The following is a 72,089-nucleotide window of genomic DNA, read 5'->3' as shown; positions in this document are numbered from 1 at the left end:
AACCCTAAAGACACTGTGCCAATTGTGCTCTGCCCGATGGGACTCCCAATCACGGCCGGATGTGATACAGCCCAGGATCAAACCAGGGTCTGTAGTGACGCCTCTAGCACTGAGATGCAGTGCCTTAGACCGCTGCGCCACTCAGGAGCCCTATAATTTTTTTAAACAAACATGACGCCACAAAAATACATCAGCCTAACATCATTGCAAACAGTTCAATTAAAATTTTCAAAAAGAAACGAAAATAGCTTCTTAACAAAGAGCAATTTCTCAAGTAAGAATTTTGCTAGGACTGTCTGGGAGTGGTCTGAGTGGGGAAGGGAAAACTGAAAATTAGCTGTTATTTGCATAGAGCTTTGGAAGTCTCTTTATTGGTCGATTAACTAATTTACCACCTGTTGATGTCACCAGGCAGGCCAAAACTCCAACCCACCAAAACCGACTGAAATTCAGAAGTAATCTGTCCTCCAGCCCCTCTGAAGAGGACAAACAGTAGAATTACAGGCTCTGGGGTCTCCTCCTAACAGTTTGTTCACAGTAAATTACAGCACAGGCGGCACAGGCGTGCTATAATGGTGGGTTTAGTAGAACACACTGGCTTATCTACAAATCACCAACTCTAAACTGCAAGCCGGCAGAACAGAGGTCTCTGTCCTGCAGCCAGCAAGGACTTTGTCAGACATGCTTAGTTGGCAAGTTGGAGCTTTGATACCGTCAAAGCTATGGTCAGATTTTAGGAAGTTCAAAATTAATTGTTGTTTCTCAGTAGTTACATACAGTACATGCACTTAAATAAGTTACTTCATAAACTTAAGAGGCATTAAGCTTTACAGATGTTTACAGACGCAAACTTTGCAAGTATAAAAGTTATATAGTTGTTATAAACACTGAACAAAAATATAAAAGCAACATGCAACAATTTCAAAGATTTTACTGAGTTACAGTTCATATAAGGAAATCAGTCAATTGAAATAAATAAATTAGGCCCTAATCTATGGATTGATGACTGGGAATACAGATATACATCTGTTGGTCACAGACAGAGGTGTGGATCAGAAAACCAGTCAGTATCTGGTGGGACCAACATTAGCTTAATGCAGAGCGACACATCTCCTTCACATAAACTTGATCAGGCTGTTGATTGTGGTCTGTGGAATGTTGTCCCACTCCTCATCAATGGCTGTGCGAAGTTGCTGGATATTGTCTGGACCTGGAACACACTGTCGTACACGTCGATCCAGAGCATCTCAAACATGTTCAATAGGTGACATGTCTGGTGAGTATGCAGGCCATGGAAGAACTGGACATTTTCAGCTTCCAGGAATTATGTACAGATCCTTGCGACATGGGGCCATACATTATCATGTGGAAACATGAGGTGATGGTGGCTAATGAATGGCACGACAATGGGCCTCAGGATCTCGTCACGGTTTCTCCGTGCACTTAAATTGTCATCGATAAAAATCTAATTGTGTTCATTGTCCATAGCTTATACCTGCCCATACCATAACCCCACCGACACCATAGGGCACTCTGTTCACAAAGCTGATATCAGTGAACCGCTTGCCCACATGACGCCATACACGCTGTCTGCCATCTGCCCGGTACAGTTGAAACCGCGATTCAACCGTGAAGAGTACACTTCTCCAGCATGACAGTGGCCAGTGAAGGTGAGCATTTGCCCACTGAAGTCAGTTACGATGCAGAACTGCAGTCAGGTTATGCCGCTGGTGAGGATAACGAGCACGCAGATGACCTTCCCTGAGACGGCTTCTGACAGTTTGTGCAGAAATTCTTTGGTTGTGCATACCTACAGTTTCATCAGCTGTCCAGGTGGCTGGTCTCAGACCATCCCTAGGAGGGGTGCGTCACTTGAGTGGGTTGAGTCACTGATGTGAACTTCCTGTCTGGGTTGACGCCCCCCCTTGGGTTGTGCCGTGGCGGAGATCTTTGTGGGCTATACTCGGCCTTGTCTCAGGATGGTATGTTGGTGGTTGAAGTTATCCCTCAGGTGGTGTGGGGGCTGTGCTTTGGCAAAGTGGGTGGGGTTATATCCTTCCTGTTTGGCCCTGTCCGGGGGTGTCATTGGATGGGGCCACAGTGTCTCCTGACCCCTCCTGTCTCAGCCTCCAGTATTTATGCTGCAGTAGTTTATGTTTCGGGGGGCTAGGGTCAGTTTGTTATATCTGGAGTACTTCTCCTGTCCTATCCGGTGTCCTGTGTGAATTTAAGTATGCTCTCTCTAATTCTCTCTTTCTCTCTTTCTCTCTCTCTCTCGGAGGACCTGAGCCCTAGGACCATGCCTCAGGACTACCTGACATGATGACTCCTTGCTGTCCCCAGTCCACCTGGCCGTGCTGCTGCTCCAGTTTCAACTGTTCTGCCTGTGATTATTATTATTTGACCATGCTGGACATTTATGAACATTTGAACATCTTGGCCATGTTCTGTTATAATCTCCACCCGGCACAGCCAGAAGAGGACTGGCCACCCCACATAGCCTGGTTCCTCTCTAGGTTTCTTCCTAGGTTTTGGCCTTTCTAGGGAGTTTTTCCTAGCCACTGTGCTTCTACACCTGCATTGCTTGCTGTTTGGGGTTTTAGGCTGGGTTTCTGTACAGCACTTTGAGATATCAGCTGATGTACGAAGGGCTATATAAATAAATTTGATGTGATTTTGATTGTGATCCAAAAGGTGAAGAAGCCGGATGTGTAGGCCCTGGGCTAGCATAGTTACACGTGGTATGCGGTTGTGAGGCCAGTTGGACGCCAAATTCTCTAAAATGACATTGTAGGTTGTTTAGAGAAATGAACATTCAAGTCTCTGGCAACAGCTCCGGTGGACATTCCTGCAGTCAGTATGCCAATTGCACACTCCCTCAAAACTTGAGACATCTGTGGCATTGTGTTGTGTGACAAAACTGCACATTTTAGAGCAGCCTTTTATTGTCCCCAGCACAAGGTACACCTGTGTAATGATCATGCTGTTTAATCAGCTTCTTGATATGCCACACCTGTCAGCTGAATGGTTTATCTTGGTAAAGAATAAATTCTCACTAAGAGGGATGTAAACTAACTTCTGCGTACAATTTTAGAGAAATAAGCTTTTTGTGCATATGGAACATTTCTGGGATATTTTCTTTTTTCTCATGAAACATAGGACCAACACTTTACATGTTGCATTTATAATTTTGTTCAGTATAGTTGAAAACTATAGCTTTGAGAAACGTGTAAAATAACACAATTTAACCTGTTGTGTTCATTGGATGGGATTCGGTTTACACAATGTAATTTTGGTAAGATATGTTTCGCTTTGAATAGCTAAACACACTAGAAATTCCAAAACCGTTGTTCTGCTGACAAGATAATTGAGGAAGTTAATGTATAACTTTAAAGGTGATACTTGAGGAATTGAGGGGTGAAGTGTTCAGGACAACTTTAGCATAAGGTCAATGTAAACCTACAACATGTCACACCTTCTAACCTCTCCTGCGTTAGCAGCTCATTTTGTTGTCTGAAATGGTTAATGTTGGCTTCTTTCACCTATAAAGTAGTTCAGGGAGCTGGTGGTTCATGGGAGATGGTCAAACAATTTAGGCAAAACAATTGCAATGTGCAAAGCACTAGAATTCCCAATTCGTAAGCATTTCACTGTAAGGTGACCTGGTGACCTGTAACCTGTTGTATTCTGCTCATGTGACAAATAAAATGTGATTCATGTATGTAGCCAACACACTCCCTTCTCCTTGGCCAGGGCCAAGGGGGGCTTGTCTTGGAATAGGAGAACAAACGACATGATACTTCAGCTTGAGATGAGATATTTGGCATTATCAGGGAGCTTTCAGGGAATCCTCAATGAGATATTCCCTTCTTTGAAGGGAACTGGTCTCACGGACTAGCCTCTGTTTTATCCCACTCTGTTCACAAAGTTGGTGATAAGGCAGAGGACATTTATCAGGAATTCCTATATCTTATTCTGTAATTTCATCATCGCAAAGCTTTTGATATGTAGGATGCAAGTAATGCCTAAAAGCAAACACCGCACATTCTATGTTATTGTCACGTGTGCTCCCTCTCTGGCCTCTAGGTCACCAGCCTGCTCGTTGTGGCGCACACCTGTCACCATCGTTATGCACACCTGCGTGTCATCAGACTCATCTGGACTCCATCACTTCCCTGATTACCTTCCCTATATGTCACTCCCTTTGGTTCCTTCTCAAGGTGTTATTGTTTCTGTTCCTGTGTTATGTCTGTGTGTTGTTTGTGGTTCTTATGTTGTATTATGTTGTGGTTATTTATTAAAACACTCACTCCCTGAACTTGCTTCCAGACTCTCAGCGCACATCGTTACAGTTATGTCCTCTGTTGGAGCCATAGGCCTCAATCATTACACAATCATTTATTTTGTCTCATCCAAGAAGGCCCACTGTGCAATTACATAATGTATTAATCAGGATCACTACTTAAATTGATGTTATTAATCAAAAGTAGAATCATTACTAATCTACTGGTTGGTCCTCTTGGATCTGCAAACAAATAGAGGTAGGCCAAATTGTCATTATAGAGGTAGGCCTAATTGTCATTATAGAGGTAGGCATTATTGTCATTATAGAGGTAGGCTTAATTGTCATTATAGAGGTAGGCCTAATTGTCATTGTAGAGGTAGGCCTAATTGTCATTATAGAGGTAGGCCTAATTGTCATTATAGAGGTAGGCCTAATTGTCAGTCAAATGTAAGATGGCGACTACAGTGGATAGAAGCTGTTTTATGAGCTCCTGACCAATTTGTGTGTTTTTTTTTTTTACAGCTTTCTAAAATAAATATATACTTAATGTCTCTGCCATCGATCTAAAATGGTTTCTGGACATCAGAACAGCGATCCCTAACCTCGATTTAGAAGAAAATGTCTACTTCAACGAGTAGGCAGCTCAGGACGTTCTGCTTACTCCGGACTAGGCCCGAATCCAGTGACTTGAAAGAGGAAGTGGGGGTGAAAGAGAGACAGGTGAGGCAGCAACCTGACAAGACTACGTCCTCGAGCAAATAGACCGTCATTGCCCTCAGTTCTATTGGCCAACGTTCAGTCACTGGAGAACAAACTGGATGAGCTCAGACTATCATATCAAAAGGACCTGAAAAACTGTAATATCCTATATTTATCAGAGTCGGGACTGAACGAGGACATGGATATATAACTCGCTGTTTTTTTATGCACTGTCAAGACCGGACAGCACACTCGGGTAAGATAAAGGGAGGAGGGGTGTGTCTCTTTGTTAACTGGTGTGTGATCTTTAGTTTTTGCTCGTCTGAGTTAGAATAACTCATGATAAGCTGCAGACCAAACTATTTACCAAAATAGTTTTAGTCTATATGTTTTGTAGATTTCTATTTGCCACCACAAACCGATGCTGGCACTAAGACCGCACTCAACCAGCTGCATAGAACCGTAAGCAAACAAGAAAATTCACATTCAAATCAAATTGTAATTGTCAAATGTGATGAATACAACAGGTGTAGAAATGCTTACTTTACAAGCCCTTAAACCAATAATGCAGCTTTAAGAAAAATAAGAGTTAAGAAAATATTTACGAAATAAACTTAAGTATAAAAAGTAACACATTAAAATAACAATAACTAGGCTATATACAGGGGGTATCAGTACCAAGTTAATGTGCAGGGGTACAGGTCAGTCGAGGTAATTGAGGTAATATGTACATGTAGGTAGGAGTAAGGTGACTATGGATAGATAATAAACAATGAGTAGCAGCAGCTTAAAAAAAGTGAGGGGGGGGGTTAATGCAAATCATCCGTGGAGCCATTTGATGAACTGTTCAGCAGTCTTAAGGCTTGGGGGTAGAAGCTGTTAATGAGCCTCTTGGACCTACAGTCAAATCAGATCAAATTTGATTTGTCACAATCACATGGTTAGCAGATGTTAATGCAAGTGTAGCGAAATGCTTATGCTTCTGGTTCCGACAGTGCAGTCATATCTAACAAGTAATCTAACAATTCCCCAACAACTACCTAATACACACAGATCTAAAGGGGTGAATGAGAATATGCTTTTTTCCATCTACGTAACATTGCAAAAATCTGAAACTTTCTGTCCAAAAATGATGCAGAAAAATTAATCCATGCTTTTGTCACTTCTAGTTTAGACTACTGCAATGCTCTACTTTCCGGCTACCCGGATAAAGCACTAAATAAACTTCAGTTAGTGCTAAATACGGCTGCTAGAATCCTGACTAGAACCCCAAAATTTGATCATATTACTCCAGTGCTAGCCTCTCTACACTGGCTTCCTGTCAAAGCAAGGGCTGATTTCAAGGTTTTACTGCTAACCTACAAAGCATTACATGGGCTTGCTCCTACCTATCTCTCTGATTTTGTCCTGCCGTACATACCTACACGTACGCTACGGTCACAAGACGCAGGCCTCCTAATTGTCCCTAGAATTTCTAAGCAAACAGCTGGAGGCAGGGCTTTCTCCTATAGAGCTCCATTTTTATGGAACGGTATGCCTACACATGTCAGAGACGCAAACTCGGTCTCAACCTTTAAGTCTTTACTGAAGACTCATCTCTTCAGTGGGTCATATGATTGAGTGTAGTCTGGCCCAGGAGTGGGAAGGTGAACGAAAAGACCCTGGAGCAACGAAACGCCCTTGCTGTCTCTGCCTGGCCGGTTCCCCTCTTTCCACTGGGATTCTCTGCCTCTAACCTTATTACAGGGGCTGAGTCACTGGCCTACTGGGGCTCTCTCTGCGTCACCTGAGTGCGTCACCTGAGTGGGTTGATTCACTGATGTGGTCATCCTGTCTGGGTTGGCACCCCCCCTTGGGTTGTGCCATGGCGGAGATCTTTGTGGGCTATACTCAGCCTTGTCTCAGGATGGTAAGTTGGTGGTTGAAGATATCCCTCTAGTGGTGTGGGGGCTGTGCTTTGGCAAAGTGGGTGGGGTTATATCCTTCCTGTTTGGCCCTGTCCAGGTGTGTCATTGGATGGGGCCACAGTGTCTCCTGACCCCTCCTGTCTCAGCCTCCAGTATTTATGCTGCAGTAGTTTGTGTCGGGGGGCTGGGGTCAGTTTGTTATATCTGGAGTACTTCTCCTGTCCTATTCGGTGTCCTGTGTGAATCTAAGTGTGCGTTCTCTAATTGTCTCCTTCTCTCTTTCTTTCTCTCTCTCGGAGGACCTGTGCCCTAGGACCATGCCCCAGGACTACCTGACATGATGACTCCTTGCTGTCCCCAGTCCACCTGGCCGTGCTACTGCTCCAGTTTCAACTTCCACCTGACCGTGCTGCTGCTCCAGTTTCAACTGTTCTACCTTATTATTATTCGACCATGCTGGTCATTTATGAACATTTGAACATCTTGGCCATGTTCTGTTATAATCCCCACCCGGCACAGCCAGAAGAGGACTGGCCACCCCACATAGCCTGGTTCCTCTCTAGGTTTCTTCCTAGGTTTTGGCCTTTCTAGGGAGTTTTTCCTAGCCACCGTGCTTCTACACCTGCATTGCTTGCTGTTTGGGGTTTTAGGCTGGGTTTCTGTACAGCACTTTGAGATATCAGCTGATGTACGAAGGGCTATATAAATAAATTTGATTGATGATTTGATTACATGTAAGTATATGGATGAGCGATGGCTGAGCGGCATAGGCAAGGTGCAATAGATGATATAAATGTCATGCCCTGACCTGAGATATCTCTGTTTTCCTTATATTTTGGTTAGGTCAGTGTGTGACTAGGGTGGGTACGCTAGTTTTGTATTGTCTAGGGTTTTTGTATTGTCTAGGGTTTTTGTATGTCTAGAGTTTTGTAGGTCTAGGGTTTTTTGTAATTCTATGTTGGCCTGATATGGTTCCCAATCAGAGACTGCTGTTTATCGTTGTCTCTGATTGGGGATCATATTTAGGTAGCCATTTCCCTTTGGTGTTTGTGGGATCTTGTCTATGTGTAGTTGCCTGACAGCACTCGTTTGTAAAGAGTCATGTTTCGTTTTGTTATTTTGTTAGGTGTTCATTCTTTAAGTAAATAAGAATGTATGCATACCACGCTGTGCCTTGGTCTCATCTTTATTACAAATGTGAGAATAAAATACAATATATACATGTAATATGAGTAATGTAAGATATGTAAACATTGTTAAAGTGGCATTATTGAGTGGCATTGTATAAAGTGACTAGTGATCCATTTATTATAGTGGCCAGTGACTGGGTCTCAATGTAGGCAGCAGCCTCTCTGAGTTAGTGATTGCTGTTTAGCAGTCTGATGGTCTTGAGATGGAACCTGTTTTTCAGTCTCTCATCCCAGCTTTGATGCGTCTGTACTGACCTCGCCTTCTGGATGGTAGCGATGTGAACAGGCAGTGGCTCGGGTGGTTGATGTCCATGATGATCTTTTTGGCCGTCCTCTGACATTGGGTGCTGTAGGTGTCATGAAGAGTGAACAGGAAGTACAGGAGCACACACCCTTGTGGGGCCCCAGTGTTGAGGGCCAGTGAAGTGGAGATGTTGTTTTCTACTGTCACCACCTGGGGGCGGTCCGTCAGAAAGTCCAGGACCCAATTGCACAGGGCGGGGTTGAGACCCAGGGCCTCCAGCTTGATGATGAGCTTGGAGGGTACTATGGTGTTGAATGCTGAGCTGTAGTCAATGAACAGCATTCTTTCATAGGTAATCCTTTTGTCCAGGTGGGATAGGGCAGTGTGCAGTGTGATGGTGATTGTGTCGTCTGTGGACCTGTTGGGGCGGTATGCAAATTGAAGTGGGTCTAGGGTGGTCAGTAAGGTGGAGGTGATATTATCTTTGTCTAGCCTCTCAAAGCACTTCATGATGACCGAAGTGAGTGCTACGGAGAGTTAGTAATTTAGTCCAGTTATCTTTGCCTTCTTGGGTACATGAACAATGGTAGCCATCTTGAAGCATGTGGTGACAACAGACTAGGATAGGAAGCGATTGAATATGTCCGTAAACACACCAGCCAGCTGGTCTGTGCATGCTCTGAGGACGCGGTTAGGGATGCCGTTTGGGCCAGCAGCCTTGCGAGGGTTAACACGTTTAAATGTTTTACTTACATCAGCCACGGAGAAGGAGAGTGGCTGGTTTTCTTTTTGTTGTCTGTGATTTCCTGTAGACCCTGCCACATATGTCTCGTGTCTGAGCCGTTGAATTGCGACTCCACCTTGTCCCTGTACTGGCATTTCGCTTGTTTGATTGCCTTACGGAGTGAATAACCACTGTTTATATTAGTCATATTCCCAGACCTCTTTCCATGGTTAAATGCGGTGGATCGTGTTAAATGCGGTGGATGCGCGAATGCCGCCATCCATCCACAGTTTCTGGTTAGTGTAGGTTTTAATAGTCACAGTGAGTACAACATCTCCAATGCACTTCTTTATAAATATACTCCTCAAGTCAGCGTATAGGTAGATGTTGTTCTCTGAGGCTGACCGGAAAATATTCCAGTCAGTGTGATCAAAACAATCTTGAAGCATGGCTTCTGATTGGTCGGACCAGCGTTGAATGGTTCTCGTCACTGGTACATCCTGTTTGAGTTTCTGCTGATAAGATGGTAGAAGCAAGATGGTGTCGTGGTCAGATTTGCCTAGGGGAGGGCTTTGTATGCATTGCAGAAGTTAGAGTAGCAGTCGTCGAGGGTATTGCCCATGTGCGTAGCGCAATCAATATGCTGGTAGAATTTAGGTAGCCTTGTTCACAGATTTGCTTTGTTAAAATTCCCAGCTACAATAAATGCAGCCTCAGGATGGTTTCCAGTTTGCATATAGTCCAGTGAAGTTCTTTGATGGCTGTCTTGGTGTCTGCTTGAGGGGGAATGTACACAGCTGTGACTATAACTGACGAGAATTCTCTTGGTACTGTAGGTAAAATGGCTGGCATTTGATTGAAAGGAATTCTAGGTCAGGTGAGCAGAAGGACTTGAGTTCCTGTATGTTATTATTATGATTACACCATGAGTCATTAATCATGAAGCATACACCCATGATGCATGGAGAAGCCCAGTGGCTGAACCGATTCCGACAACATATCCCGAGAGAGCAATGTTTCCGTGAAACAGACCCTTGCTCAAATTTAATTGACCTTCTTGTCAAGAGACTGGACATTGGCTAGTAGTGTACTCGGGAGTGGTGGGCGATGTGCATGTCTACGGAGCCTGACCAGGTGGCCGCTTCATCTGCCCCTTCTGCGGTGCCGTTGTTTTGGGTCGACTACTGGAATTAGATCCATTGTCCTGGGTGGTGGTCTGAACAGAGGATCCTCTTCGGGAAAGTCGTATTCCTGGTCGTAATGTTGGTAAGTTGAAGTTGCTCTTACATCCAATAGTTATTCCCTGCAGTATGTAATAAGACTTAAGATTTCCTGGGGTAACAAAGTCAGAAATAATACATTAAAAAACTAAATACTGCGTAGTTTCCTAAGAACTCGAAGTGAGGTGACCATCTCTGTCGGAGCCATCATCAATGTAGACTTGGTGCTCCAGTACTGCCTGCCATGCGGTAGCAGAGAGAACAGTCTAAGGAGGCATATATTTTATATATTAAAGGGATTACGTTACCAGCAAAAATATTGCAATCTGATTGCAGATACTTTTGAAAAACTTGATGATTACTTTGAGGATTATTTTTAAATTCAGAAAGGATGTGTAAGAACCGACGCCGGAGACGAGAAGCACACCTTCGAGTGCCAGGGAGAGATGGGGAACTGACAAATATAGCGTGATTGAGTCCAAGCGGGGCCAGTGAAAGGCAGTGTGCATACCCCTCCCTCTAGGGGCGCCACCCAGCATCCCTCTGGGCGAGCCTGACAGGCCGGCCGAGGCACGGGTACTGGACAAACCAGCTAGGCGTGAAATCCCAACGAACCGGCAGAGGTGTGAGAGCCTGGCAAGCCGGCTGAGGCATAGGTGCCCGACGATCCGGCTGAGGCATGAAGGCCTGTCAATCCTGCTGAGGCGTGGGAGTCCGATGATCCGGAGGAGGTGTAGCAGCCTGATGAGCCGGCCGGGCGTAAAAACCTGATGATCCAGCTGAAGCCTGACATGGGATGGGCTCCTCCGAGCCAACCGGGGCAAAAAACCTCTCAAGCCAGCTAGAGCTTGACAGCCTGACGAGCTGGTTTAGGCACCCCCTGTTCCATCGGTGGCGGCCCCCGAACCCGACGTGACCACCAACAGGAAAGCCAGCACTCCCTGATGCTTCATTTGGTAGCTGCTGCATTCTGTAAGGACCGACTCCGGAGATGAGAAGCAGGTACGGGGAGTCAACATTTAATAAGGAACAGACAGGAAACAAGACACGCACAGCGTCGGCATACGGGCAACACAACGACATTCGACAATCAATGCAGCCGCGGGGAACAGACAGATATAGGGGAGATAATAAACAGGAGATTGAGGCCAGGTGAGTCCAATAATACTCTGATGCGAGTGACGGGGGAAGGCAGGTGTGCGTACTGATGGTGGCAGGAGTGCGTAATGCTGGGGAGAAGGAGTGTGTCGTGTCTTTGGCTATGCCGGATTAAGTGATATGACATGCTATTCTATAAAATCATTTCTCCATAATTAATATTACCTGATTGAGCTAATCATGTAAATGTAATTAACTAGAGAGTCGGGTACCATGAGCTGTTCTCTTCCGAATAAACTCTTAAAGACCTAGTTATATTTTACATCAATAGCAGTCAATATTAATCGTCATCTTAATTCAGTCTCATCTGAAAGTTGTAAATTCTTGGTTATCTGCACGAACCCTGGCTAACAAGTTGAATCAGCAATACAAAATTGGGTTTAATTATTTATTTACTAAATACCTAACTAATCACACAGAATTACACATACACATATTTAAATCATAACCTGATTACAAATTACGTCATAAAGGAAAATGTCCCTAGCGGGCGGAACAGATATGACAGCTGGTTACACAAAAGAAAAGGGGCTGGGTTTGAGTGAAAGAGCGGGAAGACTGAGGAACAAAGGGCGAAGCTGTGCTATCGTAACTACAGTATCTTATGCATTCTAAATTACTGCCCATTTGGAAAAGGAAAATATAATAAATATTTACTCTGAGCTGTGCTTCGGTAGGTTGGTGGTAGATCGAAGGCCGTGTTGCCCAACCGAGTCCTTTGTCCTTTGAAGAATGTCTCTGCTGGTAAATTGAATACGTTGTAGTAATGTCATTGTGTGGTAGACGGGATACTCTGTCTGTTCCTTCCTAACCCTCGTTTGCAGCTGCTGTTGCTAACTCAATGGCTAGGAGGTATCACTTCTGTAGTGAATAAGAGTTCAAAGTTCATACCATTCGCAACCAAAGCTCATGCTGATGTTGGCTTCGTTCTGTAGTTATTATCTGAACCATTCTGACATCGGACCGTCGTCCTCGGAACAGGAGGTTATATTGTCGTCAAGGCTTTATATAGGAAGGGAGAAGAGTGTGTGTTTGAAAAGTTTTATAGCCCATGTCCCTTCACAGGGGCAAGCCACTGATTGAGCAGAGCCCTACCTTATGATAACCCAAATCTCACATTTTAGAAGCTAAAATTACATTTCATCCCATCACGAATAATTTCATATTCAAACATTTAAATTGAACAACAATTCCATGTGAATCCGATAACTCTGATGTGTAGACTTCCCACTGTAGAGTTTATGTCATCTTATCATTGATGAGAATTTCTCAGATGACAACCGAACTGACATCATATTCATTAAGTACCACCGCATGCATATGTTCAATTGGTCGGATTACCAGAATATTCCCCCCACCTTCTGATGTTCCCAGAATCTCCATGTTAACCAAAGGGGTTTGCAAATGTAACATCAGTAGGGTAGAGAGAGGAAAAAGGGGGGAAGAGGTATTTATGACTGTCATAAACCTACCCCCAGGCCAATGTCATGACAAGTGGGAGCAGGCGTTGCAGGATGTTTGCGAAAAAGAAATCTTTGACACTTCTCTGTTTTCTCAACGACATTCAAATCAGCATTGAAAAAAGGTGCACGTTTAAGTTTGTTCCACCTGAACGAGTCTAACCACAAGTTAGACACCACTATGATGACACACCAAATGGGTTTGTTAGATCGTGGGCAAAGAGCAGGAATAGGCTTTTGTAGGCTACAGTCCAAGCTATTGTAGGCTACAGTCCAAGCTATGTCTTCCAATGGTGTGGCTGCTATTGGCATCCAAAGATGATCCAACTTGAATAAACACTTGGAGGTAAGGATGACAGCAGTGGTGTAAACGATAGCGATGCGGATATGACTTATTATTGATATCTACATAGCACATTGATGTGAATCACACTGCTGCTCTCTCATTTAGCTATTTGCGCCTTACGGATTTTGGTTGTTGTGGATGGCTGTTAACAAATCTAAATATGTATTTGAACACAATAATGGTTGAATACAAGAAGTTTAAACTGCCTGTCAATCATTGTTTTTTAAACTAGCGGAAAGCCAGTGAAAAATGCACTCTTGCAACTGCTGCATAGTGCAGATCCCAGCCTATGGAATAAAAGTGGGGCTTTTATTGCTCAATCAAATTCCTGGTGATAATTATTTTTAATCCATAGGCCTAATGGACACATGCTCAAACTCACACACTTTTGATAGACATAAAGGGGCCATCTGTAGTTTTTGGACCTATAAATTATATATATATATATATATATATATACATTTATTGTTGGAGAATGTAGTTTATAAATGCCTCATGTGCTTAGTTCAACTGACACTGTATAGCCTCAAAACACAGTTAAAACATACATGTTGATATCATGGATGGTCAGTCCTTGCATCCATAGCTCTGTCTATTAATCTGAGAGTGGTTACATTTTTACAGGCCCATGCCTCAGCTTTGAACCAAAACAGAGGCGGGGTGACTGTTTTGTTATAGTTTCATCTGTGGATTTTCAATTTAAACATCTGCATATTATCAAGATATTATAGTGTTACCAACAAAATGGTAAACAATAGACCTATAGCAAATGCAGCATATGGTATTCATTTTTCACATGTAAATAGCACTTTTCAGTAGTGCTCAAAGCATGCCGTTCCATGAGTGCAGCATTTATTTTTCAACTTGAATCAATGAACCCAATCAGTCCTCCATGACAACAAAATCATAAACAACAGAGTAGGGTTGGCTAGTAAGTCCTTAGTTTTGGGGTTATGCTCAGGTTATCATGACACAAGACGAGACCCAGGAGGCTGATGGTTGGAGTCTTACAATATTTATTAATCCAATAGGGTAAGGCAAGAGAATGGTCGTGGACAGGAAAAGGGGTTAAAACCAGTTCAGAGTCCAAAAGGTACCGAAGGGCAGGCAGAATCAAGGTCAGGGCAGGCAGAATGATCAGACAGGCGGGAAAGTTGTCCAGCTTCAGGCAGGGGTCAAAACCAGGAAGACAATGATAAAGAGAATATCAACCGGAGAACAAGGAAAACCACGCTGGTTGACTTGACTAACATACAAGACGAACTGGCTCAGAGAGACAGGAAACACAGGGATAAATACACTGGGGAAAATAAGCGACACCTGGAGGGGGTGGAGACAATCACAGGAACAGGTGAAACAGATCAGGGTGTGACAGGTAAAACAATTTGGCTAATCTATACTTTCATATTTCCAAGTCCTATTCTTGAAGATCAAGGGGTATAACATTTATTGGAATGACTGGAATTCAGATAGACTTTGGATTTTAATGTAAAGATATCATTTAATCTTATTATTATATGTAGTAGAAAGCTGATGGATTAGAAGAAGCCTACATAACCAACCCATAAAATAAAATGTAACATCCATATATGGCCAGCTATATAAACTTTGACGGTGATTTTCCTGCAATAGATGTCGTTCAATTGGTAACATACATTTTTGTCTTCTTCTAATGCCTCTTAATTAAGGGGAAAGTAATCTAAAAGTAACGGAATGTAATCAGATTACGTTACTGAGTTTGGGTAATCCAAAAGTTACATTACAGATTACAGTTTTGGACAGGTAACTTGTAACTGTAACTGATTACATTTAGAAAGTAACCTACCCAACCCTGCCTTTACTCCACACACAGAAATGCACACAAAGCCCTCGCTCATCCTCCTTTTAGCAAATCAAACCATAACTCTATCCTTCTGCTTCCTCCTTACAAGCAAAAACTCAAACAGGAAGTACCAGTGACACGCTAAATTCTGAAGTTGTCCAATGAAGTGAATGATAAGCTACAGGACTGTTTCGCTAGCAGACTGCATCATCCGATAGCATTCACTGGTTAAAAAGTTTCCATTTCAGGGGATATCTTTACATGACACATTTTTGATATTCTACAGAATATAGACCATTTCCAATGAATATTTTGAGTATTGTGGATATGCACCATATCCTGACAAATTCTGAATCTGTATGTGTCTTTTCAACATTTGATATAGGGATGACTCTGAATATCACACATCGACATTTCCTATGGCCGGATATGGGCTCATTCCATATCTTGAAGTATGTGACATGCTATTTTCATGTTGACAAATACTGACAGTAGGCCTACATAGTATGTTTTCTCAGCATATACAATGCACATGCTCTTGACTGAGGACCATATCAGGATTATTATATGCATTTTGATATGCTTATTAAGGACACATTTTTTTATGCTAATTTGAATTTTGAGGATATGGCTCAATAATTTGACAAATATTTAATGAGTATCATTCTTTCAGACACTAGCTATAATTTTTGTATTCCCTCTGGATAAACACGCTCCAACCATAAGCTAAAACCACAGTAATTTGTAGCCTAGCAACAACAATCACATCTACTGTGGAGTTCAAACTGTAATTTTTACATTTTGGCGCCACAAATGAGTGTGCAAACGGTGTGTGCTCGAACTGACGACTGGGGAAACAAAGAAGAGAGAAGCTGTTCAGAAAATACCACAAAGACGTTCACGCTAAAGTGAATAGCTAATTTGAGATGTTTTATTTATCTTAGTAACTAGAATCAAAAACTTTAGCTAATTTGGTCAGCAAACAGTAGGGATAGCTAGCTAACTAATAACAAAATTGCCTTCCCATAAGGAATTTTGTTTAACCCCCTATCAAGGCTCAAGGTGACAGCTAACGTTTTAATGCGTTTAGGCGTATTTTGTATTACTAGTTAATATTAGATAGCCAGTTAACTAATTTAGCTAGCTAGGTAACTAGCAACTTAGCTAGCTAACGTTAGCTTGTTCCAGTTAGTTTTCTCATTATGAATGAAGCAGGTAAAGTAGCTACCTTGAGGTAATATTTGAAATGACATTATTTTTGTGCAATATTGGCACAATTTGTATTAATTATTTATGCATTTACAGTTTGGAGTGGATCACAGACCAACACTACCACCACATTGGGTCTGGACTGTGAGGGACCGCCGCTGATGACCCAATCTGCATCCATCGTCCATCACAAATAGGGCAAACGGGGATTTAGGGTGTGAATAAAACACATTTTTTTTAGCAAAGATTGGCCTACGTTTGCATCTTTACAGAAAACATGTGTTGTGATTGGAGTTCTGGATTATGCTGCATCTTTTAAACAGAAATAGCAGAGACGTGCTTTGGAAATAGAAACTTGGATGAAAGATGACGATGTTTGCCTTTCTGTGCCTTGTATAGCCTACTATTGAATGTGGTGCAAATGTATGCTCAGATATATCACCTTCATGTGAAGAAGCACTATGATTTTCGGTGCCTGAAAAGGTCCAATTATTTGGGCGTTGGACATTTCATGAGTCAGATTTGGCCTATTTTCTATCATACATATGAGGATGAATATTACATATCATGTTAGGATATTTATTGGATACATAAATCATCAGGTAACAACAGATATGATACATTTCTGAAAATATGTGGATTTGTTCATGCCTAAACATAAACAGGCAGAATGCCAATACATGACAAATATGGAATCCTACTACACCGGCTCTGACGCCCGTGGCAAAGCTTGCAAACTATCACGGATTACAAAGGGACACCCAGCCACGAGCTGCCCATCCGTGCAAGCCTGCCAGACGAGATAAATGCCTTCTATGCTCGCTTAGAGGCAAATAACACTGAACCATGCATAAGAGCATGAGCTGTTCCGGGCGACTGTGTGATCTCGCTCTCCGGAGCTAATGCGAATAAGATCTTTAAACAGGTTAACATTCGCAAGGCCGCAAGGCAAGATGGAATACCAAGACTCGTACTCAGAGCATGCGCTGACCAGCTGACAAGTGCCTTTACTGACATTTTCAACCTATCCCCGACCCGATCTGTAATATCAACTTGTTTCAAGCAGACCACCATAGTCTCCCCTACCCAAGAACGCTGAGGTAACCTGCCCTAAATGACTATCGCCCCATAGCACTCACATCCATAGCCATGAAATGCTTTGAAAGGCTGGTCATGGCTCACATCAACACCATCATCCCAGACACTCTGGACCCACTCCAATTTGCATACTGCCCCAACAGATCCACAGATGACGCAATCTCTATTGCACTCCACACTGCCATCACACACCTGGACGAAAGGAATACCTATTTAAGAATGCTGTTCATTGACTACAGCTCAGAATTCAACACCCCTCCAAGCTCATCACCAAGCTCAGGACCCTCAGGGGTGTGTAGTTAATCCTCTAATGTAATCCCTGTTCATCCTAGACTGTGTGGCCGCGCATGACTCCAACACCATCACCAACTTTGCTGACAACACAATGGTGGTAGGACTAATCGCCAATGATGATGAGGCAGCCTACAGAAAACGGAGGGGCGAGCACACCCCCATCCACATCGATTGAGCTGTAGTGGAGCAGGTCGAAAGCTTCAAGTTCCTGTGTCCACATCACTAAGGAATTAACATGATCCACACACACCCACACAGTTGTGAAGAGGGCATGACAGCACCTCTTCCCCTGAGAAGGCTGATAAAATGTGTCATGGTCCCTCAAATTCTCAAAAAGGTCTACAGCTGCACCATTGAGAGCATCTTGACTGGTTTCATCACCGCTTGGTATGACAACTGCAAGGCACCCGACCTCAATGCGCTACAGAGGGTGGTGAGTACGGCGCAGTACATCCCTGGAGCTGAGCTCCCTGACATCCAGGAACTCTATACCAGGCGGTGTCAGAGGAAGGCCTTAAAATAATTCTAAGACTCCAGCCACCCAAGTCATAGACTGTTCTCTCTGCTACCACACGGGAAGCGGTAGAGTATACCAAGTCCAACAGGGCCCTGAACAGCTTCTACCCCCAAGCCGTAAGACTGCTAAATAGCTATTCAAATTGCTTACCTGCATTGACCCTTTTTTGTACTAACTCTCTTGCATGGACTCTATGCACACACACTAGACTCTACCCACAAACTCACACATACTTACACTGACACCTCAACACACACACACACAAAATACACATGTCCACACACATATAACATGCGCACACATGCATACGGACCCCGCACACACACTCACAAAAACTTTTACACTCCCCACATGCACTGCTGTTACTGCTATTATATATCTTGTTGCCTAGTCACTTTACCCCTACCTATATGTCTATAGCTACCTCAATTACCTTTTACTCCTGCACATCGACTCGGTACTGGAAAACCCTGTATATAGCCATGTTATGTTTTACTCATTCACTGTGTATTTATTCCTTGTTTCACTATTTCTATTTAAAAAATATATATATTTTACTCTGTATTGTTGGAAAAGGACCCTTAAGTAAGCATTTCACTGTTAGTGTAAACCTGTTGTTTACGAAGCATGTGACAAAATAGCATTTGATTGATTGATGCCTTGAATCTGTTTAGGAGAGATAGGCATCACAAGGAGAGGTGAAGGTCAGCTTGTAAAAGGAAAGTAAGTTGCATTACATCGTGTCAAATAATGTGCTCACACCTCCAACTGGTTTCAGTCAAAAGAGGGTGTCTGCAAAGTCCATCTTGGCCCCTCTGACCAAAACCTTTTAGAGGCCTGTCAGAATTTGCTTTATAAAATGCTATCATCATCAAATATATTTGTTCATACATTTATCTTTTATTTTTATTTTGTAATCAAGCTTTTGTTTGTTATCGAATGTTATGTCATAACTGTAATCTTATTATTTTTTAAAAATGTAACCTTTATTTTATCAGGGAGTCATACTGAGACCAATGTGTATTTTACAGATGAGACCTGAATAACATACATTACAGAAAATACATCAAAATATAAATACAAGCAGAAAGAATAAAATGAAAAGAAAGTTACAATTATGATAATAAACACCATGCAACTTTAACAAACCCCCCAAAATACAGGCAGCTTCTGTACAAAGGTCATATACTGTGAGATGCATGTATTGATTCATTACCATATTGTCAGAGTACAGTAGACAGACAGCAGACGTGCCAGGAAATACAAGCCTGAGGCAGTGAACAGGGTTGACTGTTGACGAAATAAAGTGTCAATGTGTCCCACAACTGTACAGTACTACACCTACAGAACATGTTCTGTACTACCCCATATTAGACACAGATCAATAGATTTATAGATTTTTTTAAATATTGTGATGTTTTGTGGATTGTATGAATGATCTTTTCACTCACTGGCATATTTAAAATAACACCAATGACAGAGTTACTACTTTGATTAGGCTACTTGAGAGCAATGACAAGCCTATAAACTTCTGTGTAATATCTTGGAAACCCAGAGAAAAGATCTCTTGACTAGTATGTTATTTATCACATGCCCTGTTAAGCCTTGTTGTCACAGGAGTTGGTGGCACCTTAATTGGGGAGGGCAGGCTTGTGGTAATGGCTGGTGCGGAATTATTCGAATTGTATCAAATACTGTCATTACATACGCTCCTTTACAGCCATTATTATGAGCTGTCCTCCCTCAGCAGCCTCCACTGCTTGTTGTTGTCTGTCGGTGCTGTGAAGTTGACCATCTGGCAGGAGCTCTTGTGGTAGCCTAGTGACAGGTGTGATGGGGGGCTTATATACGTTTACATAGGCCTACATGCCTTCACAGTTTACAACACTACACTGAGCTTACCAACTCTGTTAATTAAATATTTCAAATCTTTCATATGAGGCAAGATGTTATAGCTTAAATGGTCATCATCAAAACATACATTTTGTGTGTGTTATGTAGCCTACACTAAAAGTGTCACAATGGACTACAAATTAAATATTTAATAATATGGATATCTAATTAAACGCAAAGTAAATCCATAAAAATTAAATATTAGGCCATATATGTATATATATATATAAGAAACCTCTGTATTTTATACGACACACGCATAAATATATATACATATATGTTGCATAAAATACAGAGGTTTCTCATACTGACCACGTGTGGTTGTTTTAGTGGTTATTTTGGCGCAACATTGGATACATTGTGGGAGGCAACCGTCCGCCTAAGGAGTACACGATGCGCAGCATGAAAACGCATTCCATCTATTTTGAATTTTGTCTCGAATGCTAAAGTTGAAAGGACATATTGCGTTGCATGTTACCATTGGTTGGTTGAGGTCACGTTAGTTTTACATATTCATGAGCGGCCATATTCGTCAAGCCTGCTTTCTTTTGGTTGAGACAAAGTAAGATACTTGCATGAGCTTTGCGGCTTTCTTATATTTCTAACCCCATTCCACCGCCTGCCTGCTTTATATTGCCTTACGTGAGCTACTTTTGGTTTACTTCCTTCTGTTGTAAATTGATCTATTTTGTAACCTTTTTTGTTGTTGCTTAGGTTAGCGGATAAGCGACCTGTATTTCATGTCCTACAGCTTTGCCAAATTTAGTCTGCCGTGGTCATCATTTTCCCACCGTTTAAAATATATATTTTGTCGTTTTTAAAACGTATTTAATTGAATGTATATTTCTCTATTTGATTCAGCATTTTTGCTTCATAATGGCAACCGCAACTTCAACTCCGGCCGGCCAAAGAATAAGCACCCGCTCGACCGCCGGTAGCACTCCATTGAGCCCCACGAGGATATCCAGGTTGCAGGAGAAAGAAGACCTCTGCAATTTGAACGACCGTCTAGCCATTTATATCGACAAGGTCCGGAGTCTAGAGTCCGAGAACAGCGTTCTTCACCTGCAGATTTCTGAGAAGGAAGATGTAAGAACCCGGGAGCTTACTGGTTTGAAATCACTGTATGAAACCGAGCTCGCTGACGCTAGAAGATCTCTCGATGACACCGCCAAAGAACGCGCGAGGTTGCAGATTGAATTGGGAAAAATCAAATCCGACCATGAGCAGTTATTGCAGAAGTAAGTAACTTATTTTATTTACGAGAACATTTGTTGAAATTAGGCCTATGTGAAAATTCGCCGATTTGTCACCGAAGTGTTGCACATTTGAACACCTAAAACAGTGAATTGCAACATTGGAGCCAAGTCGTTGCAACATCAGACCGATAACCTCGGTAAAGTTGTTTCAAATGTATCCAATTTCTTTACTGTTCACGAATGGTCTACCCAAGAGAATGTGAACAAGTAGCCTACGTTGAAAACACAGTTGGTTTGTTCCCTTTTTATAACTGGTTTTAGTAGAACACTAATGTATACAAACAGTAACTTTTATTTGTTTTTCTATTGAGTCAGTTTTGTTTTCCGTATAAATTCAAGCATGGGTGTTACTCTGTCTTTTCCAAGTGCCACACCTTTTTGATAGGAATTAAGGTAGGCGCCCCTCCCCCATCCTAACGGTTGAATGGATCTCATAGCGTCATTGTCTCAATCTTGAAATCTGAGCCATTCCAAGCGACCACTGCCCAGTCAAAATACAACTTGAGTGTATACAAACTCATTGTTTGTCATTTGTTTTCTATCAAAAAGTAACATGATACAATATAAACTCTTATACGACAGAATTTCTATAGTATCCTACTAAAAGTGGACTGTAACTCCAAAATCATGACTTTTCAAATCAAATTTTGTCACATGTGCCGACTACAACAGGTGTAGACCTTACAAGGAAATGCTTACTTACAAGCCCTTATCTCACTTGGCATTTGAGCCCTTGGTGCTGTAAATGCTTTTGGGCTTGGTCACTTCACTTTCTACTTTTCTCTCTACTAACTTCCTGCCTATAAAGTTGTAAGCTGTAAAAAATGCAGGGAATTTTGTGGTTCTCCCGATGTGTAGATGGCCCAGAGCTATTTGAGTCTGGGAGAGGATTCAGAAGTAGTCATTCCCACAACAATTATTCATAGTCATCGAAGGAAGAGGGGAATGAAATGAGCCTATGATTAATGTTGTAGGAATTTACTACAATAACACGTGAACTGTCCACTATCCTTATCCCCACCCTCTGGCTGCATGTAAATGCTGTAAGTCGATGGTACGAGAGGCAGGTAGAAGTCACTTGACAAGTCTGAATGACTGTTTACGCTTGATTGCTGCGGACTTGTTTAGGGCTAACAAAGTAGCATGTACATGTGACTTTAAAAATCAGTACGAAAAATTTCTACCGGCTGGTTACAGTTAGTATATTAGAGGCTTTGACTCATTTGGATAATATCCACACATTTACAGTCCTTGAGTTTGTCTAAGAATAAAAACAACCAGTACATTCATATCAATTGAAAGTATAGGGGAAATGCTGATTTCGCCCATCTCAGAGTTCACAGTAGACCCTTTCTGTGTTTGCAAACATTGTCGCATGAGGGCAGCAGATCGAGGAGTTCTTAAAACACCAGCAAAATTAGCCTCTCTTTACATGTTGTTTATGAGTGCATTTCACACTACTTTTGGATTTTAATGCTGTACTGTTTAATGTTTTGTCATCGCAAATTATTATACTTTAAAAAACACTTCAACCAGTAAAATAGCCTTGTCTAACTTTTGCTACAGACTATATAAATGAGCGTTAGCATTCTAGCTAACAAATGCTGCATCCAAAATAGTTACTTTGCAAAGATCACAACCAAATATAATCTTAGTGACTGAAGAAAGAATCAAAACATCGTAAGCGTATGAGAATCGCAAAAAGTTATTTTTAGAAGTAATAAAAATGTAAATCTAGGCTATGTTGAATGGGAACAGATGGCGACGGTTATCTTACTGCCATCAAGAGTTCGCGCGCATATCTGCGTGACGTCAGTGTGTCAACTGGAAAGGGGTCTATAATCCGCAAACCAATTCCTGACATGTCTTGCCTCTTATTTCCTCTACTAATGCTTTATCCAATTATTTGCTCATTTGCATACTCTATTGCCAGATAAAAAAGGCTTGTTTTTCTGGGCAGAACTAGACTGGGGTCAGTTTGGAAGACTGACCAGATGGGCAATTTGAATATTCAGAAGTAATTAAGCTTTGTGTACTATTCCTGATCATGTGATTATACAGTCACGTGGCAGGTTTTGTTAGCCTATAAGAGGTCATTTGAACAGCAATAAAGTTCACACACACACTACTATTCCATATAGATTTCTTTTGGGGAGTGTTAACACACGTTACTTCCTGATCAGCAGTCTACTGTTGACAACATGCATTTACAGTACACATGGTAATGTAGTTATTGCTAAGGATGCATATTGCATGTGTTCCATTTGAAAAATATGAACAATATTCAAGGGTCTCTACTTTCATTTTATGGACCATGTTCCAGTTTAGAACTTAATACTTATATTGTACCTGCACCACACATGCGTTTAAAATCAGCAAAAAAAGAAACGTCCCTTATTTAGGACCCTGTCTTTCAAAGATAATTTGTAAAAATCCAAATTGCTTGACAGATCTTCATTGTGAAGGGTTTAAACACTTTCCCATGCTTGTTCAATGAACCATAAACCATTAATGAACATGCACCTGTGAAACGGTCGTTAAGACACTAACAGCTCATAGATGGTAGGCAATTAAGGCCACAGTTATGAAAACGGAGGACACTAAAGAGGCCTTTCTACTGACTCTGAAAAACACCAAAAGAAAGATGCCCAGGGTCCCTGCTCATCTGCGTGAGGCATGCTGCAAGGAGGCATGAGGACTGCAGATGTGGCCAGGGCGATGTCCGTTCTGTGAGACGCCTAAGACAGCACTACAGGGAGACGGGACGGACAGCTGATCGTCCTCGCAGTGGCAGACCACGTGTAACAACACAGGATCGGTACATCCGGAGATTACATCCTGCACAGGATTGGTACATCTGAAGATCACACCTGCAGGACAGGTACAGGATGGCAACAACTGCCAGAGTTACACCAGGAACGCACAATCCCTCCATCAGTGCTCAGACTGTCCACAATAGGCTGAGAGAGGCTGGACTGAGAGTTTGTAGGCCTGTTGTAAGGCAGGACATCACCGGCAACAACGTCGCCTATGGGCACAATCCCACCGTCGCTGGACCGGATAGGACTGGCAAAAAAGTGCTCTTCACTGACGAGTCACTTTTGTCTCACTTGGGGTTATGGTCGGATTCGCGTTTACCGTCAAAAGAATGAGCGTAACACCGAGGCCTGTACTCTTGAGCAGGGTCGAGGTGGAGGGTCTGTCATGGTCTGGGGCGGTGTGTCACAGCATCATTGGACTGAGCTTGTCATTGCAGGAAATCTCAACACTGTGCGTTACAGGGAAGACCTCCTCCCTCATGTGGTACCCTTCCTGCAGGCTCATCCTGACGTGACCCTCCATGACAATGCCACCAGCCATACTGCTCGTTCTGTGCATGATTTCCTGCGAGTCAGGAATGTCAGAGTTCTGCCATGGCCAGTGAAGAGCCCGGATCTCAATCCCATTGAGCACGTCTGGGAACTGTTGGAACGGAGGGTGAGGGCTAGGGCCATCCATTCCCCCCAGAAATGTCTGGGATCTGCAGGTGCGTTGGTGGAAGATTGGGGTAACATCTCACAGCAAGAACGGGTCTATGAGGAGTTGCACTGTAGCACTTTAATGCAGCTGGTGGCCACACCAGATACTGACTGACTTTTTTGATTTTTAACCCCCCCCTTTGTTCGGCACCCATTATTCCCTTTCTGTTAGTCACATGTCTGTGGAACTTGTTCAGTTTGTATTGGAGATCGACCGGTTAATCGGTATGGCCGATTAATTAGGGCCTATTTTTCAAGATTTAATAACAATCGGAAATCAGTATTTTTGAACATCGATGTGGCCGATTTTTTTTATTTTTTTAAAATTTTATATATATATATATATATATATATATATATATACACGCCTTTATTTAACTAGGCAAGTCAGTTAAGAACACATTTTTATTTTTAATGACACTCTCGGAACGGTGGGTTAAAACTGCGTCGTTCAGGGGCAGAACGACAGATTTTCACTGTCAGCTCGGGGGATCAATCTTGCAGTCTTACAGTTAACTAGTCCAACGCTATAATGACTTGCCTCTCTCTTGTTGCACTCCACAAGGAGACTGTTACGCGAATGCAGTAAGCCAAGTTAAGTTGCTAGCTAGCATTAAACTTATCTTATAAAAAACAATCAATCATAATCACTAGTTAACTACACATGGTTGATATTATCTAGAGTGTCCTGCGTTGCATATAATCTGACTGAGCATACAAGTATCTAAGTATCTGACTGGGCGGTGGTAGGCAGAAGCAGGCGTGTAAACATTCATTCAAACAGGACTTTCTTTGCGTTTTGCCAGCAGCTCTTCGTTGTGTGTCAAGCATCACGCTGTTTATGACTTCAAGCCTATCAACTCCCGAGATGAGGCTGGTGTAAACAAAGTGAAATGGCTAGCTAGTTAGCGCGCGCTAATAGCGTTTCAAACGTTACTCGCTCTGAGCTAGTAGTTGTTCCCCTTGCTCAGCATGGGTAACGCTGCTTCGAGGGTGGCTGTTGTCGTTGTTTTTCTGGTTCGAGCCCAGGGAGGAGCGAGGACAGGGACTGAAGCTATACTGTTACACTGGCAATACTAAAGTGCCTGTAAGAACATCCAATAGTCAAAGGTTAATGAAATACAAATGGTATGGAGAGAAATAGTCCTATAATTCCTATAATAAGTACAACCTAAAACTTCTTACCTGGGAATATTGAAGACTCATGTTAAAAGGAACCACCAGCTTTCATATGTTCTCATGTTCTGAACAAGGAACTGAAACGTTAGCTTTCTTACATGGCACTTTTACTTTCTTCTCCAACACTTTGTTTTTCATTATTTAAACCAAATTGAGAATGTTTCATTATTTATTTGAGGCTAAATTTATTTTATTGATGTATTATATTAAGTTAAAATAAGTGTTCATTCAGTATTGTTGTAATTGTCATTATTAAAAAAAAAAATGGTCATATTAATCTGTCTTTTTTGGTCCTCCAATAATCGGTATCGGCGTTGAAAAATCATAATCGGTCGACCTCTAGCTTTAACACCTGTGCTCCATAAAAATGATGGTGGCCACATGTTGTCATTTTGTAGTCTAGACTAACGTTAGAACATTACTCGTTCCACTATGAAGATTTGAATGCGTTGTCGCTGAAGATGAAGTAGCAGGCAGTTGCACTGAAGTGTGTGCAAACACATGGTTTACTGGTTCCTCAGAACATCTGCCTAGTGGCTTTGCACAGCTATGCATATTTGCCCTCAAGACTTTGGGACGTAGCAATTTAAGAAATGCATTTCTACTTGTGATTCGCAAAGGGAACATTCCACAACTCCTTTCACACACAACTTGGAAATGTATCACATTTTCTACAGCCTATGATAATAATTTTGTTTCTCCCTCTTGGCAAAGTATGGCGACAAATATGTGACATCTTTTAATTGAACTAGGAAGTGTTGTTGGAAGCCATTTTGATTGACTCAAGCATCAAGTAGACTCTACACCTGTTGGAAGATTACATTGAACAACAGATGCCCATTATTTGCCAGTAATCCTGCTGCAGCATGTGTGCCATTGACTCCAGTCTCCAACGGTCTCTTTCCAGCCCAGTACTCTCTAGATAACCTGAGCGTGGACTTGACCTACCCCTCTCATTTTATGTTAAGTTGACAAACTTCTATCAAATAGTCCACATCTTGGGGAAATCAAGCTAGACTAGTTGAAAGTTAACCTTGCTCGAAATAGTGTTTTACTAAACTTTTGGACTACCCTTTAAAAAGATTGCAGTAAGCAGAAAGCACTGTCTAAAATATATATTTTTTTACTGCATTAATTTTGCAGTATAATTGCAGTTCTACTATAGCACACTCAGTTATTCTGTCATTACTGTGTCCAAAATACCACAGTTAACTGCAATATGTTTTGGGCACTGTACTCATGTCGTAGTATGGAATGTTAATGGAGACATTTCTGTTCAGCCCAGTCAATGCATGCATGAAAGTCCTCTAATACTAGTCATATTCAACCAGTTCTGAAACCGGGCCTGTTGGAAGTTTTGCTACTCTAATGAATTCTCCTCTCCAGTACTCTGGGTAGTTTCAGTGCATGGCATGGGTGGGTTGGAGGTTGTGTGCTGTGGTGGCAGGACATCTTGGATATAAAATGGCTTTTCAACTCTCGGCAAAGAGTGACATGGCAGCTGCAAGATGTCTGTGTTCGGTCCCCCTCATTGAACCAGTTGTTCAGCCCATTTCCTACAGAAAGTAGCCTTTTGTCCAGCTCTGCCAACCAAGCTAGCAGCTACTTTGCTTACATTTAAAACAGTAGTGCTTGGCCACCTTGTGTACTTTTCAATGTGTTGCATTTGTTGGGTTATGTCGGTGGAATACTGAACAAAAATATCAATACAACATGTAAAGTGTTGGTTTCATACGCTGAAATAAAAGAGCCCAGAAATGTTGCGAAAGCAGAAAAAGCTTATTTCTCTCATTGTGTGTACAAATTTGTTTAAATCCCTGTTTGAGCATTTATCCTTTTGCCAAGATAATCCATCCACCTGACAGGTGTGGCATATTAACACTGATTTAAACGGCATGATCATTACACAGGTGCACCTTGTGCTGAGGACAATAAAGCCCTGTTTCCACTGGCACTTAAAATTAGGGCCAAATTCGAGCTGGGTCGAGGGAAACCTGGACCAGTGCAGCCCAGTTTCACGACCGGTGCCAACTCGATTTAGAATTAGGTCTGGTGACACCATTACTATGCAACCACCAAGCTGATCACTGCTGGATGCTGACACAACGTTTATATAGCTCATCTGAGCTTGTTGCTGTTGGCTACCACATGGACAAGCCATAGTGCAGTAGTCAGACATGACACCAATTACCACCATAGTTGGATCCTTCCTTAATTTTTGCGCACACAGCTTGTTGTCTTGACCTGACTGCAGTTCAGCGTTGTAACTGACTTCAGTGGGAAAATGCTGACCTTTGATGGCCACTGGTGTGCTGGAGAATCATGCACGTCGTGGATGAATCACAGTTTCAACTGTACAGGGCAGTTGGCATTGTGTGGTCGAGCGGTTTGCTCATGTCAACGTTGTGAACAGAGTGCCCTATGGTGGGGTTATGGTATGGACAGGCAGAAACTGGACCACAAACACAATTGCATTTTATCGATAGCAATTTTAATGCACAGGGATACCGTGACGAGATCCTGAGGCCCATTGTCGTGCTATTCATTCACCGCCATCTCATGTTTCAGCGTAATGCTCTGCCCCATGTTGCAAGGATCTGTACACAATTCTTGGAAGCTGAAAATGACCCAGTTCTTCCATGGCCTGTATATTCATCAGACATGCCACCCCTTGGGATGCTCTGTATCAATGTGTACGACAGCGTGTTCCAGGTCCCGCCAATATACAGAATTCGCACAACCATTGAATAGGAGTGGGACAAGGCTGCACAGGCTGCAATCAACAGCCTGATCAACTCTATGCAAAGATGTCGCGCTGCATGAGGCAAATGGTCACACCAGATACTGACTGGTTTTCTGATCCACGCACCTACTTTAAAAAAATCTGTGATCAACAGATGCATATCCATAAATTAGGGCAGAATGGAATTATTTCAAGGGATTGGTTTCCTTATTCAAATTCAATCAAATGTATTTATAAAGCCCTTGTTACATCAGCCGATGTCAAAGTGCTATACAGAAACCCAGCCTAAAACCCCAAACGGCAATCAATGCAGATTTGGAAGAATGGTGGCTAGGAACTAACTTTTTCTTGTATTTTATTTTTGTAAAGCAAGATAGAAAATCACATCCTAGCGCAGGTACTGGGAAAAACAATGAAGCAAGCACTCATTAACTATAGAATAAGGTAAGCCTGTCACTACGTAGTAACATTTTATTGTTGGTCTTTGTCTGAAAGAAGCAGCTTTGTTCTTCTAATGCATTTCGTCTACCTAGAGAATTCTTCTGTAACATGAAAGCCTGTGTCGGATAAGACATTTTCCCACCTGCATTCAGCTGTGTGTGAAATACCAGACATTCCCCCTGTATTCCACACAGTGTGCTCTACCTACGCATACCTCATGCCCCCAAGTCGAGTGTGAGACGGGAAATGCCAGCGCTCGGCAGGAATGCTTCCCTCCCACTGACGTATACACACCACGCCTCCCTTTAAAAAAAAAAATCTTAATTTCAAACACACCTGGCATCCGCAAAGCTTTACACCTACATCATGTGATGTTTGTAAAATCCTCAGTGGCTACTGGTGAAATAACTCCACCGCTTTTCCCCTTGAACTCTGTTTCCGAAGCACCATTACATTGACCTTTTAGACATGTATTTACTGCATGTTTGAATCATCCTATGATCCTAGTCAGTACTAGGGTTAAATAGTTTCCGGTTATTTTACAAATCTTCTGTCCTGAGAGTAACTCACTTTTCTCCCGCATTTTATTACATTTTTATTTGGCCTCTATTTAACTAGGCAAGTCAGTTAAAAGAACCAATTATTTTTTACAAACCCAGACGACGCTAGGCCAATTGTGTGCCGCCCTATGGGACTCCCAATCATGGCCAGTTGTGATACAACCTGGATTCGAACCAGGGTGTCTGTAGTGACGGCTCTAGCGCTGCGATGCAGTGCCTTAGACCACTGTGCCACTCGGGAGCCCCAACTCAGGTAACCCTGTATTTCCCGCCAAAAAAACGGAACTGTCGTTCAAAAGCATTATTAAAGTACACTCCATAAAGTATGTGGACAAACCTTCAAATGTGTGGATTTGGCTTTTTCAGCCACACTTGTTGCTGTCAGGTGTATAAAATCGAGCGCACAGCCATGCAATCTCCATTGACATTGGCAGTAGAATGGCCCGTACTGAAGTGCTCAGTGACTTTCAACATGTCACCTTTCCAACAAGTCAGTCAAACCCTGAGCATTGATGATTCACCATGCAGAGGCCGTGGAGAAGCCAAATTTAGACGTCACGTATCATTTAACAGTTCCATTTCACGCCATGCTGTTCATAAATAATTTTTTATAATTTACCGGTTTCTCAGTTATTTATCCCAGGAAAAGGGGAGTGGTTTTGGGCGGTAAATCTCGGTAACCGGGTTCCCGCCATTCAACCCCAGTCAGTACACAGCGTGAACTCCGCAGTATTCTATATGGAGGGCACCGCCCCAGAGGAGGACTGCTATGTTGGTCTCATCTGGAGCCTTCATACTTAGCGGTCTAGATATGAGCCTCAACAAATAGCCAATAGAATAACCTCATCCTGTTTCCCTTTCTGCTACTCAGAGCAGTCAGTTGTGTGCACAGGAACTCCAGATTGAATGTGGAGTTTGATATTAATCTCAAACCAAATATGGCCTGTTGCACTTGAATTATGGCATGAGAAATAGCAGATTTTCTTTCAGTGAAATCACAGGATACGTTATGAGATGCTGTTTACGTTTGACTGTTTATGTAGCCTGGGTAAATACGACTAAAATCTACGCTCATTATTACCATGTTCGGCTTTAACCAGGCTAGTTTAAACGGTTAGTTCACCCAAATGTCCAATTTACTGTGACTTTATGGTTTGCCAGTGAGCAATCCTTAGATCCAATGGACTTTTGCAACCCTACTGTTTATGCTATTTCAATTGAAGACAACAGGCCTTGTGTCTTGGTATTTGAATACCAAGAGAAATGGTGATCTGATGACATCACAACACTCGCCATCCTAACTAACCAGCCCTGCAAGGCTATGGTATGCAACGTTGCTGATATGTTTCACGTGTTTTTACTCAAAGGCACCTTTGACTATATGACAATGGGGACTTCAGTCATTGAAATCCCCTCTTGGCATTTTAAAACACACACACTACCTTCATGGCTGGGCCGTACTCAATGCTGCTGTGCCTCCACTTTTGCCTGCAGCTTTGCCAAGAAGGAGTCTGATGCGGCTGGCGCCCTGGCCCGGCTCAGGGACATGGAGACCCAGCTGAACTCGAAGGAAGCGATGTTGGCCACCACACTGTCAGAGAAGAGGGCCCTGGAAGCCAGCCTGGCTGACCTGCAGGGAACTGTCCAGGAGGTAAACGATCAAACGATTATGATAAGCCTGTTACAAATTAAAAGTATTGTTTTCTGAAAGTGATGGCAGTATGGATCAATCAGACAAAGATAAGTTACTGTTTACGTTGTCTAACTTTTTTCCTATCGTCAAGATTGTGATTTGTCATGGCAGCTGTTGGTCAGCCTATTGATGACTAGCTGCACTGAAATTGCCATGCTTAAATGCAATCATCTTTATACAATTTGTTTTCAAAATGATGACATTGTATAGTTCAATTGTTGCTTGAGTGAAACTTACTGTTGACGAAGCCAACTATCGTGTATATATATTTATTTATTTATTTATTTTGTGTGTATATATAAACAGCACTTGTTGTAATAAATGCACCTGGAAGATGAGTTGAAACAGATCTCACAGCTGCTGAGCACGTTTAGATAGATACGGTCTCCATCCAAATGTCTGAGGAGATTTTGCATCACTAACCAGAAGGGGGCAATCTAACGCTCCTCCATCTTAATTACATTGTTAAAAGAGGCTATAGGAGGATGGGCTCAGTGTAATGGCTGGAATGGAATTATGGAATGGAGTCAAACACATTGAACATATAGAAACCAAGTTTTATTCCAGCCATGAGCCCATCCTTTTATAGCTCTTGCACACACACGTACCCAGTCTTGTTCTTTCCTAAACCTTATTCAGTATATCGGATTTTAACTTTGCGGAATTGGGGATCTTCTTTGCCATTTACGATCTGCAACATTTTGACAATTTAACTCCATTGTCTTTTCATAGTCCACAACAACTTCAAAACATCCAGTAGATTAGAACTCATTCACGTATTAACCCTCTTGTTCTTCTCCTACAGTTGGATTCTGGCCTGATCTTTGCCAAGAAGCAGCTGGGAGAGGAGACTCTGCTTCGCATCGACCTGGAGAACCGTTACCAGAGCCTGTCTGAGGAGCTGGAGTTCCGCAAGAACATGTTCGAGGAGGTCAGAATTGTCCAACACCTCCATTAGTTATAGCTATAGACATGTTCACATTCATTCATTTAGTTATAGCACAGCTGTCTTTTAGTGGGAATGTTTGGTGCAGCAAATGCAAATCTCACAATATACACAACAGCAGGTTGATGACGTGGACAGTTTTCAGTATAAAGACTGCTTAACCAGGGTAACTAAGGGGAAAGGGGACATACACTACCGTTCAAAAGTTTGGTGTCACATAGATTTTTAATTTTTAATTGTCCATTTAAAATAACATGAAATGAATCAGAAAAACAGCATAGACAATGTTGTAAATTACTATTATAGCTGGAAACGGCCGATTTTTAATGGAATATCCACATCGGCGTACAGAGGCTCATTATCAGCAGCCATCACTCCTGTGATCCAATGGCACGTTGTGTTAATCCAAGTTTATAATTTTAAAAGGCTAATTAATCATTAGGAAACCCTTTTGCAATTATGTTAGCACAGCTGAAAACTGTTCTGATTAAAGAATCAATAAAACTGACCTTCTTTAGACTAGTTGAGTATCTGGAGCATCAGCATTTGTGGGTTCGATTACAGGCTCAAAATGGTCAGAAACAAAACTTTCTTCTGTAACTCGAGATATGAAGGCTATTCCATGTGAGTAATTTGCCAAGAAAGTGAAGATCTGGTACAACGCTGCGTACTACTCCCTTCACAGAACAGCGCAAACCGTTTCTAACCAGAATAGAAAGTGGGAGGTATAGTTTGAGAAACAGACGCCTCACAAGTCCTCAACTGGCAGCTTCATTAAATAGTACCCACAAAACACCAGTCTCAACGTCAACAGTGAAGAGGCGACTCCGGGGCGCTGGCCTTCTAGGCAGAATTGCAAAGAAAAAGCCATACTTGACTGGCCAATCAAAATACAAGATTAAGATGGGCAAAATAACTGATGCTGGATAGAGCACTATTGGAATTAGCCTTTTAAAATCATAAACTTGGATAAGCTAACACAACGCACCATTGGAACACAGGCGTGATGGTACGCCTATGTAGATATTCCATTAAAAATCAGCCGTTTCCAGCTATAATAATAATTTACAACATTGTCTATGGACAGATGAATCTAAGTTTTAGGTGTTTGGATCACAAAGAACATTTGTGAGACGCAGAAAAGATGCTGGAGGAGTGCTTGACGCCGTCTGGCAAACATGGTGGAGGCAATGTGATGGTAAAGTGGGAGATTTTTACAGGATAAAAGCGATCTTTAAGGAAGGCGATCACTCCATTTTGCGACGCCATGCCATACCCTGTGGATGGCTCTTAATTGGAGCCAATTTCCTCCTACAACAGGACAATGACCCAAAGCACAGCTCTAAACTATGCAAGAACTATTTAGGGAAGAAGCAGTCAGCTTGTATTCTGTCTATTGGAGTGGCCAGCACAGCCACTGGATCTCAACCTTTACTGAGCTGTTGTGGGAGCAGCTTGACCGTATAGTATATAAGAATTGCCCATCAAGCAAATCCAATCTGTGGGAGGTGCTTCAGGAAGCATGGGGTGAAATCTCTTCAGATTACCTCAACAAATTGACAACTAGAATGCCAGAGATCTGCAAGGCTGTAATTGCTGCAAATGGAGGATTCTTTGACAAAAGCAAAGTTTGAAGGACAATTATTTCAATTAAAAATCATTATTTATTACCTTGTCAAAGTCTTGACTTTCCTATTAATTTTGCAACTAATTTCATCTGTTTTCATGGAAAACAAGTGACCCCCAAACTTTTGAACGGTAGTGTATCTTATGTGAATCAGGTATAGAAGTATAGTATACAGGGCTTGACAGCACTTGTCCTAGACAAGTAAAAATATATATAGACGGACAAGAAGAATATATATTTGAGTTGTCCAAATGTGATTTGGTTTACTTTTCCAATGTCAAACAATTACTCTGATCAGACTTGGCTCTGTGTCCTCTGGACACAACAGTTGAGTATGTGATGTTGTGTACGCTACAATGTTATGGTAAAACAAGCCACCCCACACGTGGTCAGTCTCAACATTCCTGTAGTGTTATATTGCTAAGCAGACCCTTCAGAGTGCCATATGGTCATACACCTTTCCCTGAATGTGTGTGTACTACCTTGAACCAGAGCCATGTATTTAGAGTTGGGCTAACTTTTAGAATATGGTTCTAATTATAGACATTGTTGCATATATTTTTGTATTTTTATATTCCCCATGTAATGTTAATGGGGGAGCTAACATGGCTGCCATAGAACGTTGTAGTGTCATTTAACTGCATCATAATGCAGAAACCTCAATGTTCCTACTCTCTAAATACATGGGTCTGCCGTGTACCATCTTTTGTTTTTTTGTGTTTGTCCAACACTGACTGAACCTTTTGAGCAGGCACCAAGTTGTAGGGTTTACTTAAGCAATAAGTATACCACAAATATACCACAAACCGCAAAGGTTTGATTTATAAACTGGTTAACAATGTAATTAGAGCAGTACAAATACATGTATTGTCATACAAGGGGTATATGGTCTGATATACCACTGTTTTCAGCATTTAGTTCGAACCACCCAGTTTATACTGACAGTATTAACAGGGCACCAGTCCTTTCTTGGACAAAGTTGGTCTTTATTCTAATTTTAGTCAAGTTATTATAATACATTATTACTCTGAAGATATGAATTGATTGAAGTTTTCCCCCAGAATATCAAGATGAACACAAGCTATTTATAGAATCAACATTAACACTAATCAAAAAAACTTAGCAAATATAATGATTGTGAAAAGGAGATCCTGAACATGGCTGTGTTTGTTGGCGCATTCCTTGGGCTGCTCCTTTATTTTAACTAGGCAAGTTCAGTTAAGAACAAATTCTTACTTACAATGACGGCCCACCCCGGCCAAACCCTCCCCTAACCCGAACGATGCTGGGCCAATTGTGCGCCGCCCTATGGAACTCCCGATCACGGCCGGTTGTGATAAAGCCCGGGATCGAACCTGGGTCTGTAGTGACGCCTCTAGCACTGATGGTGCCTTAGAGCGCTGCGCCATTCAGGTTCCCTTTGGATTGTTCCTTGTTGCTTCCTCTGAGATGCAGAGGCTGAGATCTAAAAAGTTTTGTCTTCTCCTTTTCATGAAGGTGAGTTTGTTAGGTACCGTTCAGGCAACCCTAGCTCATTTTAAAGTCTTATGTCTTCGTCTGAGACTGTTTTTAGTGTATGGGCTCTTCTGTCCCAATTCCCCTACTGAATAGCTAGTACTTCCTTTTAAGAAGGGTCTCTCCTTCTGAGGAATGGAGGAACCCACAGCAGGGCAGACACGTCGCTACAATGACCCCTAAACCCCCCCCGTCTGTGTTGTAGGAGATCAAGGAGACAAGGAGTAGACACGAGACTCGTCTGGTGGAGGTGGACTCTGGCCGGGCTGTGGAGTACGAGTTCAAGCTGGCCCAGGCCCTGACTGAGATGAGGGGGCAGCACGACGAGCAGGTCAAACTGTACAAGGACGAGATGGAGAACACTTACGTGGCCAAGGTGAGACAGAAAACACACTCCTACCTGTTAACTTGTGGCCAAGGTGCAAGGCAGAAACACAACATCCAAGATCCTTGATGCAGACTGGAGGGCCCATTATTGTTTGGTCATATACCAAGGCTTTTAGGAGATTCTGTTCCTGACTTGCTGTGGTATTGACCATAAAGTTAACCTCATTTCAGTGGGTCTCGCCATGCTGGGGTGACCTATTGGGAACATTGCATGTAAATCTGTGTCAAACTTACTAGTTGTTGGATACCAGTAAAGTCACGTCATCAAGCGCAGCGTTACACAGCAAATCTAAAAAGACCCATTTCTGGTGTTGCACTTCCTCTCTGGCTGGTCAGGAAGACCTCTCTGTGATGTTCACTTCCTCTTTGTGAGGCGTTGCACTATCCATCCTTCCGTATGTGTGAAATTAACATTGTTTGTACCCACACAACCCATTTTAACTCTGCTCTGTCCTCTTGTGTACCCCGGGGGCAGCTGGAGAACGTGCGCCTGTCGTCGGAGATGAACAGCTCGTCGGCCAGCATGGCCCGTGAGGAGCTCCGGGAGTCGTGCCTGCGTGTGGAGAGCCTAGCCTCCCAGCTGGCCAGCATGCAGAAAGAGGTGAGACCTCATTAATAAAAATGTATTGGAAAGGTGTTTTTACATGATTTGAGGTGACGGTTGTACCATTATTACTATCTACTGACAATGGTTACGATGCTATCCAGTTACTTTTTAAAGAGGTTGATGGTTTGGACTACACATTTAGACTAGAGCCTGATACTTAAACTAGCCAGAATGCAAAAAGGGGTGAGAGATGATATGGAGGATACAGGAGTAATGTTACACAGGAATAACAATGTTGAGGTGAAATGAGGTACTACCTGAACACATAATGTGTCTAACTTGTGTGTCCCACTGAACACAACCCTAACCTGTAAAATATCTCTCTAGACCCGTGGATGGCAGGACCGGATCCACGAGCTGGAGTCAGCCCTGGCCCAGGAGAGGGACACCAGCCGCAGGATGCTGGGGGAGAAGGAGCGGGAGATCGCGGAGATCCGGGCCAAAATGCAGATGCAGCTGGACGAGTATGAGCAGCTGCTGGATGTCAAATTGGCCTTGGACATGGAGATCAATGCCTACAGGAAGCTACTGGAGGGAGAGGAGGAGAGGTGAGGGTGAAGAGACTCATACAGAGATCAATGCCTACAGGAAACTACTGGAGGGAGGAGAGGAGAGTGACTCATGCAACAGTCACACTTATGCACACAAAATTCTGCATGAATGCGGATGTAAAAATTTACTTTAGGGTAAGCACACTTTAGGGTGGTGGGGAAACCAACACATAATTCAGATACAATCAGTGTCATCTTCTCTTTGGAGTGGAGCGCTTCAATGTTTGTCTCCTGTTCTGGGTCAGGTCCCAGGCTGATGTCGTGTTGAGTTTAAAAGTTGTGTAGGTAGTGTTTGAACTGGTCAGACATGTACACATCGATGTAGATTCTTCATGCAGGAGAAATGTTAACTTCCCAGCTTGTCGTCAAGCTGTTACCGAGAATATAATGGTGTTAATTTGATGAATCTCTCATACCCAATCTTTCTCTCTCCCTTCACTAGACTGAAGCTGTCCCCCAGCCCGTCGTCCCGTGTCACCGTCTCCCGTGCCCAGTCCAGCTCTCGCAGCGTGCGTACCGCCCGGGGAAAGAGAAAGCGTGTGGATGTGGAAGAGCAGGAGGCCAGCAGCTCCGTCTCCATCGCCCACTCCGCCTCCACCACCGGCCCAGTGTGCATTGATGAGCTCGACACTGACGGGAAGTTCATCCGCCTGCACAACACCGCCAATGAGGTGAGGGTGGCAGATGAGTAGGACGCGCACTGTGCTATCTAATGTTCTCGCGTACATTTGAATGTGTTTGCATTTGTTCTCAAACATTAGTGTGCGCTCAGACACATGTTTGCTTTTGTTTGACAGCAGGACTTCACCGCTAATGTAACTTTTTAACTAGGCGAGTCAAATTGTTATTTAATAATGAAGGTTGTGTTCCAGATTGTCTATAAACCATTTGTTCGTCCGTTTGCCTATAAACCACCTTAAAACTAAGAGAACCAGTATACATTTTCAATTTTATTTCAAATTATATTTTCTGAAAAATAATTTACTTCCACTGCAATTCCCCCAACCCTGACTGCAAATACTACAGCTTAAACTACAGCCTGTGGTATTATCACTTAAACTATACACACAGAGTTAATCAAACTCGTGGCCAGGGCTCCCTTGAAAAAGAGATTCATGTCAGTGGTACCGTAAATGAAGGGTACATATAGTTATTATAATGAACTTGTGTCCTCTTCCCCAGAACCAGGCCATGGTGGGCTATGAGCTGACCAGGACCATCGGAGAAGTTTCTGCCACCTACAAGTTTACTCCCAAATATGTCTTGAAGGCAGGCCAGAAAGTCACGGTAAGACTGCATTTTCTGCTAGTTAATACACAGGAAAGTAGATATTAATTATGTTGCTTCACTGTGGCATAACACTGTAGAGCAGAGTTAGATTTATCAATGGTGAGGAGGAACAACAAGCAGATGTTTGATAATGTTTGTATGGGCAGATTTCCTGGACATAGATTAAACCTAGCCCTGGACTAAAGAGCACTTTCTATGGAGAATATCCATTTTAGAATTGTAGCCTGTTTAGTTACTTTACATTCCCATAACCTTGTGTTTGCTCTCTGTCCCAGGTGTGGGCGTCCAATGCGGGTGTGGCCTCCAACCCCCCCACAGACTTGGTGTGGAAGAGCCAGGCGTCCTGGGGAACAGGGGAAGATGTCCAGGTGCTGCTGCTCAACCCTCAGGGAGAGGTACAGAACCTTTAATCCACCTTATGTAGCATTTATACAAGTCTTATAAAGGATTTATGGAGGGTTATTGTTAAGTTGTCTCTAACTTCTTGATGCTACCCATCCCGGGATAATTGTCACCAACAACCGCTGAATTTCATAGCGCCACATTCAAATATTACTACAAATATTTATATTCATATAATCAATATAGCAAAACACCGTTTAGCCTTTTGTTAATCCACCCATCGTGTCATATTTAGAAAATATGCTTTACAGCGAAAGCAATCCAAGCGTTTGTAAGTTTATCGATCGCCCGACAAAACATTATGTACACCTAGCATCAAGTAACTTGGTCACGAAAATCAGAAAAGCAATCAAATGAATTGTTTACCTTTAGATCTTCGGATGTTTTCACTCACGAGACTCCGTTACACAATAAATGTTCCTTTTGTGTATTCTATCCTAATCTGTCAATTATATGCATATTCTAGCATCTGGTCCTGAGAAATAGGCCCATTACTTTGGGAACGTTATTTTTCCAAACATAAAAATAGTGCCCCCTAGCTTCAAGAGGTTAAAGTGGGCCCCATAGGATATTTCTGTCTTTGGCCCTGTCTATAAACAACCCCTAGTCTGCTGTAATCGTTTTTTTACCAGCAGGTGGTGCCCTGTTCCACCTTTTACTGCTGCTGTCAGGGGAGTATTCTAATCAGCTTTCCCTAGTCCCCTGGATCCAATGTTATGGAGCGTAACGCACCGTAGGGTGATGTTCCATAGGGCGCACTGTAGAATTTTTTTAAAGTTTAAATTTACGGAATTAAATATTTCTTGCTGGACAAGTTCCTGTAGTCCCTCGTTTCAGTTAATTTTCTTCCGTTCGGTGCCTAATGAACACAACCCTGGTTTCTTCCTGTTTCCAGGAGGTGGCCAGGAGGAGCACCTCGTACAAGACAGCCATGGAGGAAGATGATGATGAGGATGACGAGGGAGTGGAGGTCATTGAGGAAGATCTCTTCCACCAGCAGGTAAATGGACTTTATGGATAACCATAGCTATTTTCAGCAATTAAATATTTCTTTGGATTAGAATTGAGTAATTATGGACTGAAAGAAAATCACTGCGAGGAGAAAGCCCATGCAACACTGTCTTGCAAAAATCACCATGTTTAATAGTTTTAGATTGACCGAGAATATACTGAAATGTGGTTGTTTTGTGGCTTTCCAGGGAGACCCACGTGCCACCAAGAGGGGTTGCTCCATAATGTGATCTTACCAGTACACCCCCACCCCTTCACACCCCCCTCTCTCAACCAGTCTCAGCTGCCAACCGAACTACCACAGAACTATTTTGTATCTTTTTAGTGTATTATAAGAACCGTGTGAATTTCTATTCTGCTCTTTTTAGTTTGAAATTCCTCATATCTCAAGATTGTAAAACTGTTTTTTTTTTCTCTTCCCTACATTATATTTTTATGTGTAATCCTAAAATGAACCATCACTACTTGCATTTTTCTGAACCAAATAATGTTTTCTAGTCCCAGTAGTTTCTTTTGTAGAGGATTACTTTGGACAGCTCTGTGCAGGAGAGGCAGCTTGCAGAATGAATCTGTACCTCGAGGTGCTGTGACTTTGTTTTGTTTTTACATCTGATTTTCGATAAATATAACATTTTAACGGCCTCTTTTATGGAAGGTAATTTTATTAGTGTTTTTTCTCTCTCGCTCAGATACTAGTTAGACAGCCAGGTTGTTGCATACTTCAGAATGTAGTTAATGTTTATGTGAAACTAGAAAGAATAAAGCTTTCCAATTTGAAAGAAGCACGCAGCTTTTTGAAATGGTCCTCCATTCGTGTACTTATGGATGACCGCTTTTGGTATTGCAGGTATTGGCAAAGTTTGTCTGAACGTTACACACTACACCACAAGGTGTCAGTGTTCCATTAGCTAAGTTTCCATCCAATAGTTGAGATTTTCACATGAATATTCTGAATTCAGCATAGAAAAAAATGTGGCAATTTTCCCACCAGGCGTGTTTCCATCAAACTGACTTGCTGCGGATGAAAGGCTGTGCATGACGATGTAGTGTTTCCTGTATCGAACCCCCCAAAAAACATGCATTCAACTCTAAAGATTGTTTTATTTCCTTGGTAGTAGGCTACATCGCGTGACTCCCAAGTTTACTGCGACGTGATGGTTTTTATACAAATATTTGCTCATAAAAGCATTTCAACCGCAATTATCACAATTTCACTGACAAAATATCTCACCTCGCCTAGCTTATTTTGTTGTCGACATTGGGACGTTTTACTGACACATTTGCTGTTTCCTTAAGGCCTGTCGTAACTTTTTTTTCATCCGGTCATTCATCTGCATGGAATGGTTGGATGGAAACCTGGTTACTGAGAAGAATTTCCTGTCTGCTATATTCTTCATATATTTGACTTGAAATTCTACAGCCAAGACTGTTTTACAAGACAATGCTGTATACTACCAGTTGACTCTGTGGGAAAATTGTTTTCATTTTATTTAATTGTATCACATCAGCTTTGATGCAGAAATGGCTAACTCGAGCCTGCTGTCTTGGTCATATTTTCTTCCAGGAGCCCCTTTTAAAAAAAATAAACCACTAATTGCTGGATCCATGTCTGGTACAGGTTTAATGTCCATATAATAGCTTGGTGTTAGCTTAATGTGTCAAGGGTTAGTATTTTCTGTATTAACAAACTCAGCCAGGAGCCAAGTAATAGTTAAAGATGGCTGTTTTGGCATTATTCCTCAAACCAATGGGTCTGTGATCATGATTGTACTCTAACAAATGTCAATTGAAGATTTATCCATTTTGAATTTAGCATGACTGTGTATACTCATGTTAACTTATGAATCTGAATGCAAAAATGCGTTTTTATGCTGTACTAGACATATCTTTTCAGAAACTCAGATTACCTTGCCAATATTTCTTAAGTCATTTGGGCGTCGGTCATATGCATACTTTAAAATTTTAGCGGGCCGATTTTTTTTATTTGCTCCATCAGATTTGTGGTCATATGCATGCGTTGTTTGACTTTCTGTAACCTTCACATTTAATGAAAAAATAAACTATTGATTTTGTTGTATTTCCATTAGACAGGAATATTGTATAACTTTTAAAAATCTTTGCCCATATTTGAAGCGTATAGGATTACATGTTTAATCAGTCATCTTGATCCTACATCGGCACTCCTCCTTTGAGATGCTTTGTGTATAAAGGGGCCCTGATCTGTTTGATGGTTATTCTGAAGCAATTGGGTCATGGCTAGAAGGTTTCTGCTTTTGTCAAATTAAAGTCCTATTTGACTTTTCGTAGCAGGTTAGGATGATTTAATGTAGCGGGTTAGGAGAATTAGGGAAAGGGTTAGCGTTGGCTCAAATGCAAACAAACAATTGTCAAGCTGGATCCCATCTAGCCAAGACCAAGCAACTGGGGTGCATTTAACTAGGATGCAAACGGTAGACATGGAGGGATCAAACAACTTATCCAATCAAACTAGTTTTTGTTCCAAAATATTGTCAGTTGCAAAATGTTTTTCTAGATTGTGCACTGATGAATATACCCCTATCTAGCCTTTTTGTTTTTCAAAGCCATTTTTTTTGACTCAATGTAATCTTTTTATTTCTCTTTTGAATAGAGAACAGGTGGTTGTGAGCTGATTCAGTTAATCACTTTAAAGGAAATGTAACATTTAGAACAGCTCCGGAGTCCTTTAAGTTCTTATTTTTATTGGAAACAGTTGATAAAATAACTGTAGAGAGAATACATTTGATCAAACTGCCACCCCGACACACACAAGCATAACGGAAGTTTATTCCACTTCACCAACAAGCTCAAAGTGAAGCCTGAAATTGAATCAAATGAAGATGCTGAAGAGTTAAATAAGTGCACCATGTACTCAATGATTTAAAAAAATAATAATACTTTGATCGTTTAATGCATCTGGTATAACAAGAAGTTCTCTAGACAGAAAATGCAAGTGTTTTTGGCCCTTCTAATCAACCTGAATAGTCTTGGCTAGGCTATACAACCATTTCTAGGAAGAGAACTATCACAAAATACTTTACAAGGCAGCGACTACAAAATCCTTGAACAAAAGAAAATCATTAACACAATGACATATGACCACTCATGAGTCAAAGATGGGATGTCTAACAAACACAGCTATTTGTAAGTGAAGTGAATGACTAACATATACCACAGTCAACCAGTTCAACTGAGACCAATATTGTATTTTTCACACTTTGTAGCCAAAATATAAATTAATTCAAAATGTCCCTTTTGTTATGTTAAGGTCAACCTCAATGTACTTCAACTGTTAATGGTGTTCTTATCTAAGGGGAGGACTTGTAAAGAAAGACTGAGCAGCTAGTATAGGCCTACATCAACCTATGCCCTGTTTAACACTCCACAAAGCCTGTCTTAAGTTGGATCGTGTTCATCAGGGCACACCGTAGTGAAACGTTTTAAATACTTTTGAAACAGAATGAAAAAATGAGTGTAGTCCCCCACTGTTTCAGTAAGTTCTCTGGTGCATAATGAACATGACCTTGGTTTGAGGCACAGAGACCCATACATGTAAAGGTAAGAGTTTAATACTATGTAAAATACTGAAGTACTTATTTACACTTTGATTTGTTGATTGGTAGAATGTGACTAATATAGTAATACTATACACAGGTTTATGTTGGTATGTTATATGAACCAGACAATGTTTTCTGCACTTCACAGGAATCACCAATCACAGCATATGGTCACAATGGCAAACTCTTCCTAGCTGTCCTTCAGTCCAAATGCTTTATGACCAACTACGCACTCCACCACTTCTATATCACCAAATGTACCTGTCCATCGCTGTAGGACATTTTGGTGGCAGTGGTGGGATGTAATGCTGCATTTTGAGTCCAAAATGGATGCTTCACCGAAGAGAAGGTCTCTGTTGTACAGTAACTCTACCGCCTTGTAAATGTGTGTTTAAACCATTCCTAGGTGCCCATTAATGACATTTGGTGGCAATTCCACACTCGTGTGGGCACTTCAAAGTTCAGCACTGGAGGGCACCAGAAGCAAATACTGTTCTGGCGCTTATGGAACTATCCGCATTCTTCCTCAGTGTTTTTCCTTCATGGCTTTTGAAGAAAGGGCTGCTCAGACAATAGTCTCTTTGGATGGCCATTTTTCACGAGATGGGCCTCGTGAAGAGGGCGGAGCAGGCGGTTCACCATGTGACCTGGGGAGGAGAAGCACCACCCTCTGATTGGTCTGCCGCCATTCGTTGTACAGCCGACAGTGATACCTGAGCGACACCTGTGGTAGAGAGGCAAATTCAGGTTTAAATACTGTATATACTGTGCCCATTACTGTAATGCATTATGCAAGCCCAAACAAGTGGAAGAGGAAGATGTTGGGGCGGCAGATAGCCTACTGGTTAGGGCGTTGGGCCAGTAACCGAAAGGTTGTTGAATCTAATCCCCGAGCTGACAAGGTAAAAATCTGTCGTTCTGCCCCTGAACAAGGCAGTTAACCTACTGTTCCCCGGTAGGCTGTCATTGTAAATAATAATTTGTTCTTAACTGACTTGACTAGTTAAATAATGGTTTAATGTTTAAAAACTTTTTTATTTTTATTTAAAGCCCCTAGACCAGAGATGGGCAGCTGGCAGGCTGCATGCGACCGCCCCCTTTGAAGGCCCTCTGATCAATCCATTTAAAAAAAATTGCAGTCTCAACTTACCAAGTTAGAATAGTACAATACACAAGGTGAAATTTGGTTGTGCATCACCAATTTATTTTATGTCACTCAATAGGCCAATGTCAGCTAACTTTCAGATTGGTAAATTAGTCTAGCAGCCAGCTATCTGGGGGGTACGAAGACCCGCAAGCAACTGCAGACCCTCATGATGAGTTCAGATTTTTTTTGATCCTCACCCCCATCAAAGTTGCCCATCCCTGCACTAGACACTGGTCTGACGTTGGTTGTGTTGAGTAATGTCTAGAATTGGGACAGGGTAAGCTGATCCTAGATCTGTGCCTAACAGCATCTTTTACCATGTGCAAACCAAGTGGCTGACTAAAAGTGCTAAATTCCCAGGGTTGCATTCCTATTTCCTGCATAGCACCCTGAAAAGAGGATCCTACAGTATACACAATAGGAATGGAGGATCCAGAGAGTCAACTAATGTTTATACTTGTTAGATTGTTTTTTTACCAGTCAAATGGCTTGTATGTGTACTCCTTATGAGGCATTTGTGAATAATGCGATGTATCTGTGCAAGGGTTTTGCGTCACAGACACATCCAAGGGAAAACGGGAACGAATTTGGGCAAAATGCACAAGAAACGCCCAAAATCAGTCTGACCTCTGCTGAGATATACTGGCTGTCACCCTCCACCACTCACCAGGGTCCAGAAGAGGTAGATGGTGAAGAGGGCCACGGTGAGGGCGATGAGGCCCACGGCCTCCAGGCGGCTGGAAAAGTGCAGGTGGTCCACGGCACCCCGCAGACACAGCCACCCGGAGATTGTGGCCAGAGGCGTGATGAGCAGGAAGCACACCATGTCGCCGAACAGCGTCCGTTTTTCCTGGCGCAGGCCCGGGTTACGCACCCACTAGACGGAGAGAGGAGAGAAAATGTCACGTTTGCTGACAACCGAAACATCAATCAATGGGCGAGTCAATGCCACATTTTCATTTGTGCCGAAATCAAAATTAAATAAAGTTCAACAGGCTATGTTGTGAAATAGGCTTGTTGAAGTCTTTATAGACGGGTTGGCTGACAACGTCATGAAAATGACGCGCGTGCATCGACACTAAATGTGTAACGTGATAGGTATTTTAACATTGCTATTTTTTAACACACCAAAAAAGCATTTGATTGATTGATTAATAAAATATTTTGTCACTTGTCTTTCTCAAATGAAGGGGGTGATGACGCAATCTTTGCGAGAGGGAGGGAATCTGATTTCATTGTTCCTCAGCTCGCGACTCAACACTTAATTCAGGATAAATGGAGTTAGCCTACCAAGGAGGATTCATTGCCATAGAAATGTACCTGGCTAAAATATGAGCCACTTTCTTGGTATTGGTTATCCCGAGTTGAACTCAATTGACCAAAGTTACCTCGCTAATTCCTCAAACCAGGTATGTACTGTAGTATAGGGCTCTGGTAACCACCCTTGGGTTCTCGAGGTTTTGTGACAGTAAATTCTATATTTGCTCAGCTAACACCAGTATATTGTTTTACGGTCTTCCAGCTAACAGGAACAGTGTATTGCTAGCAGAAAATTGCTAACTGAGTTTGATAGCAATATGTTGAGAGATAGGAGAGTGTAACTGGATTTACTCTAAAACAGGATGCCAGTCAGGTCTTCGGGGACTGGGCTAGGTTGGGCTAGAGCCAAACAAATGATGCCTTGCTGATTTAGCTATGCCATTTTCTCCCTCATACAACCTCTATTCCAAAGCAACATGCGCTTTGCTTTGATAGACAGCTAGCTTGGATTGCCAACTACCCAACAATATCTTTGGTTTCAGTATATTAAAGATGCACTCCAGGATCTTAAGCACAACAAATTGGTAACCTATAGTTCAACATTTGTATGATTTTCAGGGCGTAACATATCATAGGAAATAGACAACATATTGCACAATTTGATGACATAGTACACAAAAACCAGGGAACACTTTTGGCTCGTGAGCATCATTTTCAAAATTTACTGGATGAAATTATACAAAAGTTCCAGAGTTCATCTTTAACTAAAGTCCATTCTTCAAATATTTGGAAAGTAGACTTCTCCTGAACATAACGAGAAATTCAATCGCAAACCAACCCACAATGTCTGTGGTTTGTCAATATTAAAAGTCTATGGCTCCAAGAATATAAAATAAAAATCCTGGTGCATCCTCAAAACCTCATGGAACAAAGCTCTCTTTATGATCCAGACGATGAGGCACGATATATAGATTATATATTATATTCATGAGGAATCAGACCTGGGTTCAAATACGATTTTAAATCTTTTCAGTTACTTCAGATGTGCTTGATTGAGCTCACCTAGCACAGTGGAACCAATAGAACTGTCCCAAAATCGCAAATCCCACCAATTCGGCACACCAGACAGGTTTAAGAAAACGATCAAAAGTATTTGAACGTTTTGGAATAGTTGTTGAACCCAGGTCTGATGAGAAATGCTACCATGGTATGCATGGTACGGGTGTAATTGCCACCAAACAACCACTTTGCACCACCGCTATCCAATTATATATTATATATGGAGGCAGTGTCCTGATGCAGAAAGAATGCAGGAGATGCTAGGGGGTAATAACATGTTAGCTAGAGGTTATTGTGGAGACGAGGACACTAACACACACACACACACATTATTATTGTGGTCGAATTCATTCCACAAAAATATGGGGTGAAATCTTCTTCAAATAAAAGGGGAAATGAGGGGTAAAGAAATTCATAAATACAACCGATATTAGCAGTGAGCTTACTTATTACCACGAGAACCAAAACTAATTTGGAGTTGATTTATTCATTCACTTGCAGTATTAATTTACAGAGCACAGATGACTAGGTGTTTTTGCTATGTGTTGACAATTATTTTGCGATTTAAGAGCTTTTGGGAAACTCACCCCTGAAAGACTTTTAACTGTTACATTGCTAATAAGACACACAGTAACATCATTGTGATGATATAACCCACAGTAACATGGAGGATTGGTTGACAACTAGTGTACCTGCTGAGAATGTAGAGGAACTGGGGTGTGTGAAGTGTCATGGAATGTTTACCAGAAGCCCAAAGTGTCTTCAACCCCCTTCACTTCATATTCCATCTGTGCATATAGACCAAACTTCACACAACAGCTTATAACTATAAATGACAGATTTACTAGACTGTGTTCTTCCTAAAAGATAGCAAGAGCCAAGAAAATCCTTTGGCATGATGTTTTGATGTAACATGAAAATAACATGGAAAAACAGGACAGGCCCTAGGCCTGGTTTTAAGCCCAGCGCGGACAAACATATATGTGTTTGTTGGGATTATGGGGACAGAAGGGCCATGCACAGCGAGAAGGGCCATGCACCGTATGGGTAGCATGTGATTATGACAATGGTTTATTTACATGCTGCATTTTGTGTGTGCATGTGTGTATTTATGTGTCTGTATACTGTACCTCCATCAGTGGCCGGTTCTTCCTCTGTACAGTGAACTGGTAGTGGCAGAGCTCACAGGCACTGGTGCCAGAGGCAGAGAGCCAGTGCTCCAGGCAGCTCCGGTGGATGGTACCCAGGGTCCCTGCACACTCACAGGGGGAGAGCAGCTCCTCCTGACCCCCTCCGTCATGACAGATCCGACACATGGGCCGCTCAGGCAGAGGGCTTCGGCGATATGGAACGAGGTGAGGAAAAAAGAGGAACAGAAAGAAATTGTCTTTAGATACGCTGATGTTTTCACAGGCTGGTGTTTTCTGTACCCCTTGAAGCTTGGGACCGCAGGTGGAAAAATGTGCCGTTCCACCCTTGAGCAAGGAAATTAACCCCCAACACAACTGCTCCCCGTGCGCTGATGACGTGGACGTCGATTAAGGCAGCACCCCGCACCTCTCTGATTTAGAGGGGTTGGGTTAAATGCAGAAGACACAGCTGAATGCATTCAGTTGTGCAACTGACTAGGTATTCCCCTTCCCCCTTTCTGAGAACAATAACAGCTGACTAGGGATCCTACTTCCCCCTTTCTGAGAATAATAACAACTGACTAGGGATCCTACTTCCCACTTTCTGAGAACAATAACATCTGACTAAGTATCTGGGCAGGTAGCCTAGTGGTTAGAGCATTGTGCCAGTAACCGGAAGGTTGCTGGATTGAATCCCCAAGCTGACAAGGTAAAAATCTGTCTTTCTGCCCCTGAGCAAGGCAGTTAACCCACGGTTCCCCGGGCGCTGAAGACATGGATGTCGATTAAGGCAGCCCCCGCACCTCTCTGATTCAGAGATTAGGTTAAATGCGGAAGACACATTTCAGTTGAAGGCATTCAGTTCGACAACTGACTAGGTATCCACCCTTCCCTTCCCCCTTTCTGAGAACAATAACAACTAAGTATGTCTTCCCTCCCTTTCTGAGAACAATAACAACTAAGATTGGACATCGCAATTCACTGACTAGAGGTTTTCAAAAATATCAGGTCAATATTTCAGTGGATAGAAAACTAGCTGGTTAAATAACAAAACCCTGGGAGGGAGTTGGTGTAATTTGACGCTGTCACACATTGTTAGAATACCCTGTCTATTCTGTCTCGGTACTATGCATACATACAGTACATCTCTTAGATTACAGACTCAAATCAAACATTTTCTGGATTAAAACAACATATGCAAGGAGGATTATTACTTTCATTTACTATATGGACTGTAATCTATGATTCACCAATCTCCTATATGGCATCTAATCCTCTAATCTGGATGATGATTATGTTGGGTTGTTGATCGCCTTGATTTCATCAGGAAACTAATCCGATGTCTTTGACGGAATGAATGAGCCCCTCACTCAACAAACCTCCCCTTGAACATAAACACTCGTCGCTGCCAATAACTAACACAACAGAATGAACATCATCTTGTCAGACAAATGAATTAATAATAAGATTTTGATAGAACAAAAAAACTTTGGAGTCGTCGTCAGTTTGAAGTTATAAAAGCCTTTAAACCTAATCTGGAAATTGTTTTTCATGTTGATCATCAACAGAACAAACATGACAACAACGTCACTGGATACGAAAACAACTAATAAACATCTATGGCGATAATGTTTGTTGATTTAGTTTATATTAGACATATATGACAAAAATACATATTTATAACCTGGTCCCAGATCTGTTTGTGTTGTCTTGCCAATGGCCAGACATAGAGTTGGAAAGACGGCACAAGTAGACCTTGGACTCGGATAGCACATACTCTTCAATCAGTATTTATTAAATAATACATTGTAGATTGTAGCTACCATGGCAATTTATTCTGTAATATTTATTCTGTAATAGGTAGCAAATTAAGTTGATCCCAATTCTATAATGTATGCTACCAGCTCTACTGTATGCCAATCTATGCTAGCTACCGCTTTGCTACTATGCTATCTATCTCTAAGTGAAGCTACCCTATGCTAGCTAGCGCTATGCCACAGGCTGATTATTAAGAGGGCTTTGGGGGGGCTAACAGTTGTGACCCAGTCTGCATGACTGCAGCTGTTGCCGCTAAAGCCCCCCTTTGTCTCCCATAGTGTGTGTGTGACAGAGTCCCGTCAGGCATACATGCTAATCAAGGTGCTAAATTTAGACTCTGCACCATCCGGCCAGAACAGGACATTTGTTGTGTTTCAAATGTACAGACATTTACCCCACAGGGCCAGTTAGTGTGATTGGTATGTAAGTTATGTAGCTGTCTGAAGCCATAGTTACTCATCTATAGGATCTATATAGTCCTCTTTCACTGCACAGAGAACAAGAAGGACATCCCAGACAGATAGAGGGGGGAAATCCTTTTGAGAGGCACTTGATTTGTTACCATTCAGAAATCGTGTTTGGTTATATTTGGGTATATATTTAAAACTAGCTTCACTTTACCTCTGACCCCTACCAACCCCCCTCCCCCCTCCACACTCGTACAAAACTCTATTCCATCCATGTTTGGCAGGTCCATACCTCTGTTTGGCGTACGCTCCCACGATAGGTGACAGCAGCTGCCCATCCTTGGCAGACACTTGCATGTAGTACTGCGGCTCTCCATTGGCCGGACTGCTCTGCTCTTCCATTGCTTTTCCTGGGAGGTCAGGCTCTGTCGGGTAGTCCAGGCTACCCATTGGATCAAAGTCCCTGTCGCTCAAGCAACTCCCTGTGTGGGCAGAGTCAGAACGCTCTGGCAGCACCTCCGGCAACAGAGTGCATCGACTGGTCGTCATGGCAGCAGACGGTTATCTTTCATTGGCGTCTGGCTTGGTTACTGAGCATCATCTGTCTGGAGTAGAGGAAGGGAGAGATACAGTGATATTGACAAGGGTTTCAAGCATCATAAAGTGTGTGTGTTGATGCGTCATACATACAGGTGGCACAATGGGATTGAATACAGTATCTTCTTTTGGTGTGAAATCCTGAAGGTCAAACTCAATGCTTTGAATCTGCCACTACACCAGCATTTCGCTACACCTGCAATAACATGTGCTAAATATGTGTGTGACCAATAAAAAATGTGATTTGCTGAATAGGCCTATCTGCCTTTGTTAAAAGCTATATTTTGTGGTGTAGTAATTACAAAGATATGAAATTAGTAAAGTTCACCTGAGAACATTCAGTCAACTATAGTCCATAGTCAAGTAGAATCCTTTCCATTTCCTGTGTTACATCAATAATGTTTGACCTACTGTAATATGCAGGGCCTCCCTACCATGTTTCTGTTAGAATTATACTAAAGGTCATCTCTCTTGAGGTGCTGGAGATCTATATAGGTTATTAGTATAAAACCACTCTCAAATGACGGAGGCTTTACTAACCTGTATAGATCTCCTTGCTTCCCTGTGACAGAGGATAGATAAACTATACAGAAGAAGAATTAATAGTCGTCTGTACAACCTAAGTTTCTTTACCACTCCAAACAGAGTAACACTAACATAACATACCACACTCAAAATAAACAAAAAGGCACTGTCTTAATATATTCTACGTTTTTGATTGAATGTATTGAGAGATAGATGTTTGGGATCTGTCAATGTTTTCTCTTAATGCTTACTCGCTTAAAAATGTACAAATCCCTCTGGCTTGTGTTGATATTTACCACAAAAATGAACATGCGAACAGACAGCGATCACATTCCAACTGCCACAGACTAAACACAGATGTCTGTCTATTCAGTGCGCCGGCATTAACCGTGTCCTAGTTCAGCTATTCCAGACCGCACCGAACAACTAGGGAAAGTGAAAACAGACAGAGGGTGGCTGCGACAACACAACTTAACAATGATGTCAACACAAAACTAATTCGCATCAATGCGGCTGAGGTCATATGTCTGGTGTTCAGGTAAACATTCTGTCAACGCAGCAGATTGGAGGAAGGCCACACTGACAACAATACCCAGTGTTGCAGGCTAAAGATGTGGTTGGTTGAACAATGATTAAATATAACTCACCATATTTGTAGCTAACTAAGCATACAACGTAACCACACTAAACACATCCATATGATAGCATGTAAATTAACCGACATTAAACAAGACACATTATAAACACAACGATTTTAATTGTAAACATTTGAAGCTACCTAAGCATGCAACCGAACCCTATTGAAATGCATCCGTATGCCAGCATAGCAATTAATCAGCATTAAACAAGACACGTAAATAACACAAGGGTTTTAACTGTAAACTAGCAGCGAACGATAAACAATGGCATCTTTATATCCGTATACAGCTGAGACAGTAGAGCCCTTCAGCTGGTTTTCCCCGAGAGTTTTCGCTAAAGAGCTTTAGAGAAGACGTAATATTACTAGACACGTTGTTAACACGTCCACAGAGGACGTTCCTTTCAGATAATGATCTTTTGCCCTGGAACCACGCACTATAATTCTGGCACTCCCTATTACAGTACAAAGAAATGTGAATGACATGCTATTGGATACAGATAGAGCTTTCAGTATTGTACATTCAACCATGCCAATGAACTCTTCCTGACTAGGACCAGTGAGACAACAGGATAGTGACTTTTTAAATGCTTCACAATGCCTATCAGATTACACAACGCAACCGTTTGTGAGTGGGTGTAAAAATCTACATGATGGAGAAGTGGTAGGGACGAGACCTGGGTTCAAATACTATTTGAAATCTTTCAAATACTTTTGAGTGTTTGCTTTAGCATGCCTGAAGTGTCAAGTGAGTGGGGTTTTCACTTTCTGGACTTTTCCATTGGTTCCATTGTGCTAGGCAAGTTCAATCAAGAACAGCTAAAGTATTTGAAATGATTTAGAATAGTATTTGGTACAGACATACGATAGGGAAGGGCAAGAACACAGTTGTTTCACATTGTGTTTGGATACAGAGGAAGCAGAGCCTCCTTGGCACTCTGTGGGTGGTGTTGCGTATTTGTTCAACTGTCAGTGAAAAATGTCAAACCACTTCCTGTTGCGTCATTCATTCAACCTGGTGTGCAGACAACCCATGGAAACATAGGCCTACTGTAGACCCTTATAGATGCTTTAAGTGGGTGTGGAGATGTACTGTAAATAAGCCTAAGTTGCAAACCTGCAACTAAGGTTGCAAATGCAGAAAACAAAACTTCATTGACTGATTTGTTTTGCACACACACACACACACCTTGAATGGTAACTTGCTCCACCCCGGTGTGCCCCTTACTCCACCTTTTTGGGTAGCCATTTTCCAGGTCAGGACCAATGGGCTTTGAAAAGTTGTGGTTTGGCACTGGGTGACCTCACATGTTGTTGTTGTTGACCTCATCGTCGAGGCATAGGAGCGAGGCAACCCATGCCAGGGTGGACTACAGCAGCTCTCGTTAATGCCATAAACTACATTTCAAAGCCACGGTGCAGCAACAGAATGTTTCCCCTGTGAGAACCTGTGATCTCCAAACATGTCACAAGGTTTGACCAATTGAGGCAAGAGACTAACTATGACCGTAGCAGGAGACAATAGTAATGACTAGTCAGACCTCCAAAACAGGAACATTAATCATTGTTGGTCGACTTTCAGGAACACTTTACTCATGGTACTTTCTATAGATTTTTGTCATTCTTTGTAAATCAGTCACTCAATGTAAAACTATTTGACTCAAGTACCCATGGTGGAGAAAAGGATGTAAACATATTCTGAGTCATGCTTTTGGGAAAGACTGTCAAAAGTGCATTAGAAAAAGTTTTTTTTATTTTAAATGGACTCTCCTGCCTTAAACCTGTACACCAGAATAAAATTAGACAAGGACAGTGATACACAGTGAACGTTAAGGACATCTGCATGTGAGAATATCCTATAAATTGTGAATGATGACCCATGTCGACATGCTGTAGGCTGTATGGTTTGAAATACTGCAAATAACTACTCAGAGAGCTGTTAAGCACTAGGTGTGGACATCACAGTTTAAAATTAACTGACATAGCTAAGCTAACTTCTAAATATTAGACCATGCTAACTCGCTTATTGCGATGACAGCTTTGAATCTGACTGGACTAAGTCTTCAAAAACAAGAGCATGAAATGCAATTCTTGTCAGTGAATAGGACCTAGTCACACAGTGAAAGCACTGTTGTGCCTAGATAAGCCTGAGTGTCGTTGATAAGCGGGGTGGAGATTCCTCTGAAGTTTAATTTATCCCTTACTGCCTTCTAGACCCGCACTCACTCACCTACTCTACTTAATCCTATGGAGACACTGGCTTTGTGCCAGTATCCACACTAACACACAGGCTAGCATTAGAATGCATGGCAAATACATTGGTTCATTTTAAGTAGTGTTCTAGTGTGGGTATGGGAACAGTCATGGGCCTCATACATAGTGTGGATACTGGGAACAGTCATGGGCCTTATACATAGTGTGGATACTGGGAACAGTCATGGGCCTCATACATAGTGTGGATACTGGGAACAGTCATGGGCCTCATACATAGCGTGGATACTGGGAACAGTCATGGGCCTCATACATAGTGTGGATACTGGGAACAGTCATGGGCCTTATACATAGTGTGGATACTGGGAACAGTCATGGGCCTTATACATAGTGTGGATACTGGGAACAGTCATGGGCCTCATACATAGTGTGGATACTGGGAACAGTCATGGGCCTCATACATAGTGTGGATACTGGGAATAGTCATGGGCCTCATACATAGTGTGGATACTGGGAACAGTCATGGGCCTCATACATAGTGTGGATACTGGGAACAGTCATGGGCCTTATACATAGCGTGGATACTGGGACAGTCATAGGCTTACTCAGGAGCATTCAATGTTACAGAATGTTGTAGAAAATGTATTGTGTAGAACATACATGCCCCTCTCTCAACTAGAATAAAGAGCTATGTTTCTGCTATGTTTTTTACAAGTTGCAGCCCACAGAATAAGCCATTCCAGGTCTGCATATCACCCTGCAAAGAGGCCCAGAGTCTAGTGTGTCGAGGTCTTTCGGTTCATATCGGCTATCCTCCCTATTCACTACAATATTTGGAGGCTCTGGAACGATGAGATAAAGTGATAAACGAGGTTATACTGTAAGCCTTTCCCAGTCAATCCCACTATGGCATAGTGTTGCTGTCTCTATCTCCCATTAAATTACTTGTCAGTGTGCTACAGTATGTGTTACAGTGTGTTAAATGAGCTTTGGGCTGGTTCCAGTGGACGAGAGCGGCATCAAATGATAAGCTGTTCAGTGGACAGGATACCACTCCTGTCCTGCATTCAAGTCACAGCTGTGGCTCTGTGTGTAACAGTTGGCAGCCACTTCTGCTGCCGAAGCCTTCGGACCAGGCACTTAACTCTCATCAGTGATTTACTCACAAGCTGTGGTCAAGCCTAGCCTGGTTAAACTGGACTGAACGCTCACGTCAGTCTGCTTCAACCAGGCTAGATCAAGCCTTGATAGGGTGACGTATTTAACAATGAAAGAATGTGGCTTATGGTCAAGTGTATAACGTTTTGTTGGGTTGTAGATTGATTCACACTGTTTTGTCTAGGCCCTTGGTCAGTCAAGTCCCTCAGTTGTAAGAAACAATAGTCTAAGTGTATACGTTGTTACAGAGTTGGTGACAACCAATATCCAACACCTTCAAGTTAAATGTTACTTATTCAATGAAACAGTGTCTTATGTCCATATCAATAGAATTAGATCTCTATTGTTAATATTGTTTTTAGGTTTGACCAATAACATAGTTAAAGTGCGTCATAACACTGTGGTATGTCTTTTATTGAGGAACCATTGTGCAAAGGCCTATTAACTCGGTTCCCATCTTTCAGAGGTCAATCTCTCTGCAGCAACAATGTATCGGCTAAATTTACCCTGTGTTTGGTCTTTCTAGTCGCCGATCCTTTTAAGATAAAGGACAGAGAGGAAAGACTGTGCTTGTATCAAATTGTGACTCACAGTTATCGGATTGGCTTGAATTCTTCCAGTAAAATGTTGTGTAACTAGGAATTCCCAAATTTTGCCATCACAATGGATAAACATTGGCTTTATTCCATGCAGATTTCCTCAGCCCTCCCCAAAAACAAATCATTCAGTGGGCTACATGTGAATCAGCTCTCAACTGAAACAGAGTATAGTGTAGCACGATAGCATTCTAAGATAGCTAGTCCTGACCCCAATCACAGTTTATTACATTTTTTTATGTAACCTTTATTTAACTAGGCAAGTCAGTTAACAACAAATTCTTATTTACAATGACAACCTACCAAAAGGCCTCCTGCGGGGACAGGGGCTGGGATTAAAAATATATATATTTTTATAAAATATAAATATAGGACAAAACACACATCACTGCAAGAGAGACAACACAACACTATATAAAGAGAGACCTAAGACAACAACATAGCATGGCAGCAACACATGACAACACAGCATGGTAGCAACACAACATGGTAGCAGCACAAAACACGGTACAAACATTATTGAGCACAGACAACAGCACAAAAGGCAAAAAGGTAGAGACAACAAAACATCACTCAAAGCAGCCAGAACTGTCAGTAAGAGTGTCCATGATTGAGTCTATGAAGAGATTGAGATAAAACTGTCCAGTTTGAGTGTTGGTTGCAGCTTGTTCCAGTTGCTAGCGGCAGCGAACTGAAAAGAAGAGCTACCCAGGGATGTGTGTGCTTTGGAGATCTTTTACAGAATGTGACTGTCAGAATGGGTGTTGTATGTGGAGGATGAGGGCTGCAGTAGATGTCTCAGATAGGGGGTGAGTGAGTTACAGTACTTGTGAATCAGCCCCCAACTGAAACAGTAAACTGAGGAGAGGATAGGATAGCACGATAGCATTCCACGCTAGCTAGCCATGCTGTTTGGCTTCAACTTGAGGTCTCTCCCCCTCTCACATTTTCTAAGCTCTAGCACTGTGGGAAAGGGACGAGAGAGACTTAAATATAGCTTGTTTGACAGACTGCTTTCCACCACCCCGCTGACCACAGCCGGTAACCTCTAGCCAGTCTTAATTCCATCCTTAAGGACGCAGAGTCGTAGACCCTCCCCCCCTCCTCTTCCTTCCCTTCTCAGTGTCCTTTGGGACAAAGTGTGGTTCATTTAAACAGCTAGAGGAAGGGGCACATAGGAAGTAGGCCAGTTTGGTGAGAACTAGCTCTGCAAAAGACTGCACTTCTGGGTTCTCCCTAAGCTTGCATCTCCCCCCCCCCACACACACAATAGTTGTGGTGTCTTAAATCTTTACAAATGTCTAATCTTTAAGACTAATTGGCTAATAATACTGTCTGTGAAAACTGCATTTAAACACCTTTCTGGTTTTGGTAGTAAAAGGTTTAAAACAATAACTGATATAGTGTACTGATGCCAAACACAATGTATTAAGGTGGTGGTAATTTTTTTTGACCTCAAGAGATGTGTAGGAGGCTCATTTTTTTCAATTTGTTTATTCATTTTCACTCAGCCAAGTGAAACACACCACAAAGGCTTTTCACATTCGACCAAAAATAAATTGTTTCAAAGACAGTGGACATGCATTGGCCAGTGCCAAACCACACACGAGAACTTCCAACTCCTGTTTGTTTTAAACACAATTTAGCTTTTTAGTTTTACTCACACCTTTCAACAGCATGCCAGCAGACAAATTCATTTTCCAAACATCTCTACACACATGGTTAACATTTTTGCGTTTTCGAGCATTTAACTCATTTTTTATTGAGAATATCTCATTTCAAATGCCTGTGAGCATCCACTGACTCTAGGCCGGCACAATTATCTAGACTGTTCCCACACAACTACACTACAGCATTCCTCTTCAACTAGTGTTTGACCATAACATAGCTGCATACTTTTCTGAGATAAAACCCCATAGCGACTCATTTATGGTTAATCTACCGCAATAAGGAAGTTAATGGATATAAATAGCCAATGTGGGACTGAGTACAAAGGGGCTTTGACTGTGTGTGCCAGGGACAGTGCCCACCCAGCTCTGTGTGTGCTGCCAACCGACCATTGTGGCATGGCAGGAAAAGGACTCCATGCTGCCTTTTGCATAGCATGCTGCCCCGGGGCACAAATTAGAGCAAAAAAATCTGCCCTTTTTGTTTTTCAGATGCCCTTTTAACTCCAACTTCTCAACAGAAATCCCACATGTATAAATAGGCTACAGTATATCTCTTCGGTTATAGTGGGAAAGGGCTAGACAGGGCTAGCGTTTAGTACAGAACTGCTCAAAGTATGGCTTAAACTGTGGCCTAGCTAACCTCCTAAAACAAGAATTGGCATCCTATATCTTACCACAACATGAGCAAAACCACTGTATCTAGAGAGGCATGGCTGCTGTGTAGCATCTGTATTTGCATTTGTATTTATTATGGATCCCCATTAGTTCCTACCAAGGCAGCAGCTATTCTTCCCGGGGTCCAGCAAAATTAACTGCCTTATACAATTTTAAAAACATTACAATACATTCACAACAGATTTCACCACAGACTACTCCACTACCACATCTCTACAATACAAAATCCATGTGTACGTGTGTGTATAGTGTGGGCTTCCAAGTGGCGCAGCTATCTAAGACACTGCATCTCGGTGATAGAGGGGTCAAGACAGACCCTGGTTCGACAACCATCCGTGATTGGGAACCCCATAAGCCGGCGCACAATTGGCCCATTGTTCTCTGGGTTTGGCCGGGGTAGGCCGTCATTGTAAATAATAATTTGTTCTTAACTGACTTGCCTAGTTAAATAAAACATGTAATTGTGTGGATGCCAGTTTGTGTTGCTTCACAGTCTCCGCTGTTCCATAAGGTGTATTACTCTCTGTTTTTTAAAATCTAATTTTACTGCTAACATCAGTTACTTGATGTGGAATATAATTTTTGTTAGTGCTGTTAGTCGCACTTTATTATGGACAGACTTCTCCCCAATATGTTTTGACCATGACAGTTTACAATCCAGGGTTACTTGCTCAAGTTCCACATTATTTATTACAAGATTTAGTTGAGGTTTAGTGAATGATTTGTCCCAAATACAACGTATTTCGTTTTAGAAATATTGAGGACCAATTTATTCCTTGCCACCCATTCTGAAACAAACTGCAGCTCTTTGTTAAGTGTTGCAGTCGGTGTAGTAGCTGACGTGTATAGTGTTGAGTCCTCCGCATACATAGACACAATGGCTTTACTCAAAGCCAATGGCATGTCGTTTTCATAAAGATTGAAAAAGTAAGGGGCCTAGATTGCTGCCCTGGGGAATTCCTAATTCGACCTGGATTATGTTGGAGAGGCTTCCATTAAAGAACACCCTCTGTGTTCTGTTAGACAGGTAACTCTATCTACAATATAGCAAGGGGTGTAAAATCCGCACTGAAGTCTAACAAAAAAAGATTATGGGGGCTGTTATCATCAATTTCTCTCAGCCAATCATCAGTCATTTGTGTAAGTGCTGTGCTTGTTGAATGTCCTTCCCTATAAGAGTGCTGAGAGTCTGTTGTCAATTTGTTTACTGTAAAATAGCATTGTATCTGGTCAAACACCATTTTTTCTAAAAGTTTACTAAGGGTTGTTAACAGGCTGATTGGTCGGCTATTTGAGCCAGTAAAGGGGGCATTAATATTCTTAGGTGGTGGAATTACTTTTGCTTCTCTCCAGGCTTAAATTAGTAGGCTTAAATTGAAAATATGTAAAATAGGAGTGGCAATATTGTCCGCTATTATCCTCAGTAATTTTCCATCCAAGATGTCAGACCCCAGTGGCTTGTCATTGTTGATAGACAACAATAATTGCTTCACCTCTTCATACTCACTTTACATAACTCAAAATTACAATGCTTGTCTTTCATAATTTGGTCAGATATACTTGGATGTGTAGTGTCAGTGTTTGTTGCTGGCATGTCATGCCTAAGTTTGCTAATGAATGATCATTAAAGTAGTTGGCAATATCAGTCAATTTTGTGATGAATGAGCCATATGATTCAAAGTTTGCATTTTTCCCCAAAATGTCATTGAAGGTGCTCCAAAGCTTTACTATCATTCTTTATGTCATTTATCTTTGTTACATAGTGTAGTTTATTTTTATTTAGTTTAGTCACATGACTTCTCAATTTGCAATATGTTTGCCAATCGGTTGTGCAGCCAGACTTATTTACCATTCCTCATCACTCTCAACCATACAATTTTTTAATTCCTCACCAATCCACAGGGATTTAACTGTTTTTATAGTCATGTTCTTAATGGGTGCATGCTTATCAGTAACTTGAATAAGGAATTGAATAAATGTGTCAAGTGCAGCGTCTTTTTGCTCCTCATTACACACCACGGACCTACAAATATTATTTACATCAACATAGAAATCACCACAAAACTTATTGTATGACCTCTTATACATTATATTAGACCCAGCCTTTGGAACTTTGGTTTTCCTAGATATGGCTACTATATTGTGATCACTACATCCGATGGATCTGGATACTGCTTTCAAACACATTTCTGCAGCCTTAGTAAAGATGTGATCAATACGTGTTGATGATTTTATTCCTGTGCTGTTTGTAACTACCCTGGTGGGTTGACTGACAACCTGAACCAGGTTGCAGGCACTGGTTACAGTTTGAAACTATTTTTTTTTGATTGGGCAGCTTGATGAAAGCCAGTCAATATTTAAATCACCCATAAAATATACCTCTCTGTTGATATCAAATACATATACTGACTGTTTTCACTTGGTCTATAGCAGCTTCCCACCAGAATGGTCTTTAGGTGAGGCAGATGAACCTGTAGTCATATTACTTCAACAGTATTTAACATGAGATCCTCTCTAATCTTTACAGGAATGTGGTTCTGAATATAAACAGCTACACCTCCACCTTTGGTATTTCTGTATTTTCTGTAAATGTTATAACCATGTATTGCTACCACTGTATCATCTAAGGTATTATCTAAATGGGTTTCAGAGATAGTCAGAATATGAATGTCATCTGTTACTAGAACATTATCTGTGTTTAGGCCCTGGCTGACACATATAATCTATGAGTTGACATACATACCATTGGCATGAAGGCCTGATTGTCTGTGATGGCTTTTCTAACTGCCAGTGATGTCACTGTGCTTTGTGCAATTAATAGAAGGCGTCGAACTGTCGTGGCTCTGAACAGACAAGGGGAGGGGAAACCAACGCGGATATGGATTCAGCCCATAGGGGCTAGTGCCTTTAACTCGGAGGGATTACCCCTGTCAATCAGAGGATATTACTGTATCACCACAGAATTACTTAATGTAATAATAACTTGTATTGCGCGTCATTGTCAGTTTAATGTGAAACTGCAGGGGATTAGTTTGGCAGTGTGCCAGCTGTCAAGTAGTAGATCAAGTCTGAGATAAACAACATCAACATGTCATGATTTGTTTACTCTTCTGGGCCAATCAGAGGAGTGACGAGGAGTGACAAGCTATCCCATTGCATAGCAACAAGCTCTTTGGCGAAATAGGGATTTTGAATGATCAGTTAAATCCAATGGAAAACTAGAGATACTACTTGACCAAAACCGCTGTACAGATGTTTTCAGGGGTAAAAAACAACATTGGCCTTGTGCTGGAAGGGTGCCCATTTAGATTCAAATTCAAATAACTACTACTACTACTACTACTGACTATCTATTTGAACACACCCACCACACACACACGTACATTTAAACACACACTGAGAATACTATTTTGGTGCATCTGGGAAATAGAGCCATATCCAATTCTCCATTATTCTTCACCATTTTATCCCTCCATCTTACCAAGGCACGTACAGATGTACAATAGCTATAACACACTAAGGAAACTGACACTTCAGAGAAACCTTGGGAGTGATTGTCCTCTGCACAGTCTCCACTTCAGATGGGTACTTTTCCCTTTTCATGATGGCTGACAGCCCTTGAGAATTGGCACAATGCCTGCTACAACAGTGGATTGTGAGACCTGGTAGCCACAGCACTGATCAATCAATATTTTCACAGTACACACATTGTAGGACACTATAACACTATGCCGTCCTCCCACATACTGCACTGTAAATCTACTTTGTTGCTCCCCGGGGCTGTGTTCTGTGAGCATGGTTGGTGTCAATGCCATTGCTAGTCGGTCAATTCAGGAAGTTAACTGAAATTCCTTTTTTCCCATTAAGGAAAATTATAATTTTTGTTGACTAAATGAATTGGATTACAATTGACCTCAACACTGCATGTGAGTGACCCCTTGCCTCAATCTAACATTCTATTTGACATCTTATTTCCTTGTTGTTACTATATAGTTTTCCAAACATAGGAAAGGCATATAATATCAGCCTTTATTTTACACGCCAGCCTATTAGAACCTGACTGTTCTCTGTTACATGACAACTTCTGTTGTTGTGATCCCCCAGGATGCTTTGCATCATTGTTGTTTATGAGGCTCAGGCAGACAACAGAATAGTATTAATCCATCTAACATTTTTATAGCCACAACGATATCCGTTCACCATGTGTTTCACACAAGTTCTAGTCTAACCTTTAGTATAATTCACATTTTAATCCAAATGATACACCACAGAGATCATTAGTAATGCTAAACTCTCCACATACAGTGCAATGTGAATATTTGTATTACACAGCCAAATGAGCATTTCACCAAAACCGTTCAAGCTATTTTTTATTCTATACTTTCCAGCAAGAGATTCAATTGGCCTCTACAATCAGACGTTCATAACCACAAATTCATATTTAGTTAGACATGCTGTATAAATGAACATATTTTCTGTGTGTTGTATGTTCGGGAGTATTTTGATGACATGATAAGCTGAACAACTGTAAACAAAGCAATGCCAAACAATACTTTTTTTTTTTTAAAGGGCCAAAGTACACTCATGACACACCGCAGGGACTGGATTCCTTAAAGCAGCACCATGCTGCATACATTTTCTGTGAAACATAATGAATCTTTCAGTCTAGTGCCCTTATGGCACGGACCAATGACCATATTGTTTGACCCTCTCGACAAAAGATCACCTATATACACAGACATATGTGCTTCTCTTAATAACTCCAGTAGAAACTTCAGTATTAGTTATGATATACAGGTAACTGCCAAAATAATGGAAACATTTGAGTAAATGAGGGATAGATACAAAGTATATTGAAAGCAGGTGCTTCCACACAGGTGTGGTTCTTGAGTTAATTAAGCAATAACATACCATAATGCTTAGGGTCATGTATAAAAATGCTGGGCAGACTATTACTTTGGCTACCATGGCTAAGCCCCCCACAGGATGACAATGCCCCCATCCACAGGGCACGGGTGGTCACTGAATGGTTTTATGAGCATGAAAACCATATGCCGATGTCTCAGTTAAAAGATCTCAGCCCAATTGAACACTTATGGGAGATTTTAGAGTAGCGGCTCTGAGACAGCACTTTCCACCACCATCAACAACAAAACACCAAATTATGGAATTTATTGTGGAACAATGGTGTCGCATCCCTCCAATAGAATTCCAGACAGCTGTTCTGGCTTGTGTTGGCCCAACGTCGTATTAACACCAAGTTAGTGTTTCCTTTATTTTGGCAGTTACTTGTAGCTAACTATCCATAGTGTGTGTGCGGTCTGTGCACTCAACGTGAAATTGAAAAGGGTAATTTGACCGTTTTGCTGTAATAGACACACTTTAAAAGAATGTGTTAAAGTTTAAAATAAAATATGTATTTATTTTTAATTAAAAATATAATATTGTCATGTTTTTCAGTCTGTATATCATCATTGGTTTGGCTGTCCAATTGAAGAAGCCTACACGAGTCAACAATAATGCAACAGCTGAACGCAATGACAACTGTACGAGAAATGCTCTGACTAATTAACTAACGTTCTGGAGCAAATGTGCCCTCGGTCTCATGACAGCATTTTTGGGATTATCACAGGCAAGTCCCAAAGAGAGAGCTGCCAAGAAGACTCAAAGAGCAGATACCGTTTTCAGAAAATGGAATGCAATGTACATGTTAGATAAATGAAAGAAGCCTCGCAATTTATCAGACCATTTACAAAAATCACACGCTTTCACCGTGACTATTGACATTGTTCATAAAGACAAGTAATAACATACACAGTACACGTATCCAAAACGCTCTGTTGTCAAAACACTGTTAGATTGTAACACTGTAACTAACATTAGCTTTATGCATTGTGAACCCCATTGCATTGTTTTGACAGCAGGGTGTGTGGGTGTATTGAGCCAGACACAAAACGAAATGTTAATTTTGTTAACTCATGTGCCACACCTTACATTTGACCATTTGTACTTACTAATATCTAAACTATACATACCTTCATTGTGAGATCCCAAGTCTTCAAATTATGATTATACACACTGCGACGCAGGATGATCAAATAATCGTTTGGTTTAATGTCAGTGATCCACGCCAACTTCCCCCCGGTCAGCTGGTAAATCAAGCCGTCTAGCCAGTCAGACATACAATAACGGTCTCCCCCATCCAATCAGATTATTGCAGTAACAAAACTTGCCACCAATGGGAGGGTCCTCAGCGGAATGATGATCTCGGGTACCGTGGCGCATCCTGGTGGTCTATCCAGGAACTTTCACTTTAAAATCAATTACCGGTTCTTGGTTATTATTCATCCAATGTAAGACGGCTGTCTTTTTGATATTTAAAATGTATTGACAAAATATAATCATCACCATGAGCATGCATTTCACGTAAGAAAATTATAGGCCTATATTTATTTCAGTCAAATAAAAAATTGCCTACAGCTGAAGTCGGAAGTTTACATACACTTAGGTTGGAGTCATTAAAACTCGTTTTTCAGCCACCACACATTTCTAGTTAATAACAAACTATAGATTTGGCAAGTCGGTTAGGATATCTACCTTGTGCATGACACAAGTAATTTTTCCAACAATTGTTTACAGACAGATTATTTCACTTATAATTCACTGTATGACAATTCCAGTGGGTCAGAAGTTTACATACACTAAGTTGACTGTGCATTTAAACAGCTTGGAAAATATTTTAAAAATGTCATGGCTTTAGAAGCTTCTGATAGGCTAATTGACATAATTTGAGTCAATTGGAGGTGTAACTGTGGATGTATGTCAAGGCCTACCTTCAAACTCAATGCCTCTTTGCTTGACATGGGAAAATCAAAAGAAATCAGCCAAAACCTCAGAAAGAAAAATTGTAGACCTCCACACGTCTAGTTCATCCTTGGGAGCTATTTCCAAAAGCCTGAAGGTACCACGTTCATCTGTACAAACAATAGTACGCAAGTATAAACACCATGGGACCATGCAGCCATCATACTGCTCAGGAAGGAGATGCATTCTGTCTCCTAGAGATGAACGTACTTTGGTGTGAAGATGCTGGAGGAAACAGGTACAAAAATATCTATATCCACACTAAAACAAGTCCTATATCGACATAACCTGAAAGGCCACTCAGCAAGGAAGAAGCCACTGCTCCAAAACCGCCATAAAAAAAGCCAGACTACGGTTTGCAACTGCACATGGGGACAAAGATCATACTTTTTGGAGAAATGTCCTCTGGTCTTATGAAACAAAATAGAACTGTTTGGCCATAATGACCATTGTTATGTTTGGAGGAAAAAGGCGGAGGCTTGCAAGCTGAGGAACACCATCCCAACCGTGAAGCACGGGGGTGGCAGCATCATGTTGTGGGGCTGCTTTGCTGCAGGAGGGACTGGTGCACGTCACAAAATAGATGGCATCATGAAGGAGGAAAATTATGTGGATATATTGAGCAACATCTCAAGACATCAGTCAGGAAGTTAAAGCTTGGTCGCAAATGGGTTTTCCAAATGGACAACGACCCCAAGCATACTTCCAAAGTTGTGGCAAAATGGCTTAAGGACAACAAAGTCAACGTATTGGAGTGGCCATCACAAAGCCCTGACCTCAATCCCATAGAAAATGTGTGGGCAGAATTGAAAAAGTGTGTGCAAGCAAGGAGGCCTACAAACCTGATTCAGTTTCACCAGTTCTGTTAGGAGGAATGGGCCAAAATGTACCCAATTTATTGTGGGACACTTGTGGAAGCCTACCTGAAACGTTTGACCCAAGTTAAACAATTTAAAGGCAATGCTACAAAATACTAATTGAGTGTATGTAAACTTCTGACCCACTGAGAATGTGATGAAAGAAATAAAAGCTGAAATAAATCATTCTCTCAACTATTATTCTGACATTTCACATTCTTTAAATAAAGTGGTGATCCTAACTGACTTAAAAGAGGGAATTCTTACTAGGATTAAATGTCAGGAATTGTGAAAAACTGAGTTTAAATGTATTTGGCTAAGGTGTATGTAAACTTCCGACTTCAACTGTACATATAATTTTTATTTAACTAGGCAAGTCAGTTAGGAACAAATTCTTATTTTAAATGACGGCCTACCCCAGCCAAACCCGGATGACGCTGGGCCACTCGGGAGCCAGTAGGCCTTAACTGTATATTTAAAGATGGAATGCTTAGTTCCTACTTTCATTTTTGGACCTATAAAATAATGATATATATATATATATATATATATAGATTAATTTTTGAAGAATATAACTTATAAATGCCTCATGAGCTTTGTTCAACCGTCACACTCCATGAGAACCCAAAATAGAAGCTTAGTTTACTCCCAATAATTGTAAACAATGTAAATGCAAACAAACACTGAATAGCCTAAAAAAAAATGGTTAAAACTATCATTTTAATATCATGCATGGTCTGACCTTGCATTCATATCTCTGTCCATGAATTTGAGCGTGGTTGTAGTGCCCATCCCTCAGCTCTTTACCAAAACACAGGTGGGGTGACCTGGATTCTAGCTTTAAGAAGGCTACACTATTGCAAAGTCATTTTATTGTTGTTCTTCATCCACTTCAGTCAACCGTTTCTCCAGGAGTGAAGTGCTAACTCGGTGCATCATTAGAAACTGTCCATTCAGATGGAAGACTGGGATGTCGTATTTGTATCTGTCCCACCAAATTTTGTTCTCCGGCAGTGTGATATCTACCTGCAGAAAAATATACTGTAAATAACAGAAATAAGAGAAGACATTCATTAGTAAATTGACCTTTTCATAATACACTGAGTATACCAAACATTAGACACATCTTCCGAATATGGAGTTGCACCGCCCCCTTTTTACCCTCAGAACAGCCTCAATTTGTCGGGGCCTGGACTCTAATGTGTCCAGCGTTCCACAGAGAAGCTGGCACATGGTAACTACTATGCTTCCCACAGTTGCGTCAAGTTGGCTGGATGTCCTTTGGGTGGTGGACCATTCTCGATATACACAGGAAACTGTTGAGTGTAAAAAGCCCAGCAGTGTTGCCGTTCTTGACACAAACCAGGACACATGGTACATACTACCATACCCTGTTCAAAGGAACTTCAATCTTTTGTCTTGCCCATTCACACATACACAATCCATGTCTCAAAGCGTACAAATCCTTCTTTAACCTGTCTACTACCTTTCATGTACACTGATTTAAGTGGATTTAACAAGTGACATCAATAAGGGATCATTGCTTTCACCTGGAATCACCTGGTCAGTCTATGTCATGGAAAGAGCAGGTGTTCTTAATGTTTTGTCCACTCAGTGCATTCGGAAAGTATTCAGACCACTTTACTTTTTACACATTTTGGTACGTTACAGCCTTACTCTAAAATTGATTCAATTGTTTTCTTTCCTCTTCAATCTACACACAATACCCCATAATGACAAAGCAAAAAAAGGTATTTTGAAATGTTTGAAATTTTTTTGTTTTTTATTCCCAAAAATATCACATTTAAATAGGTATTCAGACCCTATACTCAGTACTTTGTTGTAGTACCTTTGGCAGCAATTACAGCATTGAGTCTTCATGGGTATGACGCTACATACAGGCACACCTGTATTTGGGGAGTTTCTCCTATTCTTCTCTGCAGATCCTCTCAAGCTCTGTCAGGTTGGATTGGGAGCATCGCTGCACAGCTATTTTCAGGTCTCTCCAGAGAGGTTCGATCGGGTTCAAGTCCGGGCTCTGGCTGGGCCACTCAAGGACATTCAGATACTTGTCCCAAAGCCACTCCTGCATTGTCTTGGCTGTTTGCTTAGGGTCATTGCCCTGTTGGAAGGTGAACCTTCACCCCAGTCTGAGGTCCTCAACGCTCTGGAGCAGGTTTTCATCAAGGACTTCTCTGTACTTTGATCCGTTTATCTTTCCCTCGATCCTGACTAATGTCCCAGTCCCTGCTGCTGAAAAACATCCCTCATCATAGGGATAGTGCCAGGTTTCCTCCAGACGTTCCGCTTGGCATTTAGGCCAAAGAGTTCAATCTTGGTTTCATCAGACTTTAGATGACCTTTGGCAAACTCCAAGCAGGCTGTCATGTGCCTTTTACTGAGGAGTGGCTTCCGTCTGTCCACTCTACCATAAAGGCCTGAATGGTGGAGTGCTGCAGAGATGGTTGTCCTTCTGTAAGGTTCTAACATCTCCACAGAGGAACCAAGGCCCTTCTCCCCCGATTGATTGGTTGGGCAGGGCGACCAGCTCTAGGAAGAGTCTTGGTGGTTCCAAACTTCTTCCATTTAAGAATGATGTCGGCCACTGTGTTCTTGGGGACCTTCAATGCTGCAGAAATGTTTTGGTACCCTTCCCCAGATCTGTGCCTCGACACAATCCTGTCTCGACTCTCTAAGGACAATTCCCTCGACTTCATGGCTTGGTTTTTGCATTGACATGCACTGTCAACTGTGGGACCTTATATAGACAGGTGTATGCCTTTCGAAATCATGTCCAATCAATTTAATTTACCACAGGTGGACTCCAACCAAGTTGTAGAAACATCTCAAGGATGATCAATGGAAACAGGATGCACCTGAGCTTAATTTCAAGTCTCATAGCAAAGGATTTGAATACTTATGGATATGTACTTTGTCATTATGGGGTATTGTGTATAGATTGATGAGGGGGGAAAAACAATTTAATCCATTTTTGAAACAGGCTGTAATGTAATAAAACGTGGAAAAAGTCAAGGTGCCATTTAGCAGACCCTATCCAATTGTTCAGCAAACATTTAAGGTGCATTTTTCTGAGAAACATAACCTCACCCTGTGTTTGTATGGTTCAAGGACTTCTTTTGCTTCATCACACAATGGGCATGGATCCTGGAAAATTGTTAAATACATATCAGTAGTGCTAACTAATGCATTCATCACTTTGCCTATAAAAAACACACAAAAAATGTGTCAAGCAAAACCACTAATATGAACATTATTAATTAAAAATATGAATATTATCTGATTAATTTAAATGACTCGACAATTCACATTACCTTGGTAAAAAGCGTTAAAGTAGGTAAGTACTTTTGGGAGAAGAGTCTTCTAAGCAGATGAGCAGAACTCTTTGTCCTGTGGAGAGTCCTCGGCAAGACCAAATGCATTGTCTGTCTGCAAAGTAGACAATTACTGCATCAGACATGTAGGCTTGGCACTACTTTATATGCTCTCTGTTACCTGGAGTTGCATGACAAATGGTCCAGGTACACAAGTACAATGCCCACTACAGTAAATGGTGACCCCAACGTGATATATCATTAGGAAATTGTGGATTATTTTCATAACTTTGGAAGTTCGGTAAACGGAGATTGGATACTTAGGAGTATTCTTGATTACTCGGAATGTCCGGTTCAGGTCGTATCCTTCATATTTGCATCCGTGGGTCCGTAGGAAGTTTAGATGATTTATTCCATTAGATTCCCTGATATATAAGGAATACACATCCTATGTAATGAATAAGGTGCCAGCTACAGACCTTTTTAAGTTGAGGGAATCTTGTATTCTTGAATTAGCTCAAATGCGGATCAAGAAAAATAATAATGGTCTTAACATTAATTCGACAAGTGATGAAATACTTGATTAGGCTGCTAATATTTAGGCTGCTAATGAATTTCTTAGGCTGCTAATGAAAGGTCTCTTTGACCGGAACGTTACATGTTTATTAATGTTCTCTCTGCACTGTGTGCTGGAGCACCCATTCTAGTTTTCACTTTTCCCAACCTGTGACCTGTGCATATTTTTTATTTATTTTTCTACTCACTTATTTCTGAGTGAAAGTGTGTTGTCTGTCCAGAGCTGAAGGTTGGTGAGCTGCTTCTTAACCAGATGGAAGAAAATTAGCTATGGTCCAGCATTGAATGCCTTGTAATGCTTGTTAATGCTTTATAACTTAAGCTTGATGCCTTGTATGTAATCCCTTCATTTTCCAAAGTAATTAAATACACTTGTATTTAGGATTCCATTCTCAGACATTTATTGATTGCTTATTAGTGTAACTCAAATATATTGTTCTTCCATATTGCTAAATCATCTTTATGGAGTCAGATAAACATTTTAATTGGCTAATTGCATAGTCTTATTACTAGTCACATGTGAGGTATTTATACAATCATATATACTGTATATACACATGTCAAAAATATTAGGGCTACAGATATTCTTGTATTTCAAAAGCATTTCGATTGCTATAATGACCTCTCTTTGCATTGTGAAGGGTGACCAGAGTATTAAGACAGCCATATTTCCTCTCAAATTTCTCCACATATAAATCTAAAGCACTGGGTAAATCTGTCAGAAATCAACTAATTTTGTAAAACAGTAGCGCCGATTGCGTAGGATGTCGCTCTCCTGTTTGGCTGCAATGTGTATTTTTAGCGTAGACCTGTGCCTTGAGGTAGTAAATAAACCTACCGCTGTATCTATGTTTATGTTTCTCTATGAAATGTTTTTATCCAGTATAAAAATGTATGCACGTCAAAAGCCTGGCAGTATTTGAGTTATTTGTGTAAAAGAGTAGAGTTTATGAAATATCTCACCTATGAGAGGACAACCAGGCGTGACAAAACAGAGGAAAAGGGAACGCAAATGTAGGTGATACCTATTGGTTGACTGTCATTTTACTTCCTGTTCAAGGGAGTGCCACTATTGGACAATTTTCTGTCCATCAAATAAAGTTAAACCTACACGCGGCAGTATTGTGGAAACGTGTACAATCAGCGGTTACAAAGTTTTCATTCATAAATGACAAATGACAGTCAGATAGATGGGTGCCCCCATTTGTTAAACAGTAGCAAGTGTTTAGCCTTTTGTTTTTTGTATATGACAAACCTTCATTTGCAGTGCATTTCTTTTCCAATCAATATTGATAATGGACATAATTTGGAAATGGGTATTACTTGCATTATATAGTATTAACAAATAATACTATTTTACAGTGATGACCTATATCCTAGATATTCATACAGTATGTAAACCCCCTCAAAACAATCCTGGTATTGAAAATATGTCAGCTGAAGGCTCACTGTCTGCACTGAAATATATAATAATAATAACAAAGACCTTTTGAATGTTGACAACTAAGCAAGGTCAAGCCCCATCATTTGACACTCACACAAACACGCACACACACACATTCTTTTACCTTATTACACATGTACTACATTTAGTAAACAAATGTCAAAGAGTCAGTAGCCTAATAACACCTCATTTATTTATTTGTATTTTTTTATTTCACTTTATTTAACCAGGTAGGCTAGTTGAGAACAAGTTCTCATTTGCAACTGCGACCTGGCCAAGATAAAGCATATCAGTCTTTATGCAGTTATTTTGGGATTGGATGATCAAGGTGTGCCACACTGAATCCAACCTCAGCGTAAATACAACAATCTGAAACAAATAACTAATGATTTGGTGCGGCAAATCCACTAGTACCGAAAACCTGACTCTAGGCAACAGTGACCAATCAGGTTGGTTTTCGAGACTACTAATGCACAGCATGGAGTTTGTTTGGCTGCTGAGAGCATGCAGCCACTGCCAGTGTCATGGACGAGACAGTGCGGCTCTCAAACTGTGTGAGCGAGGAATTTAGCTCTCCAAAGCCTGCTGCTTTTAATGGAGTAGACTAATATAAAACAATGTATATTGATCTGATGAAACATTTTAAGCCTTTCCACCTTCATCATCACCTGTATCCATTATGTTACTAGGACAACGGACTAGGACAGTTGTCATTTGATTGTGCCTTTGCAGATTACACATGTAGCCATAGACTAT

General features: G+C 41.5%; 3 protein-coding genes across 7 annotated transcripts; 1 reads left to right on the top strand and 2 right to left on the bottom strand.

Moving 5' to 3' along the window:
* The first annotated feature begins 20,528 nt into the window (after positions 1–20,528).
* Positions 20,529–41,872, top strand: lmnb1 (lamin B1). 2 transcript variants are annotated; one of them, XM_024381546.2, is made up of 12 exons: positions 20,529–20,628; positions 20,928–21,307; positions 31,261–31,417; positions 32,265–32,390; positions 35,753–35,923; positions 36,410–36,535; positions 36,869–37,089; positions 37,535–37,763; positions 38,275–38,379; positions 38,658–38,777; positions 39,680–39,784; positions 39,984–41,872. In XM_024381546.2, exons 2-12 carry the CDS (start codon positions 20,943–20,945, stop codon positions 40,023–40,025), a joined length of 1,767 nt encoding a protein of 588 aa, XP_024237314.1. In that variant the 5' UTR covers positions 20,529–20,628; positions 20,928–20,942; the 3' UTR covers positions 40,026–41,872. The 2 variants fall into 2 exon arrangements, with proteins under 2 accessions (XP_024237314.1, XP_024237313.1); XM_024381545.2 differs by having other exon boundaries at positions 20,569–20,708.
* Positions 41,873–42,494: 622 nt separating this feature from the next.
* marchf3 (E3 ubiquitin-protein ligase MARCHF3) lies at positions 42,495–64,895 on the bottom strand. 2 transcript variants are annotated; one of them, XM_024381548.2, is made up of 5 exons: positions 64,296–64,895; positions 50,484–50,796; positions 47,967–48,171; positions 45,185–45,394; positions 42,495–44,094 (listed from the first exon to the last, which is right to left on the bottom strand). In XM_024381548.2, exons 2-5 carry the CDS (start codon positions 50,738–50,740, stop codon positions 43,936–43,938), a joined length of 831 nt encoding a protein of 276 aa, XP_024237316.1. In that variant the 5' UTR covers positions 50,741–50,796; positions 64,296–64,895; the 3' UTR covers positions 42,495–43,935. The 2 variants fall into 2 exon arrangements, with proteins under 2 accessions (XP_024237316.1, XP_024237317.1); XM_024381549.2 differs by lacking the exon at positions 64,296–64,895 and adding an exon at positions 51,117–52,410.
* Positions 64,896–66,681: 1,786 nt separating this feature from the next.
* Positions 66,682–70,912, bottom strand: lg20h5orf63 (linkage group 20 C5orf63 homolog). 3 transcript variants are annotated; one of them, XM_024381297.2, is made up of 4 exons: positions 70,853–70,912; positions 69,314–69,428; positions 69,090–69,146; positions 66,682–67,022 (listed from the first exon to the last, which is right to left on the bottom strand). In XM_024381297.2, the coding sequence occupies exons 2-4, from the start codon at positions 69,419–69,421 to the stop codon at positions 66,852–66,854; spliced, it is 336 nt and encodes a 111-aa protein (XP_024237065.1). In that variant the 5' UTR covers positions 69,422–69,428; positions 70,853–70,912; the 3' UTR covers positions 66,682–66,851. The 3 variants fall into 3 exon arrangements, with proteins under 3 accessions (XP_024237065.1, XP_024237066.1, XP_042158575.1); XM_024381298.2 differs by lacking the exon at positions 70,853–70,912 and adding an exon at positions 70,078–70,099; XM_042302641.1 differs by lacking the exon at positions 70,853–70,912 and adding an exon at positions 69,634–69,654.
* Positions 70,913–72,089: the final 1,177 nt, after the last annotated feature.

This window comes from Oncorhynchus tshawytscha, linkage group LG20 (genome assembly GCF_018296145.1).
Source record: "Oncorhynchus tshawytscha isolate Ot180627B linkage group LG20, Otsh_v2.0, whole genome shotgun sequence".
NCBI classification, from domain to species: Eukaryota; Metazoa; Chordata; class Actinopteri; order Salmoniformes; family Salmonidae; genus Oncorhynchus; species Oncorhynchus tshawytscha.
This window is presented reverse-complemented; position numbering and strand designations above follow the sequence as displayed.

What these genes read in the sequence shown, in the direction of transcription:
- lg20h5orf63 (XM_024381297.2), bottom strand. Translation starts at nt 69,421, where the DNA reads ATGCATTTGGTCTTGCCGAGGACTCTCCACAGGACAAAGAGTTCTGCT. An exon ending in CTTTAACGCTTTTTACCAAG is followed by an intron (nt 69,147 to 69,313) that starts GTAATGTGAATT and finishes ACAATTTTCCAG; the next exon opens with GATCCATGCCCATTGTGTGA. An exon ending in TTGAACCATACAAACACAGG is followed by an intron (nt 67,023 to 69,089) that starts GTGAGGTTATGT and finishes TGTTATTTACAG; the next exon opens with TATATTTTTCTGCAGGTAGA.
- lmnb1 (XM_024381546.2), top strand. Translation starts at nt 20,943, where the DNA reads ATGGCAACCGCAACTTCAACTCCGGCCGGCCAAAGAATAAGCACCCGC. An exon ending in CTGGAGGGAGAGGAGGAGAG is followed by an intron (nt 37,090 to 37,534) that starts GTGAGGGTGAAG and finishes TCCCTTCACTAG; the next exon opens with ACTGAAGCTGTCCCCCAGCC. An exon ending in AGGCAGGCCAGAAAGTCACG is followed by an intron (nt 38,380 to 38,657) that starts GTAAGACTGCAT and finishes TCTCTGTCCCAG; the next exon opens with GTGTGGGCGTCCAATGCGGG.
- marchf3 (XM_024381548.2), bottom strand. Translation starts at nt 50,740, where the DNA reads ATGACGACCAGTCGATGCACTCTGTTGCCGGAGGTGCTGCCAGAGCGT. An exon ending in AGAACCGGCCACTGATGGAG is followed by an intron (nt 45,395 to 47,966) that starts GTACAGTATACA and finishes CTCTCCGTCTAG; the next exon opens with TGGGTGCGTAACCCGGGCCT. An exon ending in TCTACCTCTTCTGGACCCTG is followed by an intron (nt 44,095 to 45,184) that starts GTGAGTGGTGGA and finishes TCTCTACCACAG; the next exon opens with GTGTCGCTCAGGTATCACTG.